The sequence below is a fragment of the Thunnus thynnus genome, chromosome 18, assembly GCF_963924715.1.
Source record: "Thunnus thynnus chromosome 18, fThuThy2.1, whole genome shotgun sequence".
NCBI lineage: Eukaryota > Metazoa > Chordata > Actinopteri > Scombriformes > Scombridae > Thunnus > Thunnus thynnus.
Genome location: NC_089534.1, coordinates 8,150,131 through 8,218,683, shown reverse-complemented (window position 1 = coordinate 8,218,683; position 68,553 = coordinate 8,150,131). Strand labels below are relative to the sequence as shown.

General features: G+C 40.8%; 2 protein-coding genes and 1 long non-coding RNA gene across 4 annotated transcripts; all 3 read right to left on the bottom strand.

Moving 5' to 3' along the window:
- Nucleotides 1-10,623: 10,623 nt before the first annotated feature.
- On the bottom strand, nucleotides 10,624-22,303 carry ankef1a (ankyrin repeat and EF-hand domain containing 1a). Its single transcript, XM_067572849.1, has 11 exons — nucleotides 22,033-22,303; nucleotides 20,533-20,740; nucleotides 19,814-19,975; nucleotides 17,105-17,304; nucleotides 16,768-16,917; nucleotides 16,479-16,602; nucleotides 15,285-16,107; nucleotides 14,562-14,788; nucleotides 14,126-14,274; nucleotides 11,892-12,038; nucleotides 10,624-11,482 (listed from the first exon to the last, which is right to left on the bottom strand). The coding sequence occupies exons 2-11, from the start codon at nucleotides 20,720-20,722 to the stop codon at nucleotides 11,327-11,329; spliced, it is 2,328 nt and encodes a 775-aa protein (XP_067428950.1). The 5' UTR covers nucleotides 20,723-20,740; nucleotides 22,033-22,303; the 3' UTR covers nucleotides 10,624-11,326.
- Nucleotides 22,304-23,257: 954 nt separating this feature from the next.
- Nucleotides 23,258-47,133, bottom strand: emilin1a (elastin microfibril interfacer 1a). The gene is made up of 12 exons (XM_067572099.1): nucleotides 46,711-47,133; nucleotides 33,448-33,564; nucleotides 31,796-31,944; nucleotides 30,938-31,037; nucleotides 30,359-30,467; nucleotides 30,084-30,257; nucleotides 27,849-29,126; nucleotides 26,416-26,830; nucleotides 26,015-26,140; nucleotides 25,807-25,824; nucleotides 25,564-25,698; nucleotides 23,258-24,975 (listed from the first exon to the last, which is right to left on the bottom strand). Exons 1-12 carry the CDS (start codon nucleotides 46,818-46,820, stop codon nucleotides 24,656-24,658), a joined length of 3,051 nt encoding a protein of 1,016 aa, XP_067428200.1. The 5' UTR covers nucleotides 46,821-47,133; the 3' UTR covers nucleotides 23,258-24,655.
- A 16,282-nt stretch (nucleotides 47,134-63,415) lies between these two features.
- On the bottom strand, nucleotides 63,416-64,858 carry LOC137169206 (uncharacterized). Of its 2 annotated transcripts, XR_010924414.1 has the most exons (3): nucleotides 64,784-64,858; nucleotides 64,562-64,676; nucleotides 63,416-63,932 (listed from the first exon to the last, which is right to left on the bottom strand). It is a non-coding gene; the product is annotated as an uncharacterized lncRNA (long non-coding RNA). The 2 variants fall into 2 exon arrangements; XR_010924413.1 differs by lacking the exon at nucleotides 64,784-64,858 and having other exon boundaries at nucleotides 64,562-64,777.
- Nucleotides 64,859-68,553: the final 3,695 nt, after the last annotated feature.

Here is a 68,553-nt window from a genome sequence, read left to right as displayed (position 1 = left end):
CCACTGGGGAGAGTGATATTCAATCTGATAATTGAGGTATTGATAGATTGGGAGTGAGTGGCGACATTGATAAGTGTGGGACTGAAGGTCTTGTATCCGATGGTGAGGATGGTTGTCAGAGGGAGCATCGATCCGCATCGACCTGCAGCTCTACACCTCACTGGCCTCTTTCTTCTTGTCTTTTCTATCCTTGACTTTTCTATTTCCTTTCTTCTGCTCCCTTCTGTGCCCCCTTCACTTTCCCCACTATGTTTTCATCTCCTTTTAGGTTCAATTTGCACTTTACCTATCCTCTGTGCCTTCGGCCTTTTCTTGCAATTGCAGCCCATAAAACAGACCCGGAACGGCGTGTAGTATTTGGGAATCAACAAAAAAGAGCAAGGGCCGATGTGTCAGGTTTGTGTGTAAACAGCCGAGTACAACGGTGCAGAGAAGAACAGACTAGAACAGGACAGAGCAGGGCGAAGCAGCCAGACAGAGCAGAGAAACAGAGCACCGCATGATGCAACATAAGGTTATATAAGTTATCAGGTGAATCTAATACAACACAACCTCCACCAACTCCGGGTAATGAAACATGAAGTAACATAAGATAAGGTAATGTAATGTAACTCATAGTAACACAAGATAATTTAACAATGTAACAGAGAGCAGGGGAGGAAAAAGGAAACAAACAGAACAGAATTTGCGAGGGTGCACTGGCCCAGAATCTAACGTCCCTCCTGGCTAACTCACAGGAAGTGGCACATTACTGCCGACTGAACTCAAAATGTGCGTACTCTCAAGCTCCCATATGTGCATACATGCGTATATAAAATTGCACATAAATATGTGTCTGTGTGAATGTTTGAACAGCTGAGATTGGCCTGCCACATGACGGAAGTTGAAAGGCCCAGTGAGCAGAGAAATACAATGAGCTCTGTATCAGGATAGGGAAAATAAGACATGTGTCTTTTTTTTTTTTATGGCAATTTGGGAACAAGAGACTAGTGGTAAAAATAAACGGTCTAACCTCTCATCCTCCCACCTCATGCTCAACTCCTTCTTTTCTGACCTAAAACCTCCGTCCTACCCAATTTCCCTTCTCCATTGTCCCCTTTTCTTCTAAATTAAAAGGGCCGTATTCATGCAATGGATTATATTTTACCAATACAGAGATGCTACCAAGTTTTGTGCATAGTCACTGTAATTTTCCACAGCACTACAGAGACCAAAAAGGATGACAAAAAGGCTGCAATGCAAGAGCATGACTAACAGCGAGGGAAATTTAGAGCTGACAAATTATGTAAACAAATGCAATAAAGCCACTACAGTACAGGTATGTGTGGAATCTGAATATCCCTGACTTTAGTATTCCCCAGTGGTTATATATATAAAAAAAAAAGAGTCTGTGGCAGACAGCAATGCTGACAGAAAAACGAGTGCATCAGTTGATCCAGCAAATGCTTCCAAAATGAAAGTTTTGTCACAAAGCCGTGCAGTGGCCGTATGAAATATGATTCTTGTCCGTCGGGAGTAAAGAAGGGAGCAGTGTGTGACGTTGTTATAGAGCCACAAAATCCGCAGACAGAAGAGGTTGGGGTGGATGAGCTGGCCAAAAAACACTTCCCCCGTTTCTACCCGCAGTCATAGTTGGTTTCTTTTAACAACGACCACCATCATTCCCTAACCATAACCAAGTGCTTATTATTGTAACCATGATGACAAAGGTCCCCTAACCCTAACCAAGACGGTTTTTGTGCCTAAATTTAATCAAACCTTAACCATAGCTGTGTCAGATCAGGAAATAGTTTTATGTGTTGTTCTGAAGGACACTGACCACCTTTTTTTTTAAAAAAAAAAATGCTGACAAAATGTCTGCAATAAATGTTGCATTAAGCTGCCTGTACTTCATCCAACTTTTTATCATTTCTTCTTTACACCTTCTCCTCTCCTGTTCCTCCCTCTAACCACTCTCTTCATGCAATAGACCCCCTCCTTCTCCCCGTGCTCTCCTCCTCTTTGACTCCTCCTTCCTCTTCATCATGTATCACATCGCCAGGGTACGGATCAGCACTCCTTTTCCCCTAGCTCCCCTTCCCCTTTAATCTCACTCTCCTGCTTCATCCTTCTCCTCCTCTCCCTTCCTCGTCAACTACCTTTCATCCTCCTCCCCTCGCTCTGTACCTCCAATGCGTCAGGCATTTCCCAGTGTGTGTGTGTGTGTGTGTGTGTGTGTGTGTGTGTGTGTGTGTGTGTGTAGGGTCAGAAAGGTCAGGGTCCTGGTTAGACAATCAAATCTTCTCTCCTGATGGTACCATGTTCATGCGTGTGTTTTTTTCATGATAAATGCTCTGCACTAGTCTTGGTTTGTGAAAACTTTTCACCATTTATCTCTGTCTTTGTGTTAGAGTGTATTTATGTGTGTGTGTGTGTGTGTGTGTGTGTGTGTATATCAGGCTACTCACACTGCAATGTGCATGCAAATGTTTCACCTCAGCAGATCGAAAGCTAGATTAGCTCCCAGTGTCTTGCACCTGCCTGTTGCTATGGAAACTGGGTATCCTCTGTGCGTCACCTGTGCCCATGTTTGGTCTGGTTTCCTGCTCCTTTCTATCAGCTCCCCCCCACCCCCCCACCCCCCCTCTCTCTCTCTCTTTCTCTCTCTCTCTTGTCCTAATTCACTGTCTGCATCTCTCTCCCTCTCTCTGTAGTCCAAACCACGCACACTGAAACAGAAACACACACACACATACACACATACACACACACACACACACAAAGTAATGGACACAAACCACAACCCGCGCGTCTTCTGTTGACTTGATGAATTAATAAGAGTATTTACATAAGCGAATTTACATAAGCGAAACACTGAGCACAATTCAGAAACACAACCGGTGACACATCATCCACACCACATTAACACAGACAAAACAGTAAATGTATCGGAAACACATGGATCATAGGGAATATATCACAATATTGTTGCTCTGTGATGGTCATATACAGAATTAGCTCAGCTTTGATAAACGGTTAGTTACAGTTCTTTATGAATTATCAATAAGAAAGAGTGTGGCTCAAAAGCAAAGTGATCATCCATCATCAAAAGTGATGTGAATGGCGACCCACATGGGCAGTAGGTGTAACCTGCTGCAAACCCTGACTTATAATACAGCACTGAAAGTAAGGGTGCACCGATCCAACGTTAACTTCCTCTATACCGATACCCAAACTCAGGGTACGATACAGAGTACTGATCTGACACCAGTGCCCTTTTCTCTCTCAAAATTAAAAACTGTTAACCTCTCTCTAACACATTTTTGGGAAATATGCTTATTCACTGTCTTGAGTTGGACGAGAAGCTCGAAACCACTCTAATTTTTGTTGTATCGATCTTCTATTTGGCTACGCCCAGCAGACAGTTAGCTTAGCTTAGCATAAAGACTGGAAACAGGATGAAACAGCTAGCCTGGCTCTGTCTGTAATAAAAAGTATCCGTCTAGACGATACATTTCATTTGCTTGTCTGCAAAAAAAAAAAAAAAAAAACAGCGTCATTTTTTCACCTCAGTCGTTGCTAACTAGATGTAACATCAGTCTTCACTTCCATTTGTTAAAAAGTGTGGAAAATGTCTAAATCTAGTTTAGCAAAAACTACACAAAATGTTAGCTAATGTTAGCTAAATGCAAAATCCTATCACTGCCTTCATTGTGAAACACATGCAGGAAGTGTTGTAGTATCAACAGCACCTTTTATCATAATTTGCTCAACACAGTAAATGAAAGAAGAACTGCGGGACTGGATTTAATGGGATGGGTCAATGGGTCATGTTGGCTGATGCTTGAGCCACAATAAACACCGTCCCTCTTTTAAATGGCATCGCAGACAAACCAAAGAAGAAGTTTGGTGCAATTGTGTTAAGTTACTATTAGGCAGACGCTGATGCAGCTAATAAGGAAAAGTGTAAGTCTTGGCTAGCTGTGCCGTGTCTGCAAACAACAAGACTCTGAGACAACTTCATCCGAGGTTGCCAGATTAGTTTTGGACAGCCGGGCGCCAGGTATCAGAAAGCAGAGTCCTGCCTGGAGGCAAGTGAGGGTAAGGAGACGAAGCGACAGAGCAAAAAGCAGACAGATGATAGAGAGAGAGAGAGAGAGAGAGAGAGAATGACTGGGGTTTATCATTGTGACATAAGACGGAGGACAGAGAGCCTTCACCACTGCAGTGTAAAAACCCCAACTAGGCTGACCCTCCTCCTCCCCTTTCTCCTCGCCTCTCCTCCATCGATTCGGTGGTGCAGCAGCGACAGCAGCATAACAAAAACTCTGGCAAAAAAAAAAAAAAAAATCTCAGCATCAAGCTCTGCAGTAGCTGCCTAGCTTTGGGAAAACACCCCTCTTTGTTCTTTCATTGCACCCCTCTTCCTCCTCGCGCCCACACCACAACCATAACTCACTGCCGCCACCTCTTTTCCATCCTGTCCTTCCTTTCACAGATCAACGTCCCCTCACTGACACCCCTTTTTCCACCGCTGGATGTTTCCCGACGCAGCAATGACAGGCCAGTTTTTCGGAAGACACCTCTTAGCCACTTCTACTAACCATCCGTCCACTGGTTTATCCCTCTATCTCTCACACACACCTACACAATCTCACCTCTGAATCAAGCTAAATCCCTGCTCTATTCTATTGAGTCTGACTTGGGGAAAAACTGTTTCTTCCTCTTGACCTACCATAACCCCCATGCAGATCACTCTCACTCACTCTCCTCTGTTGCTCGCTTTAACTCCCCTCTAACCTCCGCTGGTAGTCAGGGTATAAACCTGCGATTCCCCTCCACCATGCAGCATATTTCTTCTCCTACATGATAACATCAGGAACATATGAATATGCAGGGATGTTTGGTGTTCAGTTATTGGTTTTCTCTTGGCATCCTTTGCTTTTCCAGCTGCAGCAAACTGTAGCTGTGGGTGCAGCATCATTACTATGCAGTGAGAGAATACAGTGAGAATGATGAACACGATGTGCGGAGCTGTAAGGGAAATAATGCTAATGAGAAACATAATCACAAGTGACAAAAACTCTTCAGACTCCTCATTAGGCCTCAGAGAGAAATGTGTGTTTCTCTCTAAAATAATACACCCATATTCTAAGTATTTTAATTATTACTCATCCTGAAAGGTGTACCTCACTACCAGCCATATGTCGCATGAGTGGCAGGAGGATTTTGAAAAGTTGCTCTCTCTTTTTATCACCTTCCCCTTTTACATAACATTAATCTGTATTATTTATAGGTTTATCAGAAAGGCTTGCCGATGATTCCTTATATAACATTTATATTTTATGACTGTGTTTCCTCGTTGAAGTTTGATTAAAATGTCCCTCTTGCTCAGGAATCCAACTACTGCTGAGAGATTGGCCACTGAGGAGGCCTTAATCAACAGGGAGTGTGTGTGCATAAGTGTGTGTGTGTGTGAGTGAGAGACAGAGAGAGAGAGCGACTGAGTCCCTCTCTTTTTTTGAAGGGCTGAGGGAGGCAGTTTGGGAAGGGCGCAGATGATACTGCGGTATAAAACAGAGCCATATGCAATAACATTTTAAAGTTTTCTCTAATAGTGGACATAGTTTGAAGCATCTCAACACAGTCTCAGTCAATAATTTAAGACAAAATTTAAGATATAAAAGCACCCTTCTTGTTAATATTGTAAATACCATGTAACCAAATATAGTGTTCTACTGTATTTCTGTTCAGGGTAAGACTTGTCCCCAAAAGGATTTCTTCATATCAAGTGACATAAAGGGGAAGAATACATTACATTAAGCCTAAAACCCTAAACAGATCTTTTAGCCACTTGGGGGCAGCACCACAAGCACTGACACCTTGACAACTTGATAGCAAACTGTTGCCTATTTACACATCCAGCAGCCACAGAGCAACATTACCATTCATTTAGAGTTCACCAGCTAGTCATTAACTTTGTCTCTCTGCCGTTTGTCGCTGGACTCCTAGTGTAAAGTGGGGCTTATCAGAGTTTTGAGCTGATCAGAGCTGTAAACAGTTGCCTGCTGCTGCTGGAAACAACACTGATAAGAGAGTGAACCAATAAAGTTGTGAGCCAATTTTTTTTTGCAAACCTGCAAAATTATGAGCTCAAACATGCTAAAAGGGAACGGCAAAGTTCAGTGCTAATTTTCTGTGGGTCCATCACTACAAGCAACACCTATAAAATTATTGATTAGTGCTTTAAACAAGATACAAAAAGTAAATACAACCAGTCAACACTTATATCACAATGTCAAACATACTCTTTTATTCAGTATAATAAAATATGGTAATTTGTGCTCTATTTTTCCAATGGATATCGTGATGTTTTGACATTTTTTATGTTAAAGGTGCAGTGTGTAGAATTTGGTGGCAGAAATGGTGTATAATATTTATAAGTATGTTTTAATTAGTGTATAACCACCTGAAAATAAGAATCGTTCTGTTTTTTTTTTACCTGAGAATGAGGCCTTTATATCTACAAAGGGAGCAGGTCCTCTTCCATGGAGGCCGCCATGTTGCACCGCCATGTTTCTACAGTAGCCCAGAAGGGACAAACCAAACGCTGGCTCTAGAGAGGGCTTGTCATGTTTTCCGTGAGTTTCGCGGCCACTGTAGGTTCTCCTACCTGCTTGGAAGGGGAGGATGAGGGGGAGGGGTATTCAGTTAGTTGCAATCTGCAACCTCACCACTAGATGCCACTAAACCCTGCATGCAGGTCCTTTAAATTCGGATGGAACAGTTTTTGTTTTAATACATCAATGTTGTACGAACACATTTTAGACTGAAGATAGTTAACAATTTCAATATTCTACATTGAGAGCCAAAGTAAGCCAGCAACACTAATGAGCTGTTTTTAGGGCAGAGGAAACTTCTATTCCTACAATTTGAGGCAAGCAGGTGAAGAGAAGTAATGCCAATATACCCCTAACACAAACAGCATAATAAATTACAACATCAAAGGCTTGAGTATCTTAAGTAGTTTCATGATGCTGACCTTAGACTCTGTTTCAGAATCAAGATATGGATTATTGTGATCCTGTGAAGCTAATGGTGCCATGGGTTTGATTCCCATTTTGTTATAGGACATTTCTTTAGTAACTCCATGGAAGAAAAAAGAGATAAGCTGACATGTTACTGATCTTCTACGATTAACACCTTTTGTATCCAGTTTTTACAAAGGAAGTATAAATGCGGCAGCTGTAATCCACCCCGTGAGATAGTTACTGTATCTGTTTTTGATATCTTTCCCAGGAATTGGTCTGTTTATCTGAGCCAAGAACCCGGTCCTCTGTTTACCACCCAGTGTTATTGGTCTCACTATGAAATTCAAATCAATATCCTCATAATAAAAGTCCCAGGCCTGCAGCAAATTGGAATCTATAGCTTGGAAAGCTAAAGAGATCTATGGCACTGCCAAGGCTGCACTAATGAATGATGAATCATCGCAACGTGCACACACACACACACACACATACACATATATACGTTTGCTTGCATAGCTAAACCTGCGCAGGTACCTCCAAACATCCACAGACAAAAAAAAAATGCTTACACATGTATAACAGTAGACACACATGTGGTCCTGTTGTGTTACATACAGTCAGTCAGGCTAGTGTGAAACATGACTCCCTCATCAATAATAGATGTCCATGGATGTCATTGTAATGGATGTCATTGTCTCACTAGACACAGCATTTCCATACCACTGCAACTGTGTTTACAGTTATCATCTCTCTGAGAAACAGAGACACCGTGAGCCCTGAATCCATCTCAGCATGAAATTACAGGAAATGGATTTTCTTCAAACCTGAAACTATGAATATATTTTGTCTTCTAACTTTTTTCAGATATGGACAAATGCTGCATTCAACATCATTAATTCAATTTACTGAATTAAATACCTGCCTTGACCTTATGGAGATACAAAATTACAGTTTCCTCACAAGAATGCTGTGACTACAGCTACTGTATCTTTGGGATAGACATATTTAGGAATTAAGATTATGTATGTACTATGCAATAAATGTATGTATGTAAGTGTGTTATGTCTGTCTGCATGTATTCATGCCTGTTTCAGGAAGCTGCACGCAGAATCTGGTGGTACACACACCAGATGCGTGCGCTGTCTGTGCACGTGTGTATATGTGATGTCCAGAGTGTGTCTATATGCTTGCTTGCATGCAGTATGTAATTATTAGATTACTTGCATGTGTGAGCACATCTGTGTATCTGTTTGCATGCGTCCTTAATGTACGTGATGCTATAATAGACTGTAATGATAACATGCTATAATGTGGTAAACAATGATGATATACTGTGTGTGTTTACTGTATGTGTGTGTGTGTATGCCATTGGGTTGTTTTGGGAAGTGAAGGGTTGGAGTGCTGAGTGCTGACTAAGCGGTGCAGGACCAGAGCTGGGAGACTGCAGTGCTGCTGGCAGCAACGCACACTGATTTGAGCTCAGACTGATACTCAGCAGAGGGGGGAGGAGGGGAGAGGAGAGGAAGGGAGAGGAGAGGAGAGGAGAGGAGAGGAAGGGAGAGGAGAGGAGAGGAGAGGAGGAAAAGGCTCTAAAAAAGGTGCTTAATGTCTGAAAAAAAATACCCGTGTTATCTTTCACAGACATACACAATTAGCATGTACTTGCGCTCATATTTTAGCACAACACACATGCACTCCCACTCATGCAGACAAATATAACAAGTACTGTAGAAGCCAAAATAACATGAACTTCCATGCATGCACACGCACAAAACCACAAATACGCACGGGCCTACACACACGTACACATGCATAGAGGTAGAATACAAACACACATAATGTATTCATACAGGAAAAGTAATGTCTGCTTGTTAAAAAAGCAAATGACACAAAGTAAAAGCAGTCACATTATACGGCTACAGTACAACCGGTAATACACACATGCTCGTATAACAGGAATACACCCAACCACACAAACACGCTCCAGCACACATACTGCATGATCATATAAGCCCTGAGCCCACGCCCTGACAGACACACTGCGTCACGGCCAACAATCAGAGCCAGCAGCCTTGTTTACTCCCTCTAACCTGTGTGCCACTGATTGTGCTAGAAAAGCCCTCATCTTCTCCTCCCGCCCACGCCTCCGCTCCCCCCCCCCCCCCCCTCATTCCTCTGTCGTGCTCCCTCCCCATCCTCTGAGTCACCCTCTACTGCTCTTTCTCCATCCCCCAACACCTCCGTCCCCCCCCTCCCCTCCTCTCCTCTCCTCTCCTCCTCCTCTCCTCGTGTCCTTTCGCCTTCCCTTCCCTCGCTGTCAGTCCTCTCCTTCCTTCATCTCTCTTGCCTCATTATGAAAGGCTCTGCTGGGCTTTCAGAGATGTTTTTAACTTTCTATTCACTGTCTCCATTTCTCTTTCTGTATATCATTACATATGTGCGTGTCTCTCTCTGTTCCTCTCTCCTCCTCTGCATCTCTCATCACTCTCATCCCTCGCCTCTTTCTCTCCTCGCTTCCTTGTCATCAATGATATTGTGACGATGTATATTTAAACAATCCAGGGTCTGTATTATGAACCTCAAAGCCGCTCCCCCCTGCTTCCCTCCGCCCGTATATTTGATTATATAACTGCGTCCCCATGGACCTTGAGGACACTGCAATCTAATTTTATCTGGTGATGGTGGTGGTGATGATGGGAGTGTGCATCAATGTGACATTTAACACAGAAATTAAGTGTATTTTCTCAGATGATTCTCGATACGGACATCAACACCTAAAATATGGCCCAAACACTGTTCAGCGCCGGAGTCAGCCACCCCGAGGCCATTCATGTGATCAATTCATCAAGGCAAAGATGAAAGAGGGTAAATTATTGACCATCTTAAAAAATAAAATCATCTCTTCGTTAATATGTATCAAGCAGATTCCTGTTTCAAAGCAGTCTGAGAGGCTAATGTGAGAACAGTAAACACACACGGCTGCCATTTTGATGTCTTTCTGTGCTAGAAACACAAGAGCTCCCTCCAAGTTTTCTGTTCTCCCAGCTTAATAAACAACAAACCCCTGCATTGCTAAATTTGCCAAACAGCGCCATACGCAGGTTTTAACATGGAACTGCATCTGGCTGTAGAGCAGATTTTTTTTTGCCAGTAGCTGGATGTTTTGCAGTCAGTTCCAGCAACATGGAGGGCTACCAGGGGTGAAATCAAAAAGCACAGCATTGAGACAAAACTGAGCGAGTGTGTGTCTGGCTGCTCAGTGCGTGTAAGTGTTTGTTGCTTGTGTGATTGTAGTACATGTGTAGGCGCATGTTTCAACCTGTGTATGAATTTTTGTGCACATTAAAAAGACAGTTGCAGGAAGGAAGGTATTAAAGAGGGGGAAATGTACATTAAATGAGCCACCAGCCTCCTGTCTTCTCCTCCTCCTCCTCCTCCTCCTCCCTCCCTGCCACTTCTATCAGACTCTTCGTGTCTCTTGCTGCAGCCCCAGACACTGCAGAGTCAGAGGAGGATTTTAACTAACTTTCTATGTGCAGTATGTACTTACACCACAGTTTTGTACCTGTACTGTACTCCCTGATTTAGCTCCAGTTTTTATTCAATTACAGGCTGTAAACCAAAACTGATATTCATCTTTATGTGCAAAATCTTTACATGTAGTATTTGTCAAGTCAAGATAATTTTATATATACAGCACCGAATCACAACAGAAGTTATTTCAGGGCACTTTTCACATTGAGCAGGTCTAGACTGTATTCCAACATTCCCCCCATGAGCAAGCACTTGGCAACAGCGGAGAGGAAAAACTCCCCTTTAATAGGAAGAAACCTCGAGCAGAACTGGGCTCTAGGTGGGCGGCCATCTGCCTTGACCGGTTGGGTTGAGAGAGAAATTGTGAGAAATTCAGAGAAATTTGTTCCGGTGTATTGACGATTTTTACTTGACAGTTTCCAGGAGAGAGAAACAGTATCTAGTTGAGTACATATGGTGTGTTTGAATACAGTATTCATTTTTGCGTTGATTTGTCATTTGATTAGCACTAAAAGTAGATTGTCTCCCTGATAAGATAGCAGCAAACATGTACTGTCCTTCTGACAGTTTATGAGTATGTATAGATAATGCATGATCTGAAACTATAAATGACTAGATTAAAAATGAGAGATTTAGTGACATGATGTTCAACTATGTTAAATAAAGTAATGAAATTGATGAATCCAGTGTCCACAATTGTTAAGGGTGACCAGCCAGCTCGGATAACAGACTGTGATTCCAAAATGTCCGTTGTATCTCTCACTGCCTAACCTCCTTCCAGGCTATTCTGTGGTTTTTGCTAGCTTCAGCGTCTTCCTCTGCATGTTCTGGCTGAAAGGCATCATGAAGTCGTCAAAGTCCAACTCGAGGGATAAGAGCTCCTTCCGTCTCTCTATCTTTGACATCAGCTGGCTGGTTGTCGGCGGCTTTCCCCAAACCTTAGACAGACAGACAGACAGACAGACAGACAAAGATTTGAAGAGAGAGACAATTGCTAGAATTGCTTCACTGCTTTTCTTAACATAAAATGTCTTCTGGTTGTTAAATTACAATCATGAAACTGCCCTTTTAAGTGTTTCTGGATTGGAAACATGTCTATCATGGGAGATGTTAGTTTGACAGTAGTATTGATCATTTGTACTGGCTTTGTTGAGATATCAATGTAAATATGGCATTTAAAGATTTGTTTGAACCTGATATCAATATTTCAAAATGTATTTCCTATGCTACCAACTGTACGGTTCGAATGGACATTAATTTGTATTTTCTGAGTTGTTGGAGGCTTGTGCAGGATATTAGGAATTTTTAATGGCATGTAAAGACAACAATTCATAACTTGTGACCTACCGTTTTTGGCACAAAGGTGATATCCACAGTGTTGGTTTTCCCAGTAGTGATGCTGGTGTTGTGCAGGATGATGCTCTTTGACTCCTTCTGAGTAGGCGTCTTCCCCATCGTTACAGTCGATGTGTCTGCAGCTCCTGGAGGAATGACCTGTAGGGGACACCGAGATTTACAGATCTGCTTTATTATAGACATTATAGAGACATCAGAAACAATGCATACATTTAGTTCACATTGTCTATAAAAAGGAGGTGCAAAGATTTGTCACTTGAAGGATTAAAATACTTTCTTTTTATGAATAAATCATTGTAAAGAAATACAGGATAGAGAGGATTCTGACAACCGTCCCAAACAATTGCACCTGTGACATCGAGAATATATTGTATGTATCTACCTGTACCAGAACTCAAAAGGGGATCTGTGCAGCGATGCATATTATTAAAAACAGGCAAAACATTATTTCTGCAGAGAGTTACTACTTATGCCCACTTGTCTGATGGTCAGGTGTCTGAAAAAGATTAGTCACTTGTCCAGAGCAAACTATTTTACATATAAACAGAAGATAAAACGAAAGATTTTTTTCTCTGGACACATAAAATCTGGTCTCGCTCTAAAGTAAGAACCCACAAAGACAGTAGTAATCAAACTCGTTTTGTAGGTTTAAAATGTAAAACATAAAACTCCTAACACACACAAACACAAACAGAAGTCTTAACACCATCTATTACTTTCCTTGCCTGTAGATGGTGCATCGTCTACATCTGTCTTTTTAACCTGCTGCTGGAACTCAGAACTCATCGGCTATCGTCTGACGATAAGCAGATATCTGTGTGTCAAGATTACTGCTGTGGTGACTCTCTTGTCTCCCGGTGGCGTAGGTTGGACTGCAGGTCTGACACTGCAGGTCCTGCACCTTTGCAGTTGGATATTATTTGGGCCTGGTTTCAAGTGCATCAATGTCACTGTGTGTCCTTGTTTCAGCCATGCCCTAAAATCATTGTTTCAATCACTCAGATCTGGGAGCCACAGACTTCTACTTGCAGTGCAGCCACTCATTCAGGTTTACATTGCTATGGTCTCACCACTGAGGATGTTGCTCTATTTTTATGGCAGACTACTGAACTGACTGGGGATTTTTTGATTTTAATCAAGCAGTCCAACTCACATTTTGGCATGCAACTCCTAAACCTTTCTATGTATAAATAATCTAATTGTAACAGCACACTTTTTTCACCAGTGTAGAACATTTAAAACCTGCATATAGCAATGGGTGTGATAAGTGGAGCGTATTATCCGGGGATCACAGGTTCAAAGCTATAAGTGAGTGAATATTCTGCAATGAAAGCATATACTTAGACTTGAGGGTACATGCATTATTTACAATGATTGACTTGCTCATAAGTCACTCATGCGAGGAAATATAACAGGGTTATTGGTTTTTGATAGTAGTGAGCGAATTCCTGCAGTTTTATCAAGAATTTCTTATCATTTAATACAGACCAACATGCTCAGTGAGTAGGCAGCTCCTTATTACACCTGTGTGCAAACTGCTCTGCTTGATGGACTTTCTTGCCCCCTAGAATTGCTTATATTGAAAGTTCAGTACAAATGTATGCCACAGCACCATCTGCTACTTTCAGAGCCTTAATGACAAAATCAATACATTCTGTCTTCATTTTTTTTGGCCAGCTGATAGGAAATGCAAATTGAAGTGGCAGTGTGTTCTAGTTGTAACATAACACATCTGGTCTAATTTGCTTACAAGTAGCTGGTTTTAAGTAATCAGATCCCTTTACAGGCTTGTGTTTCCTTCATGTTGAAAGAAGAAGCGGGAGTTAAACAGATGAAAACCAGAGTGTGAGATTACCTCCAGTCAAATGTTGGTAATGTTTTGCTTTAACACTGTTTACATGCCACATTCTGTTGGATGTTCTATGTAACAGAGAGCTGGTACTTGACCAAAACATTGCAGTATCAGCCGAAAAAGGACCTTTTCATGTCTTCAGAGAAAAGGAAAGCTTTATTCCCACAGTGACAGCCATGAATTCCTTGTTATTCTGAGACACAGTCTGTCTGAATGGTTGTTGTGGGCAGTGAACAGTGAATAAGGAGCAATGAGATTTTCCATTTCACACACACACAACAGGAACAACAGGAAAGGTTTGAAGCCACAAGATTTTAATACTTTACGTCTGTAGCCGGCTGCTGAAAAGATTTTAATGACGTTACTTGGATACCTTTTCTTTCCCAGGTTTAGACTTTTGAGGTTTGCCCCCCTTTCCCTTGTTTGTCTCCTTTGGTTTAGGCAGAGAATCCATCTTGTCTTTGACCAAGTCAATTATCCTGGAGTCTGCAAAAGCTCTGGCGATGTCGAGGCAGTTTTGTTCTGCGAGGATATAAAATATGCTCAGTCAAATAACAGTAGAGGTCACAGAGTTAAAAATAAAAGAGAAACAGCTTGCCACAATAACTCCAGTGTAACTCCAGTGGTAAAATTGCACCAACAGACAGCTCAATAAACAAATATAGTTATAAATCCATATATATATATATATATACGTATATATATATATATATATATATCTGTTCCTAGTGCACATTAAAACCAATTCTAAATTGAAACTGATATCAACATTAGTATTTTCCAAGTGAATTTCAGATATACAGTCAAACCTTTCTTGTTCTCCGCATTCACATTGGCACCCGCTTTGATGAGGAAGTCCACACAGGAGGGTCGAGAGCTCTCGATGGCCCTCATGAGGGGCGTGCCTCCACTGAGGGCCGGGGCATCAACGACGGCCCCAGCTTCCACCAGAAGTTCAATAAGTTCCACTTGGCCTGCGTGAGCTGCATGGTGGAGGGGCGTCCAGAAGAACTGGTCGCATGTATTCACATCCGCCCTGTTGGGAACGGTTCATAGTGTGATTTAAAGATTTCAAGAGCGTTGGCTTTTTAAAATAGACGACTAATTCTAAACAGTGTTGCAGTCTTTACGTATAGATTTTCATAGTGCAATGAAATGAAATGAACTGAAACCAAGGTTGGAAATACATGTAAACACTTAACAGATCAGGATCAGATCAGTTTGCAGAAACAGAAAGCTCCATTTTCAACTTCCACTGAATGTTTTACATTTAAAATCACACTTTTGTTAAAAAATGTCACTTACTTGTGATAAAAAGTAAAATAAAATCTTCACAAACGCAACTAAAAGCATGTCTGTAAAGGGATTAAAAAGTTTTGGTCATTCTGTACAGTATATGCAGTGAAATGCAGGGTGTGCAATAAATAATAATTAGAATAAGAATAAAAATGAGAATTGGCAACAGAAATATAAAGAATAAAAGTGGTATAAGCAGTGCTATGAGACAGAAAGGAAAATATAAGCTTTCTCACCCCCGGCTGAGAAGGTACTGAGCCACCTCGTAGTTACCACTGGAGCAGGCCACCATCAGCGGGGTCTTGTAAAACGGATCCTGAACGTCCACAGGAACCCCCTGACTGAAAGCAAGGTCCAGAGACTCCAGATCGCCACTCTTCACACAGTAGTTGATGTTGACATAGACCTTATCGGGCTTGTCTATGTAATATGCTGAGTCATTAATTAAGGGATGTTGTGGCGGATGGTCGCGGCCGAATCGACGGACGTCTGAACAGTTGTAGTATGTCTCGATCATGAAGTGGGGTGGGCCTCCGTCCGGTCGCCGGGGCATGAGCTCTGGTGGGTGGGTGCAAATGGGCAGGGGGAGGACGAATTTACCCTTCTTCTTACCTCCTTTCCCTCCTTTTTCCCCCTTTTTCTTTTTGGGCATGTAAGAGGAGAGGAGGAACGGCTTCTTGATGTACTTGACACCTTTGATGAAATCGTTAATGCTGACACCCCCCTCTCTCCCCTTGTCGTGGGAGGAGATGACTGTGTGGATCTGATCCAGTTCAACTGGAGCTCTTAATTCTTCTAACACTGAGATGAACATCTCTGCTGGAACCGTGTCTGATTTGTCCCCAATGGCTCGCCGCAGATCAGTCTCGTTCTCGTTGGACCAGTCGTGGAGGGTCAGGGCCCAGAGGTCTGACATGGGGCCGACACCGCTGGACTTGTTGCCTTTCCCCTGTTGCTTCTCTGCTTTCCTCAGCTCCTTGGCTGCAGCTTTGTGACCGGCGTCTTTGGCAATCTGACGTGGCAGCAAACCTTCCTGGTTCTTCAGTTTGGGGTTACAACCTGAACATAGAGCACAGTATTAATGAAAATATAAACATACATGAATTGAATTACGTAATTTAATTTGGGACTGTGTTTGCAGCTGCATATTCTTTTTTTTTTTAAATACTTGGCCATGACATTGATACATAATGCTGAGTAAACCCATGATTTTAAAACAATTCATTTCCTGGCTCTACATTTATCATAACAGAGAAATAAGCTTACCACATACAAATACAAAAAGAGACCAAAAGAAGGCCTGCCTCAACTGTGATGACATTAAGAGTTGTTACCACATAACAATCTTAATCCTCTCTTTATGTGACCCCAAAAAGCTGAAAATGACTGCATTGGCATCAGGATGCCTGTTATTGTTGGGCTAACAGCACCTCTCTGTGCCAGGAACTTGCAGCAGTTCGCGTCCCCTGCGGCAGCAGCGTAGTGTAAGGGTGTGCAGTCCTCTAGGTTAATCACGCCCATGTCTGCTGAGTACGCAGACAACACCTGGATCACCTGGGAAATATAAAAAACACCACCGAACAACAGATTACAGAACTCTAAATCTAAAATACAATCTTCACTTATTGTAACTGCTCTAATTTGAGTTACACCCAGAAGAAGAAATGTAGAAAATTAGAAACTACTTAATACTAAAAGACTTCTGAGCAGCTGCTACACCTCAAAACAGCCCCCCATGGCAGCATAGTGTACTGCTGTGAAGCGTTTTCGGTCCAGGGCGTTGGGGTTTCCCCCTTTTTTGAGAATGGCTTTAACGAGCTGTAGGGAGCCGACTTTGGCTGCTTCCATCAATGCTGTGACTCCGGTTTTCTGAGGAGAGGAGAAGAGAGGAGCCCACAAATCCTGTCAGTCTTAGGTGAGACAAACAGCATGAAGAACATCTTAGCTGCAAGTATCACAGCGTCACACTATGTTGTGTGCTTAAAGGATAAAGGGTACCGATTATACTCTTTGTGTTATATACTCTCAGTGTTACTTCGTCTGTGTGATTATTAACCTGATTCGTTGCGTTGGGGTCTGCCCCTCCGTCCAGCATAATGAGACACATGGGAGCGCACTCCTGGGCTTTCTCACACATCAGCTGGAAGACATGAGTCCCTTGTGTTGACACGTTGTTGACGTCTGCCTGGCACTTCAGCGCCACCTGCAGGCAGCGGGTGTGGCTTTTGGTGGGGTACATGCAGTAGAACAGCACACCTAAAGTCAGACAGGAGAATGGTAAAGAGAGAGATTCAGAACAAACAAAAGATTACAAAAAAGTTAAGATAGAATGAGTGAGGCTGCATCTTAGGAAAAAAACCCTTAACATTATCAAAACCTTTTTTTATGTTAACAATGGAAAAAATATCATATATCTAACGGGATGTGGGTTTCTTGCAGGAATGAACCCACAAAGAACTCCAACTCAGTTCCCCTCAGCTCTGCAGACTATTGTTTTGGTTTTGGCCTGCGACTTTTATGTTTTGGTTCATTGTCATTGCTCTCATCAACTATGTTTCCAGCCGCAGGGTGGCTGCCCAACACAAAACAGCAGAGAGACAAGGTTAGCTATTAGCCCGTGAACGCAGTGGAGCATTTGGCATCTAAAGACCCTGACATTTTTCTCTGTGGTTGGTAGAGACCCAAACAAAGCTAAAAATGTGAATAAAAGGTTGAATATTGGACTTATATTTACCAGGTTGCCAGAAACCTGCAAATGAATGCTGTTACTGTGTCTGATGGATGTGTAAATAAGGCAGTTGTTTGCTAAAATGTTCCGCATATCAACTTTATAAGGTGTATATAAATGCTTTGTATACAACATGTAAGTCAAACAATCAATTAAAGCTAATTTAAGGTTTAAAACATACTTTTTGGCAAATCAGCGCAATCCACAGACAGGTAGAAGACACGAAGAGGCAGGAAATTAATAAATCCATATCTTGTGTGTACGGTGGAGAAAAAGCTTGCTTGGCAATATGAGTAAAACGGTTACTGTTGAGAGAAATCCTAGAAGTAAACACAAATTGGCTTCAACCTTTGTCGATAAGCCAATCTGTGTTCTCGCAAAGGAATCTGCAACTGGCCATGAAGACAGACACCCCGGGTTTTCATGATAGAAATGTTTTTCAGGAAGGCTCTGCTGACACTGAAAGCTGGCCAGTACAACCACATTCTCATCTACTGGCCACTGAGCAGCTCCACTGGAGCAGTTGAAGGGGAGAAGGGCCTTGCTCATGGGCACCTCAGTGGTGGTAATGAGGGAGGGGCGGGCCTTTTTTCTCTCACTTCCTCGACTCATTTGTCCCGGTGGATACAGTAAATCACACTGGTGTCACAAGCCCGCTCCTCTAACCTGCAGGTCATCACCGCAGTACTGAGGATAATAATACAGGCAAATGTGGGACAACTGACACAAAAAGCTTGGGTGTGAGTGTTGAGACTGGGCCTAACCAGTCCTCCGGGAGAGCAGGAGGATATCGGGTTACTCAGCGTGTTTCACAAGAGAGGATCACTATTAAGGGTTGAACTGTAATTAGACGTACCCGTGCGGTCTGACACACACACAATCAGGCACACACCCACACATAACACACATTATACAAAAGGTTTTTATCACACAAGCACACTCATGCTATTTTTCTCTGTCTTTCTAGCTCACTCTCTCTCTCTCCTCTTTCTTCCCTCTGTCACTTGTTCACTCCCTCTCAAAAGTAATCGATGCCCCGGACACACTGTAATTGGGGTAATTATCACAATTGCTTTAAAAAGTTCCCGGAGAAGAACTTTGGGCTCTCTGTTTGGAGTTGTCGGGGATACCGCCTCCTCATCAATATCTAAACAGAAGCAGCATGCATTTTCATGAGTTGTAAGACAAGGCAAGGCGTTCAGAAAGAACCTGACGGTCTAACTTGAGATGGAAAACACCTCTATTTGAGAAATCGACACTTCAAGCTCTAATTAGAATACATTAGTTGAAGTAAAGCTGTTCCTCTCAGCCTTATTAATTATTGACCGCATACATCATAGGTACATTCCTGTGCATTATTTAAGAGTTTTACTTGAGGATAAAAAAAAATCTTGACTGATAATTGAGAATATAATTGAAAAAAGGCCAGTTGTCTAATGTTAATCAGACCTGTCAATCAATTTTAGAATTACAGCAGTTTCCAATCTTGTGTTTTGATATTTAGAGGTAAGGTGATGATTTCTTTTACATCTGGATCACGGATTATTCCTTTAAGGTGAATTAACAGAAAAAGACATAGAGATGACCAGAGATTTCTATTTACTGCACTCAAGTTTAGCCACAGCTAAACAATTGACCTATAAATTATCTTTTTAGTTATCCAGTTAATCATTTAGTCAAACAAATGTCACAGATAATGGCAATTTCCTGCAGCCCAAAGTGTTATCTACAACATAATTTTCTCTTTCTCTTCTCCACTACTGCTGCTGTCTTGTATCTCTGTGCATCTTCTACATGGGATGATTTGCAAAGGACTGTGAAATCAGACTCTCTTGTTCCCATGGCTGCAATAATATCTGGTATGTTCCTGTAACTGTTTTCTACTGTTTTCAATTTGTCTTTTATGTAGTATTAAATCAACCAAATATTCTACTGTGCTACTCTGCTCTCCCCATGTGTATCTGTTTCACCTCTCCAGAACCTGCCATCTGTACATGCTACTATATATGGCGAGTGGCGATGACTGCTATTACTCACCTTTGCCCTCGGCGTCTTGGAACCTCAGGTTAGCGCGGTTCTGGGCCAGCAGTATCACTATGTCCTCGTTGCCTAGCTCAGCCGCTAACATGACTGGGGTGCGACCTCTCTTGTCCTGGATGTTGGGGCGGGCTCCCTGGGAGAGAAGGAAGCTGACCAGGTCTGTGGTAGAATCAGGGAGACAGTCAGGACAGTGAAGTGACTCTGACAGATTGCTTTTTAGTTTGCAGTAAATTCTATGCATTGCACGAGTGCTCTTAGCTTCTTTAGATTAAATTTAAATGTCACAATTTGGAGGGTTGCAGATTATGGACAACAGCAGCCTGCAATATCCCTTTTCTCCGCCTTATGCATATGCATTCATATTCTTCCTGAAGGCAACAGTAATAGACCTTAGATTAAAATGCTTTTTTTATTAGTCTGTAGGCTACCACAAACCTTTCTGGACATTATTTTCTAGTGCCAAGAAACAACTCATGTAGATTAGGGTTTTTGGAAGTTGTAAACATCTTAATCAAATTACCTTCATCTGGATATTCACCGTATTTAACAGTTTAACATGCAAACAATGGAGTTTGTCTAAAATCTGTTTCTTTCAAACGTTGACCTCTACCTCATTTGACTTCATTTGAAAAGAATGTAAATGTTATCCAGCAGTCAAGTGGAGCGCCTTGTTCTCTTAAAAAAGACTCTGACAGAGTAAGGAAGAGGCCCATCACCCTGATTGTTTGCTGAAACTGCCACGTGAAGCACCCCTGTGCCGTCCTTTGGCTCAGTGAGATTGATGAGGTTTTCCATCCCGAGGTTCACCATCTTTTCTATCTGCACCTTATCGGCCTTATGGACATACTGCAGCAGGCGGTAGATCTGAAGGACCTGCAGGCGGCCCTCTGCTACTCTGCTACTCATTGTGGGGTTAGACAGAGGCTGGTGGAAAAGAGAGATTTAAAACTTCCTGACAAATATGTAGGTATAACTGTAAGATAATGACCTAGGATGAAAGTAATTGTGTAGCTTTTTTCAAAAAGTCAGTCATTTTAATCATGGATGTTTTTTTACACATGTATCATAAAGCTGAAATCACCTCAGTGACTTATAACATGGCTTTACCTTGTTGAAGTTCTAATTTCTACTTTTTCCACCTTAAAAAAATCAAGTTTGACCTTCTAGTGAGTCACACAGAGATCACACTCACTGATGTTTTCCTCTTTGAGTACTAGAGGTTGTGGAAAGTGGTGGAAAGTACATTTACTCACTGTACTTAAGTACAATTTTGAGGTACTTGAGTATTTCAATTTCACTACATTTCAGAGGGAAAACATTGTATACTTTAACTCTAACTAACTGACAACTATAGTTACTTTTAAGATTAACATTTACGTACAAAACATATGATCACTTTATAAAATATGATGCATTATTATAGATTAAACTGCCCAACAGTCTATGGAGTAGCCAAAATTAACTCCATGTCGACCAGTACAACTTACATACAATTTGTTGCTAGTACTAATATAACCTATGTACTTAAGTAAAACTTTTTATTGTGTGGTATTGCTACTTTTACTTGAGTACATGATTTGAATAGCGACTGTTCATATTCTGACCCTACACAGTAAGGAGCAGGTCATTTTTGACTGAGCTTAAGTATTCCTTTATAATTAGTCAATGTACCAAAATTTGAACCACAACTGTCTTTTGCATCCATAGATATCTATCAGTTGACACCATTCATTTTTAGAGGAAATACATTCACAATCACTATATTATGATCTCATGTTATCTAAAACAAGAGAACATAGCAGCCATAATTATTTCTATTAATTTGTGTGTTAAGTGAAGGATGCAACAACATTTGAATGGTAGGTTTCATTATAATCATTAAAACCATCAATCAACAACCTCTATGTGCAAAAATGTATACCAGCTGCACAAAAATAAATAATTTTGAAATATTTCCATTTTTGTATATTCTGGGCCACTTCAGGAAAAGTCAGGCTTAAAGAATGTAATTTAGGGTGTTTTTATTGCTTTCAAATGTCAAAAAGGGTCAAATTTGATATGAAAGGGTTAAATGCTTATGACGCACAGCATTATTGTTTCACACTGGCTGCTGAACTTTTCCATAAAACAAGACAACATTAAATTTTCTTAACACTGACACATACAGGCTTAAACAACAGCTGGATTGAAAGGCATACAATTAAAATTGCACCCACCTTCACGCTTAATGGGATAACGTTTTTTCCTTGTGTTTGGCACGCGCTTCTTACCGTGCTGGAAAACGTAAAAACTTGCTCTTTGTTGTCCACATACCCAGCACGTTTGAACAGCCAAGACAGTCCCGTTTATCCAGAGTTTTTCCACAAGGTCTTGACTTTATTTTTTAAAGCACAACCTTTCACTTTGTGTGGACTGGAGGAAAGAAACAAACTCGGCTCCATGGCAACGGAACGCGTGAAATCCCGGAGAGGGGAGGACGTTTTGTACTTTGGTGCTGTCTGATGCTGCTTTCAGGTGTTGTTGATGAGCTCGGTAATACGAAATTTGAGGCTCCAAATGCGATTGCAGCAAGGAAAGGTGTACAATTAAGAGCGTAATATTTAAAAAAAAAAATTATACTAAATTTATTAATTAAAACAAACAAAGCAAAATTGAAGTGCATAAAGAATGAAATAATTGGGCTGTTCAACACCTGGAACACTTTGCCCCTTAAACATTACATTTCAGCAACATTCAAGTACCCTATGTCCAATTCACAATCTCATATTTCTGACTGCACTGGACTCTTTATTCTTCATTCTTTATTTGGATCCCAATTAGCTGTGTTTTTGCTTTGGGGTTCCCACAAAATGATAACAACATAAAAACCATGTACTATACATATATGTGGCTCTTCTAATAATGCATCCTTACATCCTTAAGTAGCCGAGGTAGAATTACAGGTTCTTTGCCCTTGACCGTCAGTGGATGGATCAATTTACATTGTCTTGGGAATGACTTTGTTTGCCTGACTGACAGTGAAATGGCAGCTATTGAGTGTGGAGAGGCTTCTAAAGAGACCTGCAATTTCCACTGACAAGTAATGAATGTGCAAAGAATGTAAGACAAGTGATACTCTTTCCTTGAAGGGACATCTTTAAGTTTTCAAGGTTCCTCAGCAGCAATACCACAACTGTTGAGAGGACAATGATACTGAACACAAGGTGTCACTGCAGTGCAGCATAAGAGATGGCTTTTCAACTGCAGTCCTCAGCTTAAATCAACCTACTGAAGTCAGAACTACAATGAGATATTTACACGGGACCCAGAGCTGGAGGTCAACTCAGCTGAGTGTATTTGTGAAAGCTAAAATTTGGCAAGCAGGCTAAATAGTGTGTAAGAAATACCCATTCATACAATAAAGGCACAAAATCCAGACAAAAGGAGACTATTGACATCACATGTGTAAAACTGGGTATCTGTATTTGAGGCACACATGTGAAAAACACATATACAAAACATATACAGTACCTGGCAAGGTGAAGTGGTAACTCATAAAAATCTTATACGGGCAAAACTGCTGAAAAATATTTACATTCCTTTAAGGTTATACAATGCATTAAAACACATAAAAATACATTCCCACACTGAACACTGAGGAAAAAGGGGTGTATTTCCTTCATTATGTGTATTTAATGCAATATCTGACCAAATCTGCTGAATGACCTGCTGAAAATGTGCAATGTTCCTTTTCAAATCCATTCAAGAATATCTACAAACTTCACATTGTGCACATATTTTCTCCTGGAGGTATTTTAATTAGACTTCTAAAGGCAGGAAGTGTGTGCGTGTGTTCAAGAAAAGGCATTTGTAGCATATAAACATGGGTACGTGTAGCTCCGTTATTTGTTTCTGTTAGCTTTAAATGAAAATTCCACCCTAAGATGAACAGATAGTAACAGCTTCATAACTTTAAATACTTGGTCCTCTACAAAGTTTAGATGGCCCTTATTAGGACACAGGAAAAAAATCCCCATTCTTCCCCCTGACCATCCTCCTCCTCCCCTTGTGTTTCTGGGCATAGCTAATGTCCTAAAATGGTCTTTTTGTTTTGCTGTTGTATGATTTATAAACTCGTGTGGTTTCTCGTCTGAACTGTCGGTGACTTCATTTGTGCATTTCCTTGTAAAGAGTAGTGGTTTGGACTGTGTCCCCTCACCCACTTACATCACTCAGCATGTTTTCCAACAAAGTTGGCACTCGCTATTATGTTTCTGGGAATTTTGCTTGTGGTCGAAATGAAACTGTTAGTAATAAGAAAAGAAACTACATACATTAGAAACAGAAAAAAAGTGAGTGTGCAATAACCTCTGAACATTTGATATGCTGTGAGTGAATTACACACACAAAAAAACCCACATCCTTAATCTTTTATCATCTTACCGAAGTTCCTTTCATTAACATACGTGAGACCTGAAGGTTATTCAAGTTTATAGCACTGCATGAAATATGGAATTATAAGATAACCCTGCAGTGGCTTTTTTTTCTGAAGGAAACATGGCAAAGAATAAAAAACACAATGGCTCTTTGCACCAATTGTTTTCCTTAAAGCCGTGAAACACAAAACAAATACTGTAACTGTTGTTGGAAAGGAAAATCTTTTTCCTTCCTTCTTAGCACTTAAGTAGAATATAAAGAAGCGTTCCCCTTGTTGAAAGAATCCAGTCTTCCTCTTGGAGACATTCTTCGGTTATTTCAGTCTCATTGACTGTCCAGTGTCCAGTGGCTCTGTCTCTTAGAGTCCAAGCAGACAAATTAGATGCTCTAGCGCTGAAAGTTTCACCCATATTGCCCATCCAATCAGATGGTCTCGTACAGCAACATCCCACTGAAGATGGTCAAGGGTTCAGAGGAGTAGGCCAGCTTGCCAGTGACGAGGTCGATACAGACCGTGTCCCCTTGCTCCATGGGCAGGATGATGTTGAAGACAGCCAGAGCTCCAGGTATGTGTTTGGCCTCTGCCATGGGCTTCTCCAGGCCTTCGGGCTGATACCCAGCTGAGTCCACTCTTGCTACGCCGTGGTTGGACTTGGACAGCACCGCCTCGATCTTTATGTTCTTGTGGCCCGTCAGGATGCCGCTGAAGAAGTACTTCCCCCTCACTGGAGCTGTGAAATAACCTAGAGGATGGAAGCAGGTAACAAGTAGAACTTATGAAGAGCTCAGACTTCCTTTTTCATGATGTATAAAAATTTTCACGGATTCTTGTTTGATCATTAATGTTGGCAGTCAATAAAACAATAGGCCTATTGTAAAACTTCACAAGCCTGTTGCATTGCATTAAAGAGTCTGTGCATGGAAACAACACTACTTTAAAGGTTAAGGTCATCCAAAAGAAAAAAATGCACATTCTTATCTCATTTGATATCTAGTCATGGTGATTGTTTTGGTTTTATTTGCCCCAGTTTTCAGATATCCATCACAAAATTTCTGCCACCACTACAAATCAATGGAGGTGAATGAAATTTTGATTGCTCACAGCACTGAAACAGCCTAATTCCAGACAAACAGGTCTGGTGTTTTTTCCACCAAGATACATTTAAAAAATACTGTCAAAGAGGGATATATGTGATAAAATATATTTTCTTATAATTTAGGTGAACTGACCCTTTAAATTCACATAAACATAATACTTTCAGATTTTTCTTAAGATAATCTCAAAATGACATGGTGTAACAAGAAAGTTCTGATCATTAATTCCAGCCAACCTGTTTTGGGGTCATAGACGTCCTTTTCATTGACAAAGATTTTGTTGAACACGATGGTTCCTGAACCTCTCATAGGTCGAGTCAGTGCAGCAGAGAAAGAAAGGCGTGGTACATGGGCATCAGACCCTGCAGGACCTGATCATGGAGGAGAGGAACAGAGTAAGAGTTAGTTTGATATAAAAGCAGCAGAGATCAAACAGTAATGAGAGCTTTCATCTGCTGTTTAGTAAGAACAACACATACCCTCTTCACCTCTGAGACCTGACAATTAAGATAAAAGATAAACAGTGAGTTAATTATGCGGCAAAATCATTCTTGCTGTTTATTTTTATTCTTATCACAGTGTATCTACAATAGATGTGAATCATTTTTAAATATCAAAAATCTAACTTGTAAATCACAATCATGTCATTATGTTAAACGAGATGTAACCAAACTTTGTTGTCTTTACCTGGGGGTCCAACTAGTCCCTGCGGGCCCTCTCTGCCTGGAGGTCCCACCCTCCCTTGGGGTCCTACGGGACCCTGGGATCCACGCTCACCTTTCTCTCCTTTGGGGCCTGGTAAACCAGGTGGACCTGCAGTACAGGAATATTTGGTAAGACAGCACAGCTGGCAAATACCCTAATGAAAATCCTCTTTTAGTAGAATTATAACAACATGTACACCCTTTCACCCTCATGTTTACTAAAACTCCTCTTTCAGACAGATTGCAGACTTTATGGGCTCTTAAGTGAATGCCTCTCAGCCTGGATTCTTTCTTTGGTCTATTTTTTCCGTCCCCTAATGTTGCCTCCCTAATTATCTCTTGTCTGAAAGTCAAATCCCATGCCCTTCGTTCTCAGTGACTCACCCCTGAAGTCTTGTTCTATGAAATCGTGGAACTCCTTGACCAAGTCCACAACTGAAGAGTTCAGCCTGTGTATGTTGGAGTGAACTTTCTCCAGCTGGACGTTTTGTATGTTGTCGATAAGATCTCCTTGAGACGTCACTGTGACATTGAGTCCATTAACGCAGCTCCACAGCCCAGACACATGTCGGCTCAGTCCCTCTTTGATCCTCTCCAGGCTGTCTGAGAAGGAGTCGAGGCGTCCACACACTCCTTCCAGCTTGGACAGTCTTTGGTCCAGGCTGTCGCTGGACCGCCGGCACTCTCCCACCTCTGTCACATAGTTGCTCTTTATTATTTGGATCTCTTTGCCAAGGTTGCCGAATTGAATCTTTGAGTCATGAATGTGATCCGTCAGCTCCTTGTCCAACTTGTCCACCTTTTGGAGAAGGTAGAAACTTGTTAATGTGTGTATTTTGGATGACTTTCTTTTGACAAAATTCTATTACAAATATACTTTTTTTTCCATCTTTGCTATGATTTATTTTCCTATGGTATCGTATACACACAAAAATATGTAAGCGTATTATCTAAACCATGTCTGTCTAGAAAACTCACATGTTTGTAATATGCTCAAATATTTTCATAACTATAACAATATTATGTCAAAACACAGTGGCCAGGATAACCGTGAGGCATGTTTGACTGACATAACGTTGTTTTCACAGTCCGTAAAGAAAAGTCATGTTTGAGTATGTACAGTATAATCAAACAACTCATACAGTACATTGCCATCGTAATTACCATCACCATTATCATAATGGTAGTTTGATCGTTTCTATGTAATTCTGAGGGGCATGTTTAAAGTTTAATATAATACATTGGTTCCCAAACTGGGGCTCTGGACCTTCAAAAGGGTTGCAAGATAAATCTGAGGTGTCACGAGATGATTTATGAGGTATGATATGTAGATAAGAGGAAAATTGCATTGCTGCCACACAAATTATGTTTATTTTTCAGATTATTTAGCCATGCTTGTGGCACGGCACTGATGGCAGCATCAGTCTATCAGTTGGTCCATCACTTTAGCAGGTTAACACGCTTAACTTAGATGGTGAACATGGTAAGCATTATGGCTGCTAAACATCAGCATGCTAGCTTGTCATTGTCAGAATGTTAGTGTGCTGATGTTAGCGTTTAGCTCAGAGCACTTCTGTGTCTAATTACAGCCTCACAGAGCTGTTAGCATGGCAAATCCTGCATAGTTTTACCTATTCAGGCCTCTACAATACATTAAAATAACAGGTTGAACTGCTTGAAACCTATAGGCAACCTATTATTTATGACATTATGACATTACTTCAATTTAAAGAATCGCAAATGCCAAATATAGTACATAAAGTGCCATAACAATCACTGCATTAGTGGCAGTAATATTATCTTCATCATCATGTTACCTCAGAGACGATGTTGTCCTTGGTGTTGGTCAGATCGGTCAGTCTGTTCCCATGCGTCTGTATGGTCCTTCCCAGGCCCTTCAGTGTGTCATTAATGGAACTGAATATGACCATGACCCCAGCTAGCTCTCCTTGGATGGACTTCAGATCCCCTCCTAATCTTCCACTGTGGACAGTATGACCGTCCAGTTGATTCTTCAGATCATTTATGTTGACTTTGCACTGTCCGGTACACTCCTTCACTTCATCTCTAAGTCGTCCCACCTCTTCCTGGAGGTCGGAGCACACCTCAGAGCAGGCAGTTTCTCCTGAGTCTACTTTTCTCCGCAGATCTGTTAGCTCCGTCTGGCACCTGCTGAGGCCAGTCATGGTGGTGTTGGCGAGTATTTTCAAATCTTGCTTTACACGGCTGCATATAGAACAGTCTTCAAAATCACGGCCCAAAGTTTCTACCTCTGTGACAATCCGGTTGAAGCGCTCCCCATTCTTCCCTGTCACAGCGATTATTTTTTTGACATCATCTTCTAAGTTGATAACTCTGTCAGACAGCGAGTCACCCGACACAGACAAATCATTTAATTTAGTGTTAAACTTCTGGATCTCTTCCTGGTTGGTCACAACTCTCCATTCTAGGGTTTTCACAGAGTCTTCAGTCTGACGGCCTTTCCCATTAGGCCCACAGGTCTCATTGCACATTTTTGTGGTCGATGTCAGCCTTCTGTCCAGGAAGGTTGTGATGTTCTCCAGCTGGCCTAAACGTCGACTGTGGTCTCTCACCGTGTCTCCAAGAACTGACACGTCCAGCTCTATCTTCCCAATCTTGAAGTTGTGGTCATCCAGCCGACTAAGGACCATGTTGCGCAGCTGTGTGACGTCTCTCTGAACACTGTCCTTCACGTTGTTCCCAGTGTTAGTACACCTCTGCTCCGTCTTCCTCACTGTGTTATTCACCCTCTTCTCCAGGTCCCTCAGTCTGCTATTAAACCTGTCCTCTGACACCCTTCCCTTTATTCCACCTGTCCCGGCTAGCTCCTTATCAAGTCGTCCTTTAATGAGGTCACACTTGCTTGAAGTGGAGGTGACCCGGACCTCTAGATCAGACAGCCTCTTCTCCATCTCAGTGACTGTGTTGCAGCATGCCTGGGTGCGCTGAGTCTCACTGCGAGAGATTTCCAGACTTTGCCTCAGATGCTGGTCCATGGAGCTGATCAGCTTCTCTAGGGCTCTGATCCTGTCCCTGTCCTCCTGCTGCTGGCGCCTCAGGTCCTCCACACCGGCCTGAAGGGAACAGGGATTACACAGATTTTTGACAGTGTTTCTCCATGCAAAATTGTTTGATTTGAATCAGCTAAGAATTTAATTTCCTTGTTTTTTCATAGGCCATTTTAATCCGAACTGGAAGGTTGTTTTGCTTCTTTCAGGTGCAATTTAAATGAACTATAAACTAATACTGTACTTATGCACTGCACTTGTATTTGATCCATGAATGGATTATTGGAGTCAGGGGTCCCAAAGGCCAGATTTCTATTTGAAGCTACATTGTATAATTTCTCACAGTATGCTTCAGTATTCTGTATAATAGTTCGGTTTTGGTATGATATGGTGGGAAGGTTTGGAAAGTGTTTATACAGCCTGTCTTCATTTCCCGTGGGAACAAAATCCTGAGGTTGTGATGCAGTTTCCAATCAACAACAGCAACAAAATTTAAAAAAAATGCAAAACAACTGTGAGTAAACAGGGTGGAGTGTGTTGTGGCACTGGTATGAATTTGAGCCCAGGGACTCATTGTCAGTGTTTATACATGAACATCAGACAGATTGAAACTGAAACTGAAGTTATACAAATAAAGTTTGTTTTATGTTATCCTAATATCGAACACAACCTCCAATTCTGTTCTGGTGGCTAGCCTTAGTGACACTTTCCATTTTCTAAAATCTTTTTTTTTTCACTGCTTGATTATTGAATTTTCTACAGTATTGATTTTCAGCTTTTTCTTTTGTGACTGCAGTGGTTTATGTGGAAAAAGTGTTTTCATGTATTACAGCCTGCAATATGGACAATATTTATTTTACTGCTTTAGCCAGCAGAAATCACTTACAGAGGTCCACAGGGAACTAAGAAGATGCTTGAAATTTTTACAGCTAAACAAAAAGAAATTACACAGATCAAAAAAGTGGACATAAGAAATTGTCAGTCTTGTTTGTGCTGAGCTGATTTTCATATATTGGGGTTCACCTGGCAGGAGGAGCAGGACAGAGACACCCTTCTCTCCAGCTCCGTCAGTATCTCCTCCTTCAGAGTGTTCAGCTGGTTCCCTCCATTTCCTCCTCCTCTGGAGGATCCATCCAATTCGTTGCCCCCTCCGTTCACCAGGTGGTTGTTGATGTTGAGCAGGGTCTGATCATGGACCTGAACAAGCAATTATTCATGTGGATTAATAACATTTATCCTCATACTTCGTCATTTAAAGTCTACATATCTAGACCAGACAGAGAAACATATATTGTTACCTGTGTCCTGTTATAGAGCTGGTCCAGCTTGGTCTGGATGTTGTGGATAGTTTCCTTCATGTGTGGCTGGGCTGAATCAGCAGGGACAATGACCCCATTTAGACCAGGCCTATACAGAGGAAGAATTGAGATTTCCTCAGGTTTTTAGTGGAGAGTGGGAGAATAATTGCTTCACAGCTTAATTTTAAAAATGATCACGTACACAGGAAAGTGCTGCGGAGAGGATGGGAGGATACATTGTCTAAATTTTGCTGATTGCACATTATGCACAGTTTAAATAAAACAAAAACCAGTGTGTATATTTTTGTAGCATCCGATTAAGTTTTTGTTATATCTTCCTATCCTCATTACAAATCTCTGTATATACAGTATGTTAATAAACAAGCGTATCCTCTCTCCATTAACTGACCTGCTGAAATAAACAACAATAAACAAGTAATATACAGTGTAGTATACATCCAACAGTATCCTGGGTAATATCAGTATGACAAAACTAGCATATGGTGAAAGGCGTGCAGGTGCATGTACTCCATGAGGAATACAACATTAAGTGATGGATTGAAAACAACATTCACGTACAGCCTCTGGTTCATGTCGTGAATGGTGGTCTGCATGTTGTGGAGGTCTTTGGTCAGACCTTGGATTGTTTCCTCCAGATGTTTGACCCTCTCACTGTCACCTAGGGAACCAAGAAAAAAGAATAAAAACCTCTTTCCACAACCAGCTTCTTACTGTAAGCGATGTGGTGCTGCATGAATACAGTACTGCATTTTCTGCCAGAGTTTTGATAGTTTTAGTTATTTCATTTGAAAGGCTTCTGTATTTGTGATTTTGTATTTGCTTTCCTCACTCAAAAAAAAAAAAAGTCAGAGGTAGGGTGTGACTCAGTTAGGAAAAGGTGATGTCATGTCTTTCCGTTCACCAATCTGTTTTTAGCAACATCTGAATCAAAATGTGATAACAGTTGTGGGGTTGTTTGCTTATGTTAGCAGCACTGTTAGCCAAATCTGAAAAAACCACACCCACACAGTCCTGATGAAACTGATTTGTTTTGGGGTGTTAAACTCTCAATAAATAATAAATGAGAATGCTTTTTTCCCTGAACTTTAACTTTCATTGCTGCTTGTTAAGTCATGAATAGTTAATGATATACAGAAATACTTAAGATTGAAACCATTTTAAGTGCTTTAAGTGAAGTCAGCATTTCAAACTTGATTGAATACAAACCTTTTGTAAAGACCTTTCCAGTTGCCTTTTACAGTTATGTATTATATAACTGTCCCTAGTCATTTTGCTTTGCATGTTGACGTGTAGAAAAACATGCACATCTCTAAGCATGTCTGAGTTAAGACATTTCACAAAACCTATTAAGTGGATCTTGATTACACGAAACCATATTTCAATGCACACAATTTTAACTTCATACAGCATTCCTACCATCTCTGCTTTCTACTCCGCTCTGTTCAGTGGTTCCCTTTGGCCCATTGTGGCAGTCTTCCCCAGAGTAACCATGGCAACACTTCCACTCCATTTCTGTCACCATTTTGTACGCCACCTTATACCTTGGCCTCCTGTATGTCCGGTAGCTGAGGATCAGACAGAGATTTCACATATAAAATGTCATCTGGATTTTTTTTTATTTGTTCTGACTTAACTTGAGGAGTTTAGTGTGATCCTGATGGCCAAGTCAAAGACCCGTATTGGTCCCTGAACCCTGTATTAAATACCACCGCTGTGCACTGTTGATATAAATGTGCACTAGATGTCTGGAAAAAGCTGCAAATCATATCCTGATGATGGATAGGATTAAGAGTGCTTTTTAAACTTTATATGTTATTCCTGTCCCTTTTTCCAAAAGAGGCCAACTGCATTTAGTCAGTACTAAATCTTAATTTCTTACTGGTGTACTATTCTTCCGGGGAAAAAAAGAATGTTTACTTTGGCATGTTCTCTAGTTTTATCATTAATCTGTGACTGAAGAGACTCACTGTTACAGTAACAATGCAATACATAGACCAGAATTGGCCGGAAGTCTCAGTAAAGATTAATGGCAACGTCACATGCACATTAACAAGCCCCAACTGTAAACGTTTAGCAGGTTGCTCTTTTCTATGCCAACCCACAAGCATTACTGTAGGTATAGCATACAGAGCATTTTCTGTGCCATAGAAAAGATTTCATCTTCCAGCTCCCTGCTCTCAGAGCGTGAGAAAAAGGGATTCGACATACTCTCAGAGGAAAAACAAAAGCAGGGCTTGGAGAGATGGAGAGAGGAGGAGTTGTGTTAAGTGAGAAAGTAAGAAAGGAGGGGAATCATAAAAAGACAGAGTAAGAATAAGAATAAGAGATTGTTTTTATAGGGCAGGAGACTAGACTGTGGTGCCTGGAACCCCTGTCGGCTTCATTCTTGGCATAGCCCAGGTTTAGGCCGAGGCCCCTGGCAGGCATGTGGATCAAGCAGCCGGGCCATGGTTAAACAACACGGTGAAAACTTCAAAAGAGGGAAAACATCAGGAGTGCCTGATTAATGTTTTCCTCCAAGCATAACATCAATTGGGAAAATCATTCAATCAATCTCATTTATAGTAAATTTGCTCCAATAATTGTAAAATTGGATATTCCCAGATCTGCATCAGGAAAACTGGAGCTCCAACACAGTAATGTGAGTGTTTTTGTGTGAGTTTGAAACTAGTACTTCATCACTGGGGTTAGACCTGCCAAACACTGAGCTATAAATATGTATATTGTGATGAACTGGCTACACACCAGCACAACCACAACCAGGCACCTTCCTGACCAGACTGCTGAAACTCTTCTGAGACAGAGATGGACAGAAAAGGAAAAGAGCATTGTAAAATCAGTAGCAACAGACAGGACAGAGGGAGAGGAGACGAATGGATAACGGATACAAACTTCTGTGGAACTGAGGACAGGAAGTTGGAGGAGCAACACTGAATACAGATTAGATTTCATCAGCAGAGACAATGAATCAGAAACAATATGAAGCACTGAAGAACCTAGTATCTGAGTTAGGTGGTGTGTGTTCGTGTGTGTATCAGAAAAAGAGAGAGAGAGTAATGGATACTCACGCCACTCGAGGACACTGGCCCCAGGTACAACGTTGGTAGTCTGGTTTAATGTACGTCTCCACCCCGTCCTCCATCACACAGCTAACAGTGCGCGTCACCACATAAGCACACCAGTTCCTATGAAATCACACCCACACACATCCACATCCACACACACACACATCCACACACACACACACACACACAAGCAGGAAAAATAAATGACAAATGAATAACAGTATGGTGACTGGCACTTTCACAATAACTTTAGAGTCAGAGATTGGCACCAACACAGCAAATACACTCACACACATGCACTGATGCACACACTCAGTACACACTGTGCTGCTGTTCTTTGTTTTCCAAGCAAAATAGGAAAGTTTTTTAAAAAAAATAATAATCAAACATCTGTTGACTATGGGGCCCCAGAGATTTGAGATTAGTATCTTAAACCCCGGGTTGATTATTATTCTGTACAACATTCAAGAGATATTGTCCACTGGTGCAAATGTCAGATCATTTCAGGATAACTGTATGAACAATGGCTACCATTGTGTGCCTCCCCAACTCCCTACAACCAACCCACACAAAGACACACACACACATACACATACACATACAGATACCCATATCTATGTAGTGCTTTTACAGTATATTCATGTGAAAACTTCCACTGGTTACATTCATTTCACAAACCTTCTGACAAAAGACACAATGTGATATTGATAACAAAATTTCTTGCCTCTCAGTTATGGATAATTTCATTTTAATCTTCAAACATTTGAGATAATTGACAGGAAATCAAATTAAATAGTGTGTGTCTGGAACTGGCTGCTGAGATGTTAATCTTAAAGGAGTAGTTCAACATTTTGGGACATGTGGGCGCTTATATGCTTTCATTTCAAGAGTGAGATCAGACAATCAGTATTAATGTCATGTCTGTGTATTAAAGCATACATACCCTTTTTTTCAAGTCTGTCTCAAAATAATACTCAAATACCCATATGTCGCTGTAATTATTCCTCCTGTTAAAAGCTGTAAAGAGTCCCCCTCTTCACGTAAGTTTGACGTGAGAGATGGAAAACAGAATCCTAAAAAAAGAGTGCAGCTAATGCTAATGTGAGGCTTCAGAAATCTGGTTTAGCCAAATTAAGTGGATATTTACAGAAGTTACAGTCTTTTGAGTACAAAATTCTCCCTATTTCCATGTTTACATGCTGAACTGCAACAAAAACAGAAGCTGGAGTCAAGACCTGTTTAGTCTAGCTCAGCATAAAGATGAAAAGATGGAGGAAACAGTTAGCCTACTATAACAACACCTCTGGAGAAACACGGCTCTGAGATACAGCACATTAAGGTATTATGGCTGACATGCAATAGCAATACCAAAAAGTAACATGAACCCACTTGTATAATGTTTCTGTGCACCTGACAAGTGTACATTTTCGACCTTTTAGCTCTGGATTGGTTGTGGCTAACTCCTGAGAAACATGTGGGACTTCAGGTAGCTAACTTGTCTTATCTGAACTTGTTAGCTGGAAAAAGCTTCTTCTGGTTTGATATGAAAGGGGTTGATGAGTCCATCATACAGTCTTTGAAACTATGGGTCTTTGATTTCACCCAGAAATAAAGACGACCCTCATTTCTAGCTGACGGCCATCCATTTTTCTGACTGAAATGATGACTTTTATAAGCTGTAGCCACCTAGCATAAGCTAATGCTAATGCTAAATCTGGGTTGGTTGGGAACATCGCAAGCTGACTCATTTTAAAAAAGAAAAGTCTGTAAAAGAGTCTTAAATATGCACCATGATGGCTATATACATGAAGTAACGCTAAAAGACAGTGGCTAAAGCTATTTCTCTGGCAAAGAGTAAGAATGCTCTCCAGCCAATGACCCACAGAGGATCATGGAAGTAAAGGAACAACATTATAGAGCTAGTTAGTCTTAGTATGGTACAGATTCAATCAAAAGTTTAGACACACTTTCTCATTCAAGTGAATGGGAAAGTGTGTCCAAACTTTTGACTTGTACTGTATGCTTTAATGTATTTTCAAAACAGTACATTTTACTTTAACAAGAGAAACGGATTTGAGGATGAGGAATAACCAATGAGTTTGGCCCTAAACACTAAAACTATCTAATGGAAATTTGGCTAGAGTTGCTGGAGTGTAAATTTCTCCAAACCAAACAAACAGCAGAACACATCTGCCAAACACTTACGATACCGAATATTGCTTTTGTTAGAGCCCCATTCACACTGTTTCAGCCTGTGGAGAAATCCAAAGCTTGAGAAGCCTGCGGTGCCTAGTTACGGTTGCTAAGCTATGTTTGGACAATCCATCTTTAACCCGAAATCCTAAAATAACCCCTCTGAAGTGAAGGCTGCCCAAAATGATTTGGCATAACAAAAATGTCTTCATAAACGTCTGTAAGCTCAAACCTAAAGAGACAGAAGTACAAGAAACACACATACTCCCTTACACTCCCCCAGTCTGCATGCAGTTTGTCCTCTCCCCTCTGACCTCTCTTGGCCCCCAGATATGTCTCTTGATAACAACTGTGGATGGATTTAAGACACAGACATCCTTCAGTCGCTTTCTATCATCATTTTCATATTACCCAGAATCCCCATTCACTGCTATTTCCCCAGTGGTTATTACGGCCAATTAGTGTCACTCTCAGATTCATCTAAGCAGAACTACGGAGGGTTTATGGATAAAAGTTGGAGCATACAAGGAGTTCCTTCATGCTGAAAAGTCAATCAGCAGTTTTCCTCTCTCGGGTCTCATGTCTATCTTTTTATCAGTGTCTGTCTGTCTGTCTGTCTTCATGTCTGTCACTCGCTCTCCGTGGCTCCATTTACTTAACATGATACCTTGCAGAAAGAATTAAATTTGCATGAAATTTGACTCATGCAATAAAAAAAATACATTATCACCAAAATATGTAATAAATAATATCTGACAGCGATGATGTTTTTTTCCCTCTTTTTTTTTCCGCTGTCCTTGTCTGTGCAGATCTGTCTCTTTCTTTCCATCCCACCCTCTTTCTAACTCTTCCTGTCTCTTTCGATTTATCCCACTCCACCCATGTCTCTCCCTTCTCATCCCTTCAACTTGTGTTTTTCTCTCTTTCCCCTCTCTGTCCCCTCTCTTTGACTGTACCTCTCCCCCCCAAGAACCATGATCCTCCCCTTCATTCCAGAGCTTGTCTGACTGACAGAAGGAGTTTATCATGTTTCGATCCTCCCCAATCCCTTGTGACCTCCTGTTCCTGTTGCTACTGTACATGGGAAAGTGAACGGGACTAATTAGCTGTCAGACTCTCCTGTAAAGGTTTTCTTCAAGGAACATTATGAAAGAGTTGGTTGACCTTTATTACAGAGAGAAAAAAAATTGCCATACTAATAGTTTTGGTTTTATTTGCCTAAGTCTCCAAGATTTCTTGCGCCAGCACATTACAATGGTGGTGAATGGAATTTCGTTTGGATTGGTTTTGTTTGGTGCTCACGGAAATTAAAAATCAACATATAATTTGATTTATAGTAACGTATCTTTCCAGAAACAGTGTCCCCATTATGCAGGATAATCCACCGACCTTGCTGTTAACAATTTTCATTCAGACTGTTTCTTTGATTGTTTCCTGATTTCCCATTTCTCAATACTGCCAAAATTCCCCTCACCGCGACTGTTTTGGGGTGATTAGGGTTGCAGAAATCTAAGAGGCAGATATCTCAAAACCATGACAAATAAAACTAAAACTACCTCCAGGACACAGTATCACTAGAGGTAAGTTTTTTATATATGTATAAAAGGGGAATCATAGTTTTAGCTTGATCTTTTTACAAGTCATTTAATCTTATATCTCTCTTTTATCTTAAGTAAGTCAATATTAGTGTAATTCCACCATCTACTATTCAAAGAATATCAGAATAATTGATTAAAGAATTACTGTATATCTTTAATCTTATCTTTAAGCCTGATAATCATCACAATGTAGATGGTTGCTTTCTTTGCCTAAGACTTGCTTGCATTCTTGGATTTGGTGCTTAATGAATAAACATTGTAGTTTAGTCTAAGGATGGAGGATGTTGTATTGTTATACAGATTACAAAACCTCCTGAGACGAATTTGTGGTTTATGATATTTGGCTATGTAAATAAAATTGACTTAACTTGACAGTATATAATTTTGAGCTGATTTGAAATAAACACTATTTATGGGGGAATTCAGCTCAGCCTGCAGTCAACACCAGATTGGTAACTGAATGTCATTTGGCTGAAATTACCGTCTGTTCATGCATCCAAACAGCGTTTCAACCCCTTATGTGTATTTCCAAAGAGTTGCGGTTCATCACAGTAATCCACATGACGTCATCTAGCTATGCACCGAATTGCATTATGTTTTGCTTTTCCACTCTGTGGTTAGTTACATTGTGTTTGACCTATCAGAGCCTGGAGCACTGATTATTCAGAGCGAAACCCCGCCATCATACATCTGATATCAGCCAACGTCAGTGCTTCCAAACACAGCTGTCTCCGCACTCTTCTGTTTCCAGAGTGTTGCGGTTCATTTCAGTGATCCTTATTGCTGTGTGTGGGTTTTCTGGGTTATCTTGTTTAGCGGGTTTATTATTCTGTGTATGTATGACTCAAAGTTTCTGAGAAACAGGGAATCTAACATCTCCATCAGGAGTTGGACCAGTACAGAGGAGATAGGGAACATCTAAAATCAGACAGCGGTAATAAATCAAAACAGCTCTGTCTCGTTCCCCTGTAGTTCCACTGTGTTGTTTTTTGTCACAGTGATTCAGTGAACCAGCTCTGCCAATCTATTATCCTGACTTACTGACGCTCAGGGTCACAGACAGCAGATAAAGCATAAAGTTGGCAACATTCACACCCTATCTCCTCTGATGAAGAACAGACGCTGTGTTTTTGTTTAAATGAACTTAACCATCGTTCTTTTTTTCACCGCTGAGCTGACACAGATGTAGATATATGCACGCACATTTATGCATACATAGGCAAACACACAACTCCCTCCGTGTCTGCAGCTTCCAAACACCCACACTTCCATACCGTCCTCCCGGCAATTTCATTTTCCATCTTTCCATCATGGGCTTTTCACCCCAGTGAAATACATAAGAGATGTCTTTATATTTGTAAGAGGATGACTAACTGTGACTGTAATACTGAACAAGTGTGCCTGGGAAATATATGCGTGCTTATGTCCAGGCGTACACCACCATCTAAAAAGAAAGTTACAGTGAATTTTGTTTATTTGCGTCCCTGCCTGCAAGCGTGTTTCCTGTTCCATGGGTGACACCTTCAAAACATTTCAGCCCTGAACCCTGTGGCCTCCTCTCTCTCTCTCTTTCCCTCTCTAACCAGCATGAAGTTAAGCATTCCAAACAGTAATCCAATAAAGTCCCATTAATCCAAATGGCCGGAGAGAAATCGCTCAGATGAAAGTCCACTAACGAAACTTGGCTTCTATTCCATAAGTGTAAAATACTATTACAAGTTAACACACATCCTTTGACACACAGCCAAGACAGACACACATAAGCACTAGGACATGCAGATACACACGTAGACATACATACACACACAATTATGTCTCAAGACCATGAATCTGACCTGCTTATTATTCCACTTTACAAAACATAAACATGAAACCATATACTGTACTTTTACAAGCTGATGCTAATTTAATATTACAATTACAGTCTATAACTTGAGCCATACAACATGAAGTTGGTGAGGCAGAGAACATGTGTTTGTGTCTGTGTGTCTGTGTGTGTGTGTGTGTGTGTGTGTGTGTGTGCGTGCGCTTGGTTTCCCATGAATGGCATATTCAGTAGCTAATCTCCCTGTTTCCTTTACTATATCAGCAACACAGGAAAACATTGCACATAAACAGTCCAGTTCCCGCACAGATTATGTTTATAACTACATTATGTATTTGCAGAATGTTTGTCAGACAGCAGCAGATAAAGACATCGATGTAAAACTAGAGTACAACGATTTCTTAAAGTGAATTTCAACTTTCAAATTGTTTAAAACCCCCTTAAACCTCAGTGATCCAGTGGTGGACTAGTCATTACAAGCTCATGCTATGCACCCAAATATTGTGATAACCTACAGAACTTTATTTTGTATTGTAGTGGAGATACAAAAGTTTCCAAAGGAAAGGTTTGAATAGTGACTCATATAGCTTCCATGGAGAGCTGGGACAAGCTGATAAAAAATATATGTGGTACTGTCAGACAGTGTGATATAAGATTTCCAATCTATAAGCTGCAATAACTGATTTTTGGCCACTAGGGGGCAGCAGAAACAAGCTGTAAACATAACACTGACATATTATTGATTTTTAAAGCAATGTCTACTTTGTAGACATACTAGACATTTTGGGAAATACACTGTGGAGAATTAGAGCAGAAGATCGAACCACACTCATATCTGCTCATTAAATATAAGGTTACAGCAAGCAGCCAGTTAGCTTAGCTTAGCATAAAGACTGGAAACGGGGAAATTGCTAGCCTGACTCTGTCCAAAGGTTAAAGAATTCCCTTACAAGCAACTAAAACATGTTACATGTCTGTTTACTATTTACAATTTCTTGACCAGACGCTGTAACTTCCTGAAATCTTGTTAATGTCACTGTGAAGTTGCCGGGCAACCAGGGGAGACTTAGGAAGTTACTGTTCACAGCCATAAAATAGACAGACACATAACTCCCATAAAACCACAACCTGTCATTTTTACACTTTGTACAGATTAAACAAATAAAGTAGCATTACAACTGTAACAAGTTAATTAGTGAGCTTTAGAAGTACTGGTTGGCAGATTTTGTTACCTTTGGACAGTTACCTTTAATAACTGTGAGCTGAAACTTTATCCTCCATCTTTGTCTTCAGATACATGTAAGGAAGTAACCAAAAAGTTGGCATATGAAGTGTAGTTAGCATAGAATTGCTTGATTTCCCGAATTTGACGATGCATATTCAAACAGACACACAAACAAGCACAGCAAACAAGTCTACATGCACTTATCACAACCTTCTCCTACAGACAAACACATACAAACAGCATCTTCATTGCTTCTCTGCTGGGCATTGAGCAGTGAAATGTCCCTCGTACAGCTTCTTATTTTTATTTATAGAGCCATAACTCAGCGTGAGTGGAACTCTTGCACCTGTCTGAGCATCACTTTATTCCCCAATAAAATCCCCCTCCTTATAAAACAGCAGACACACACCTCATAGCCAAGCAGGATGCCACAGTCTGACATCTCAACCCGCACATACCAGGTTCATTTTATTCAAAAGCATCTCAGCGTGAGTCCTACACAGAGGAATTGTGGGTAAAACTGGAATAATCAGTGACAAAAGTGACATAGAGGGTAAGTGGGAGGAAGAAGGAATGAAAGAGAGAAAAAGGAGTGCTAAGGTCTAATACTTAAACAAAGAAATCACTTGGCAGCGCCTATTGTTGTCGGATCTTTCATTTAGCTTCAAGGGAAGGCTTCGACAGCGGCCTGAATGAGTTCCATGGTAAAAGGGTGGTGCCTCAATGTTTGATCTGTGACCCAGAGGTCAAGCACCCCTCCTACGTCCTTGTAAAGGTATACCCCTGTACACACACAGTTAAGCACACAGACTGTCACAGACAACAACACACACACTCGAGTGCACTCACTCACGCTTGAGTGATCGCACACCGACAGACAGACGCACACACACACATTCTTCCATTCCCTCTGCTCTGTCTTTAAATCCAGTTTTACTCGCACACATACCATTTTCCTTTTGGACCTGTTCCAACATCAAGGGACAGCATGACTGTGTAAACTTCTCTCTGATTGTTTAGCCTGGCGGTCACGAAGATATACAGAGAATGTCCACGATACTGCCATTTGCTTTAGTATTATTGCTCAGATACGTCAATGTTCGGAGGTCTGCAGGGGTTTTTTTGTGGCTCACTTGAATTTTAACCATTTATGGAGACATGTGCGTTTGACACGTAAGTCCCCTCAAAGCCTTAAAATCACAGTTGCCCAAAATAGAGCAAACTATTTACACAGGTAAGACTTTATTAGTCTGAAGTGCAAAACAGCAAGTTCAGTGTCTTGTCTTGTTATTTATTCTTTAAGTTGAGGGGAGCTTTTTAGAGTCAGTTGTTCGTGTGGTGGGATGGGGTGGATATTGGGAAGAGATCCAAATCTCTACAGTATTGCAACTTTATCCAAACAAGGTAAAGAAGGTTTTCTCAATGCAGTGCATGCTGGGAACTATGGAAATTAGGTTACAATAGCTGTGACTGGAATGGTTCCCTTTTCCCACATTGGCATTACCATATATAAGGAGATTTGTTTACTGCCCTAATTAGCAGAAAATCAAAAAGAGTGAGTGAATTTGGATACTTTCCAAGGTTTGGTCAAGAGGAGGACAATCCTGTTACAGTCTAATTGCCTGGCGACATATTGGTGCACTTGGGTATGTTGCACATTGCAATGGTGGTCTCTACTGTAGAGATCAGATGTTTTTACTGTATTTCAGTGCATTGTGGGAAAGACATAGTTCTTTAAAAGGTTTTTGCAATTGTGTCTTAAGATTCAGACACTAAAAACCAAACCTAAGAGCTTACAGCCATGTGAGCAGCGTGTGAGGCAGTATTTACTTGAGCTGAGTGCAAAAGTCAGCACGCTAACATACCCACAACTATAATGATTACAATCTTAGTTTAGGCTGTTTGCATGCTAACATTTGCAAATTGGCATAACTGAGTCTAGTGGAAATGTTTTGATGTTATTTGCTCAACCAAAAGTATTGGAAAAAGTAAAACATTTTGACCTGCTGATGGTACTACATGAAAAGTTATAACAGTTCATCCAGAGGAAGACATTAATGTCTGTAGTAAATTTCATTGCAATCCATCCAACTGCCGTCGAGCCATTTCACTCAAAAAACACAAATTTCAATCATTCATGGTGGCCCTAGAGGAAGAATCCAAAAGTTGTCAAGACATTGCAGACTGGACCAAAGTGGTGGACCAGCTGACTGACCGACAGACTAGCATTGCTAAAAATGGCTGATGTTACAACCAGTGCCCTAAAATGCAATCCAGTCCATGCCAGTATTTCTTGACCAGTAATAATTATCACTTTATGTGGATGTGATGTTCTTTCAACTATAATTTTAAGTCAAAGGACATTAATTCACTGAAAACAGTATGTGCACTCGAGCTAATGGTCACAGTTAACACAACTATTTTTGCTATTGATGGATACGAGGCACATTTATAGGCGATGTTACTGACCAACATTAGATTTCTGCACACAAGCTTAAATTCTGAGCAACCACAACATGTGAAACCACAGTTTTCTTAAACTGCACTGGAACCACTAACATTTATTAACTTGCTCAAAAGGCAATTATTAAGAGAAGCTAAATTACTGACAATTATTTCCTCTCCATGCTCAGAATAATTAACCCTTCTCAACTCTTAACATTAATTCTTTGGATATTCTGTCACAATTACAATATATATTGGTCTGTGGTGTTTAATGTATTCCAGCAGATATTTTACTATGACCTCCTGCATTTTCAAAACTCTTTTTGACAACAGAATAGGCATGAACTTGTTGCTTTATACTGTATGTAGACAGAAAAGGCAATGTTAATAGGAAAAAAAGTCATTGAAAAAGTGAGTATGGTTTCAGGTATGCTCCGAATGGCTGAAGAGCCTGCTATCCTAAACAGGATCAACGCATGATAAATTGTATGAATGGGTATAAAATGGGATGCGCACTTTCGGACATTCTCTCTTTGCAGGCATTCGTTTTGTTACACTTGGTTGTACATACAATAAGCGCAGTTGTGTGGAAGAATGAGAAAAGAGAGCCTGAGAAACTTCCTACCTTCTCACTTCCATCAATTGAGACAACTGGCAGTCAAGAAACTGGCATCTCTGCCTCTTTTTTTAAATGGATTTCTCGCTGTCTGATTGTTGAATGCTGGTCTTAAATGGCAGCTGTAGGTAGGATCCCTGATGGACTCAGATTAAAACTTGATGAACAGAAAACTCAGTGTTGATCTGATCTGTATAGTCCTTTTTAGCTAGCCTCAAAAGATATATTTGGTCAGTGTGAACAACAATATGGTTCCTGAAAGCAGCTTTCTCTTTATGGATATTGCTACACACAACTTCTGCACTAATCTTCTCACTATTCAAGTGAGGCGGTTCAAGATGCATCTCCTGATGTGCAGGCCAAATGTGTAACATTAACTTGCTGACCCAGTAACATCAGGACATAATATAACGTTTGCCACAACTAATCACTAATCAACAAATCATCACTCCTCATCTCACAAACACTTAATGTAAAACTATAATCTAAATACATGTCAACACAACATCTGAAAATCTAATATTTGTGTCAGTGGCTGAGTAATCGAATGAATGCCTAACGCACGCGTGTGAGTTAGTGTTTGTCATCTTTGTGTTCTCTGCATGGAGGACCTCAATGCTAATGCCACACAGGGGAGAGTAATGGAGAACTTTCAAACAGAAGATAAAAATGATTAATGAGAGAGATGAAGGTGTTCTGTATCTACTCCTTGCTACCCTCCAGTGGTGATCTAGCATCTTTTCATTTAAAGTGCTCAGGAGCCAAAATAGATTAGCCGTCCACCTGCATATACAATCACTGCTCATTCCCTTTCCTTTCCGTCCCTGTCTGGAGCAGACGGGATGACGTGTAGCTCTGACATTTTGGCAGGAGATGTGTCGGACACTCTCTGGGTCCTCCAGAGTTCCCCCCCTGAGACCCCTGCTGGATGTCTTCAGTTCATTCAACAGCCTTTATCGCTTATGGAATACTTCACACATCTGTCAAAACAGATCAATTGAGTTCAAACAGATGTCAGAGGGGCAAACCGCATTGCCACGGGCCAGCGCATTCTTCTCCCCGATGCGTCACGTTGTGTGTGTGTGTGTGTGTGTGTGTGGTGTATGTGTGCGTACGTCATGGCCCAGCCATGCTGACTACTTCATAGCCTACTGGTTTCAGTAGGGGGGGGAAGGCATTTAAGGACCCTGTCTTCTCTCTCTTCTCCTGTCAGTCTGTTTTTTCTCTTGTTGTGTCGCTCCTCCCTGCCTTTTCTCACTCTTTCATCCTCTCTTGTCACGCCTGCTCACTCACTCGCTTTTTACTCCAGATCTCCTTTTTCTCTTTTTTTTTTTTGCCAGTTTTCCTCATCTCTGTTGTTTCTCTTTTGTCTGATCTTTCTTCTTTGTTTCTTACTTGGTCTTTTGTGTCATCTGATTCTTTCATCCGTTTTTTCTCACTTATCTTGCCTTCTCTAGATCTTCACTTGTGATTGTTTCAGATGCTTTCTCTCTTCCTTCTCTTGACTTCTTATCTCTCACTTTCATTTTATCAATCAACTTTTTGCACTTTTTCCACCACTTTTTATTGCTCTCTGGTCTCCTCTCTGCATGCCTCCCACTTTCTCTCATTCACAGTAGCAACAGTTCAGCTTCAACATCCACCAAAGAAGCCAACCATCCATGTCTCATCACTCAGGGAGCCACAGCAGCAGCAGCAGCAGCAGAAAGCAGCAGTGCTCTGATGTGGACAGAAACTTGATAGAAGCTCATATTGCAGGAGCTCAACTCCCAGAAGCCTGGCCAGCCTTACATACACACATACACACACGCTAAGTACAAACACATGCAGGCATGCAGGAAGACAAATACCACATGTGAGAGATACTGTAGACTCTGTCAGTCATTCTGCTGTGACCTCTTTTAATCACTCCCAAATAAACACACACACACACACATATGTGCACACATACATGCGTAATCACTTATTTAATTTGCCAAAACTTTCTCATTCATTCATTTACAAGACACACAAACAAGCCGCACGCACATCTGTCCATAGAGGTGCAGGGGTCGTTCACACACGGGCCCCTCAGGCAGAAGCTCAATTACATGCTAATAACACACTATGGGGCTGCAACAGCACATTAAAACCATACATGTGTTGGCTCACTAACAGTATTAACAGCTTTATGAGCGGGGACTCCTACAGCCATCATTGATTTATGAGTGACTATTAATCAGTAGTTGCTGAGATCGAAATGATTTCCTTACAGTCCCATAAGTGAAGGCAATATGGTAGCTCCGCCACTGATCCGAGATTTATAGGAGTGTGTGTGTGAGACTGTAGAAATCTGAATCACTCAAATGAAAATTTTCAATTTAGTGAAAAACTGCACTTTTTTTTATACAATATCAGTCTTCTGGATTTACAGCGTAACATGCTTCGTATCCCTGCAACTCATCAGACTCCCCACAGAGCCCATTCACCCCTACGTGACAGGAAGATGCTGTTTGCCAGGAAGATAAATTCCCCTCCAACAAGGCTGACAGGGGTGCTGCTACATACTCTGGGCCCCATGGAAACTTTTCACTTGGGGCCCTGAAACAGTAAATATCTATAATCCCTATAAACCCTGTCCAGCTCGGGGCCCCCTGAATCATCAGACCCCCACCCATTCACCCATCACCCTTTATTCAGGGCCGCTGCTGAGTAACAAAACTAATCACTTGTATTTCCTCTGAAAATGAGAATTTTCTTTCTACAAGAGCCGCTCAGATTATATTTTTACACTACGGACTCAGAAGGAGACACTTATTAGGGACATGGTGCCCCGCATGGGAATATTTTTTTATTTTAAAATTAATTAATAATCAAATTAGGATTTATAGTAATTTAAGTTGTAGTGAAACTATTTTAGTGATGCAGCTGTGATTAATTTCTATCTATTATTGTCTATTAATTACTTTTCAATTCATTGATGAATTTTTAGACCCAACATGTTGTCTTCAGATTTCATTTTCTGTCACACCAGCAGATATATCAAGTTTATAATGACATAAAACTAGCACATTTTCACATTGGAGAGACTGTAACTGGCAATTAATCGACTAATTAATCAACCAACTAACCTTCAGCCCTGAATTATTTAATATTTTGCTGTGAACGACTCATCTGAAGCCACTAAAGGACCCCAGAAGCTCCCCGGACCTCACTTTGGGAACCATACATGAGCAGTTTATTAGGGGCTGTCACCATCATTAGTAACTTTAAATAAAGTAAATTCATTTTTTCCAAGTGAAGTTTTGAACTGCAGCTCCTGTTTTTCTGGTTTAAACTTAAATTAAAGCGGTTAACAACTTTTACGCACGTGCGCTGATCCTACCTGTGTCTGCTCGCGGCTCTCTGTCCCGTCTGAATACTGGACTCCGAATATCCGAGACCCCAACTAACCCGGGCCAACATGAAGGCAAGCAGGTAAAATAGCGTCTCCATCTTTACGTCCAGTGTCGGTTAAAGGCAAATAAATGTCATTTGGTTTCCAAAAGTTTATCCTAGAAAACAAGTCTCCCCGTTGTTTGTTATCTTCAGTGACGCGCAGCCTGTAAATGAAGGTAAACAGTCAAGAGATGAGAAGCTCCCGTAAACCCCGCAGAGTCCAGTCAAGTGCATTTCAGAAGGTCAACTGCTGCTGAAAAGCGATGGAGCTCTGCTGGAGTCTGAAGACTGCTGCTGCTGCTGCTGCTGCTGCTGGAGCGCGGAGCAACAAGAAGAAAAGTTTCCTGTCAGAGCTCCAAGAGCCGTCATGCCAGCGCAGGAGCTCTCTCTCTCTCTGTCTCTCTCTCTCTCTCTCTCTCTCTCTCTCTCTCTCTCTCTCCCTCTGAATGTATGTATCCCTCCCTCTACCCTCATAAGACTCAGTTCAGCTCAACTCATTTCAGTTCCATTCATTCAACAGAAATTGCCTCACTGGCATTGTGAGATATTTTCGACCCTGCTTGCTAAAGTAATTACACACACACACACACACACACACACACACACACACACACACACACACACACACACACACACACACACTCAAATGATTGAATGAAAGGAAGTCGAAAGAAAAGGAAAATGCAAAAGAAACAAAGAAAGTCAATGAGATGATTTAAAACCCTCTGCATTAAAGTTAAAAAGAAAGCAAAACAGGGAATTTATTAATAAACACAAGATTAATCTGTTTATATTCTCTAGTTGTCCCTCATGTTATGAAAGGATAATTCATACAGTAGTTTTCTGCTAAAGCAAAGGATTTTATCTCTCATGTATATACTTTACACTACAAGTATACCACCTCTTGTCTTTTCTGCCACTTGTTTATATGTCATTTCAAGAATATAGGGTGAAATAGAGTAATGTGGGACAATTTCTGCAATTGGCAGTTCAGCAGTATATTTTGATATGAAGCCAATACATTAGATCCACACCCAATACCATTCTGAGATCCCCGAGGTGTTTTCTAATTATATCAGAAAAGAGGACACAGATATCACACTCAGAGAAGAGATGGCACAAATAAAAGTGTTCCTTGTTCCAAATTGTCTCAGGTTATGTGCATTTCCTAATGTAAGACAGTTCAGGCTGAAATCTGAGACGCTCACTGGGAGGCTGAAAGGTCTAAATCACATCAGTTCATACAGTTAAAACTGCTTCGGTCAGTAACACTGAAGGCCAAAGAACATGCCCACATTTGGTCATTTCAGTAATGGTTAAAAGCAGTTTTAGCTGTTACAGGTAGTATAATAATGTATTATATTATGTATTATGTAATAATATAATTTGCAACCTGCATAAAAATAAGTTAAAATTGAGCATTACAAGACCCTGAATAACTGTTGGTATTGCACATTTAATGTACTTAAATGCATATTTCACCAATTAACTACATATATACAAAAGAAACCCCAAAATGATTGAAATTAAAGATATGAAACATGTTTTCACCATATTATAGCATACTTTGAGGCATGAATTTATTTATCATAAAGACAATCTGATAACAATTGACAACATTGCTTAATTTATGACAAATTCATATCCTCAACATTAAATTACTCAAAACTCTTTGACTGGACTTCACAGCAAGTACTTCCTGTTTGAAGATTGCATCGCCCCAATCTATGACATCACATGTGTGGAGTCATGTGATTTCAATTGCATAACACCTCAGGTTTAATTTGACAGCAGTCCTAATCATTAGCATTTGGTAGGAAAAAGCTTGTATGTCCCACATTACACTAAGTCACCCAACTGTAATGAAACGTAATGAATGCCATTCATATATTGAAAAATCTTCTTGACCGATCTGTTGTGTAGCGCATGTATTTAAACCTACAGGGAGGCATTGTGAAGTTGAACGAAAAAGCAGCTAAACAATATAGGAGATTTTAACACACACGGTATGTTGCCCACTAAACCCGAGAATATTTAGCTTCTTAATGCCCCTTTAGCAGATTAGCCAACCAGGGAAAGTGGGAAACTACCGCGGTGCCCCAGAACTTACCCAGAAAGCTCCTGGCTTACTGTTAATCAGCTGATTTGTGCTAATTTGATTGGACATTTCTTTAAGAATATGTACCACTAAAGCACAATATCAACTGAGGGGCCTTAAAAGCGCACTCCACCAATTAAGCATTGCATTGCTATCACATTGTTGAACTCACAATGGACAGTTTAAAAAGATTATCAAAACTGATACAGCAGAATCAGAGATATCGTCTTTTTTTATTCCATTAATTCTTTTTCCTTGTCAAAACCTGGTGCTTACATAACCCACAATGCAACTCATCCACCAACAGTTCAGTTGGAGATTTGGGTGTGTTACACTAGTAGCCTCGAGCCGCTAGCCTCAAACAGAGATGAGGAGCGTGCTACAGAGGTCAAAAGTCACTTCTTTCTAACACCCCCCACATTTTTTTCATTTTCAAACTTGTAGTCTTCAACCCCAACAGATGCTGACTCAAGTGACGTCAATTGAGGTTATAATGATTTCGGCTTTGTGCTTAAATGTTACGCAAATTAATCTGTGTTTAGTCAAATTACCACACAGCAAACCTGGGTCAAGGTAACGCTGTAAAAATTCACACTGCACAGAGTGTGGGAGGAACGGGAAGGTTAACAGGGGTACAGCAGCTTTTAACTTTTAAGAAATTTCCGAACAAAAGATTTTTGACCAATATTTTCATCTTTTAACACATCTGAAAATTAAAAAAAGTGAGTTAAGCAGTTAACCCACATTACATTCACAAAAAGACAAGTTTGTGTGTAGTAATGGTTATTGTAATCTTGCCTCTTTTATCATAATCACAGTCAAACTAAACGCAATCAGTACGACTGCCCTGTTTCCCTTTTGATCAGTATGACAGATCCCAATCTGGTGGATGATATCTAAAAGCCGAACTCATGGGACAGACAGACAGGCACACACACACACACACACAAACACACGTAGTAGCAACTCCTTATCTCTGTCCTCGAGGTGTGATTGATGCCGTTGTACTCCCTGGAGCCAAGAGAGTTTGACTCCCTGCCATGATTTACATTGCACTTCATTTCCCCTTCACCTCTTTCCTGTCATTATCTGTGTACAAGCTTAGCACACATGCCAAAAAAATTTAAAAATAGACTTTTGCAGTCTCAGCAGTTTTCTCATAAGAGATACTGGATTCGTACTCAGTTTCCAGTCATACAACCTCATAAAACAACATTTAGTCACATTTACTGAACTCCACTGACAGATCTGTGAGTCAAAAAGGAAACAGAAAGATAAACTGGGTTGTTCTTTTTTCTGTTTCGTTATTCATGTTCACAGAGCCTTTTTCCTCATGACTAACTTTTGTGAGAATTTTTGTAGGAGTTTATTTACTTTTCCTAGAGTTCCTTTTGTTGTCCCAGTTTATTGCTACTTTTTACTCAATGAAAGATGTGCATCTTCTCCAGTGCTGCCACTGAGGAATGCCCAGCTCAGCAGTCCTCCCATTGGCCCACTAATGAGAACAGCTCTCAGCTGCTCTGCCCACAGACTCACTGACTCCCCACTGAGAACGTAGCCAGGCAAACTGAGGAGGATGAGACCATTACATAAACATACACACTGCCACTATCTGCATATGCATAACGTACAGCGTATATATACTCAAATCGGTATTCTAATTCCAGTATTCATTAACTAGACCAACTAGATTTGACATGAATCAAATAAATTGTATGTTAACCAAAGACATAGTGCCAGTGTTTAGAGGTCAAATCATGGCACACATGTTCTATGGTTGTTTTTATGCTCTTTCGCTGGTAACTCATCATCATTATAAGTCTATTTGACATTTAAAATAGTCAAAGTATCTGGCGGGCATGTAAAGTTAGCCTGCTTGTACTCCTTTAAAGTGGATTCCGAGCAGACAGACCTCTTAACTTTTTGGATCCATGCAAAACAATTCCTAAAAATAGTGCCTGTATATTAAACAGATCAGGAAGTGCTGACCTTTGGTGATAGGATATCCACTGTGCTCTTATGCTTATGACTAAAAGCTTATGACTCATTACGTGTAGCTACAGGCTGCAATTTGGCTACTGCACCATTCAAATGAACTGCAGCTGGTGTGAGATGCAGGCCAGGCTGCACAGTAAGCGATAAGAGTGAGAATAAATGAGGGACCACACAAACCATGTGATGCATGACACAAACCAGATATAAGAAGAACTCCGATGGTGAGTTGACAGGGGGGATGAAAGCTGTGATGAAGGATGATGTTCATCTTTTTAGAACACACAAATTATTACTCACATTCCCTCTTTCGTAACACTAAATCTTGAGAGTGCAATTAATCTGGACAGATACGCATAGACACAGTCACACACTGTTAAATTTCAGCCAAATTTCTTCTCTAAATTGCTTCCTCCAAAGGTTGCCGAGATTAATCTGTAACATTTCCAGAAGCAGATGTGAAAATTAGTAGCAGAATTTAAGTGCGCTATGAGCCAGTGTGTCATTCGGAGACAGGTGTCGCCAGCTTATCTATTGCCTATTTCAAACAAACTGAAGTTCATTCAACCTCTGTGTGCACAGCATAACATATTTCATCATCTTGGAGACTGCTGACAGAGTGTGTGAAGGTCTTTTTGAAGTTTTTTTCCACAGACTGATTTTCAATTCCCCTTACCATGAAAGAGGAGGATCATAGCTCCTATAATAGGACTGCTTGCATGGCAGCTGTGGAAATCACCCATCATAAATTAACCAAAAGTTGAACTGAGTAATATACAGTAACATGAAACTCTATGAATCTCTGAGAAGTCTAAGTGCCGCCTTATTCCATGTGCTGTTCAGCTAAGAAGAGCTCTGTCAGGCTGTACTGAGCACATTGGTGCTTTGAGCTAAATCTTTATCAGCATGCTAACATGCTCACAATGACAATGCTAACATGCTTATGTTTAGCAGGTAAAATGCTAACCACATTCACCATCTTAGTTTAGCCTGTTAGCATGCTAACATATTCTGTTTAGCACCAATGTTCTGTTATGCTGAAGGACTGCTCTGGAGGACGAGAAATGTGAATTGCGGTAATTCCAAAGTTGTTGTATTTACATATTGTATGTTCTCAGCAGACTAACGTTAGCCACGGGTACGCCTACATTCAGGAGTCACCTAACGCTAGTTTTGTTCAGAACTGGAAGGTGTGCAAATCACACACCTGAGTCGGGCCTTTGTGGAGTGTTGTGTGCAGTCACTGAGGCTACGCTAACACTCAAGTAAAGTTATGTGTAATCAGTAATTAATAACAGTTTTCAACACTGGTTAGCACTAAACATCAATGTCATATGTTTTGCATATTTGATTTATTTTTTAATGATGATGGTTGTAGATAAGAAGTTAAGGGATCACCAAAGTGATTGAAGTTCATTCTGAATCGAACATGTCAACCTCATGGTGGTGCAAGAAGAAAACTCAGGGCATCACTAAAGTCAGTGGGATTCATCCTCTGGGGGACATCTGATGTCTGCACAAAATACCATGGTAGTCCATCCAAGATCTTTCAGTCTGGACGAAACTGACGGAACGACAGGCCCACATTGCCATTAAGCCACATGGCTATAGCGTAGCTAATAAAAATAAGACTTAAAAATGACCAAAAAAAAAAAAAGAAATGTTGGTGTTACTCTGTCACTCCATGTCTCTCAGGGTCTCGGCAGCTTGACCCTCCAGTAGTCCCCAAGCCGTGATAACATTCTTGTTAAAGATACCCTAGAGTCAATGTCCAGAGGGAGCTCTATATAATTTGACAGTGTGACAGGCTATTTCTTTTAGCTTATGTGCTGATAACTTTTGTTTTCTTCTGCAGATGCTGCTGGGTGAAGTCAACGATGAGTGCTTTCCCTCCTCACATTTAGCTTCATTTGAGTGGAATCTCTGGCGCTTTCGCCCACTAATGCGGTTGCACTCTGAGGTTGCCTTTGAAAAATTCGACTGGACAGCATTTCTTTCCTTTCTGTGGCTTTAGATTAATTGCATCTTCCTTAAAGAGCCAACTTGAATGGTGATGTACTTGGATCGACCCTGTCAGCTGTGTGGCGTTCGTTGGCTGGGCCACTGACCAAAGCCCTTGGGAAGATTAACATTCCTGGGGGGGGGGACCACTGTATCTCTGCCATTATAAATAGGCAGGATTAGGCCATACACAACAAAACAAACAACAAGGCTTTCTGTTGTAGCAACATATGATATATGTTGATGAGGGTGCTATTCCTCTAAACAGTTAGTGTACAAGTCTGAATTATGTGTATTTCCATAAACTCATATTTTATCCTACTCTATTGTTCCTATTGTAGCCCATTCCTCTTCTATCTACTCCCACTGCTTCCTCCACAGCCTTTATCTTAACTTTGTGTGTGTGTAGTGTTTGACCAGCGCATGTTTGCGATCCTTTGCGGCTGCCATGTTGACATTCTTTGAGGCTTGGCCTGCATTTCACATTTGTGCAGGTCAGGGTGTTTTGTTTGCATTAACTATTATGGGAGACCCCCAGTTGTTATTTCGCACTTTGGAGGAACCTTTAAAATGCCTGTGCTGGCCTGGTATGCTCTGCTGCACAGAAAGAACATGGGGCTCGGGGGAAGTGCCTTAGGAGTGTATTTCTGTCAAGCCCGAGTCAAACTTTGGGCTGATTTGACTGATTTGATTATTCTTTTGAGGCTTTGGGTGCCCAGGCCACATGTACTTACAAGACATCACAGCCACTGCAGTGGATGTACAGCAAATATACAGAAGTCTAAAGCAAACTCAGAGTCCTCACATACAAAGTACCTTCATGTTTTCCTAGACTTTACACACACAGCAGGAGCCACCATTTCTGAAACGTATCTCGACTCTTTTATAGTCCTCCAACAAAAAGTTACTATCAAGCTTGCTTCTTCTGACACAAAGAAAAACAAAGCGTAAAATTTAATGTGACTGTTACGAGCCTGTTTTGACTATGAGGGTGCTTTCAGTATTAATCATCAGAGTTACTATCATGAGTCAAAAGCTCCAGTTTCATTGGATATAATTAACAATGGTGCATTCACGTTCCAAAAAAGGGTCATGTAAATACATTCAATCTGTCAGTGACCATCTCTCACAGAACACAAGTTCAATAACCTGCGTTATGAGAAACTTAAACTATGGGGCTCCACTGATTCACCTCTGAGTCATGACAGGAATTCATCATGAAGGAGCGTGACTTATATCCTCACAGTAATAATCTATAACCTGAGCTGTGTTCTTGGACTACAATCAAGGACTACGGTTACCGCGCTATTATGATGATGAATGCTACGTTTAATTTCTTTAATCTTGCTGAATTCAACTGTGGTGGTCAGACATTTTCCGGTAAATCATAGCAATAAAACAAATCACAACGTTTCCTGATAAATCAGATCACCATCATTTACAAAAAGAAATAGTTACTCTTACAGCTTGACTTACTTGGCTGTTAGTGATTTAAGAATTTCTGATGGATAGCAAGGCCCAGAAAAAAAAACATAAAAATGTGTTAGACATATAGATCTTTTTAGCTACTTTGGGGCAGTACAAAAAGCTGTAAACACAGCACATATCTCTTATCAACATATAAAGTATATATGGTGAACATGTTAGCAAGCGGTTGCCTATTTACACATACAGTAGACACAGAGCAACATTAGCATTCGTTTGGAGTTGTGTTTCAGGTGGCCTGATGAATGTAAGTCCAATATTCAATCTTATTTTAGCTCCGTTTTGGTTTCCACCAACTCTGCTAAATTCTGCATTCACGTAATGTCAGCAGAATGTAAAGGGTAGGAAAAGCCCCCTTTATTCTGACTTTAGACTGTTCATGCATTATTCCAAACCCTACTGCTAGCCTTGTTGCCACACCATTTATATTGCCTAAAGCTACTTTTGCTGTTACGTTAAGTACGTAACAGTCAACAGCCGACCATTGAAATTAACTGAATCAATTTCATTAGCGTTAATATGGGATTTTATTTAGATGTATACTAATTGCCAGTGATGGTGGCTTTACTGTCACCTTTGTTGACACTTTTTGCAAAGTGGGAGAATATCTTTGCTGATTCCTGATATCTCTGACTTGGAGCTACAACTTGGAGGCTTACGCTCTCCCACTCAGGCTAATTATAGTCTGAATGATATGACGTGAACACGGCATACATGCCTCACTATGTTCACCAGCTAGTTGATAACTACATCCGTATAGTGTTTGGTGCTGTGCAGGTAGCCCACAGTAGGCTTTTAGAGCTTTCTTACTGAAAACAGCTGCCTGCTCATGCTAGAAACAAAACCGTAAAGTTGTGGGCAGTAAAACCAAAACAATGAGCTAATAAAGCACTAAAAAACTCCATAAGGCTGAGGGAAACTACAGAGTTGGGTGGTAATTTTCTTTGGGTCCAACACTAGAGTACAAGCCACCTCTTTCACATTAATACAAAAACACTGATTAGAGCAGCTTTAAAGTAGATTATGAATGATTTTTAAAGTCTACAAACCCAGAAATCAAGTAAAAATCCATTACTGCGCTTTCTCTTTAAAAGCCTGCATAATCTGATACCCTCAAACACTAACACAGGCGCACTTCCGTTTATTTTCTCAAGATAATGTCTCATCACTATCACATGTTGAAATAAACAGCTAAACCTGCGTCTTGGCCCTATCTATCTATTCTGCACTGTTGAAACTGGTGCCCGAGTGATGCCGGGTGGGGCACGGGGGAAACAATTTCTCTATCATTATAGTCATTACCCCCAGCCCTTATCATCACGGATGTTTGTCTAAGAAATCCTGCATTAGCACAGTCCTTGTGAGGATGGCGTTATCCCACATGAAGATGAAATGTAGTCAGCTGAACTACATGTTCCTTCATTGTTTAGAAGGCAGCCCCTCGATGTGCAACACGCTGCTCCACTAATCATACAAATGGTCTCATAATGTCTTAGCATAAGAGCAGGCAGGGAATTATTAGGGAAATCATGCAATACAAATGGAAAGTAGACGCAGGGTGTAAGCTGCCAATTTACTGTTAGTACCATATGCCTCTATTAAAGCAATAACTGCATATTCTATGAAGGAAACATTCCTATTCAGCACTATTCTTTTATTGTAGGTAATTGCTGATCTGCTTTCTGTTGCTTTTATTCAGTGACACTTTGTAAGCTGTTTAATAGCTGCCAGAAATGGCACCCTCTGTGAATGATGTGATGCCTTTTTGCTGTGAATCCCCTGTCGTCATACAAGATGAAACCGACCTCCTGTGTGGGCTTTGTTTGAAGAGGCTGAGCTCATAAACAAACCATGAGGGAGTTGCAGCAGGATGTTTATGGGGATGTGAGGTAGAATGAATTAGGAACCACAGGGGTTTATGCACTGGGGCCTTCGCCACACACACATAAATGTACACTCAATCACATATACATACAGACATGCAACACTGGAGTTCTGTATATCCTGCAGAGACACTCGAAATCCAGTAAAAGTGGAAACTACTGCCAAGCTAGACTTCAGTAACACCACTTTTAGACAGTAAAATAACCTTAACTAGTTTTGTTTAATTTCAGTGTGCTCTGTAACTGAGCTATAAAAGTCATTTTCTCAGACTATCTGCAGGGGAGGCCAGATGGGGAGAGAAACACACACAGAGAGAGACAGACTGGGAGGAAGAGAAGCGGGAGAGTCCATCGGTCCAGAACCCATCTGCTAAGTTTTAACCCTGAACCAAACGTCCAACAACATAACACAAGCATGGTCAAAATATTTAAACACTGTTGCGTATAAAAACAACAGATTTGCACCATTTCTCCCTTTATGAGCGTTCCACTTGCTACTTAATGTTTACCATGTGTCTGAAGCAACTGCACAAATCTTGCGGTGGATGCTTTGTTGTTGTGTTGCCCTCCCGTGGGAAAAAACACAAGCCTTACTCTTGTTTGAAACTAAGTGGTCTTTGTTATCTGTACTCTGCTTATGTTGTCCGTTAAGGTGCATTCTCAGTGCAACAGCCACTCATTTGAACTTTCAGTCTGAGGTTGATGCTCTTGGGAAAACATTAGCCTGAATTCAGAACAACTAGATTTTGGCATACTGACAGCTTGTTCTGACATTTACACTGTGCACTACATATCAAAGACCGAGTAGTTATTTGTGAACAGATGTGTTTTTGTGTGCTGCGCTGATAAATAGAGGTATAGGTCAAACATTTGGATGCTGAACAAGAAAAAAGAGTTTTGTTCAGCCCTGTCTTTCTCCCAGCGTTGTATTTACTCTGTAATTTACATCATCTAACACTATTGCTTGTTCCCTCACAAGATGATGAGCATCTGTCCTGGAGAAGTGGCTCTGAGCAAAACAAGGTGACCCTTGTGTAGGCTTGAGATCAAAGCATGAGGTCAGAGGTGCGGAGCCTGTTTGCTGCAAGTGAAAGAGCATTTTCTTTGTATAATCATTATCATTATTAAAACAATAATCTGTAACATTTTTGTAGGAATTTTGTAGACAATTTTTGCTGCAGTCTGCTCTCTATTGCTAACTGATTTGACACAGCTGTGATTCCACCTATATCCAGTTCATGAAAACATTTACACTGTTGTTCTAAAATCTGGTGTCAGGTAGGTCTTTCTCAGCAAAAATCCCCACAGGAAGTCATATGTTTTATGTTTCCAGCAGCAACAACAACGGCCTGTACGGGATAATTAGAAGGGTAAGGCAGGTTACTGATAGTTATTATGGCTACCATGGATGAAAAAAAAGAACAAAAATAAAGAAAAAGAAGAAGAAAATAAATAGGAAAAACAAACAAACAAGAGCATGACATACAACATGCAAGATTCACTGTGTCACCACAGACATGATTGTCTCACAAAGACGTCACCAAAGTGAATTAATCCTGCATAATCCTACTTTAACATGTCAAAATTTAATACTGAAGTGATCCCAAACTCCTGGCCTTGCTTCCAAAGTCCTTAGAAGGGAATGTCCAGCCTTGAGAATTTAGGGTCTTCTGGGGCCAAATTCGTGCTTGACTGCATTCAGCCCAACCTGACCACTCAACTGATTCCCTCATGTACCAGCGAGCCAGGCTCCAGCGGGAGTCAGAGCTTTAATGAGAGTAAGAGTTAAAAAAGCAAAAGGCCCGAGTGAAGAAAGAACTCCTTTGTGTGGGTGTGTGTGTGTGTGGGTGTACGTAAATGTGTGAAAGAAAGAGAGGAAAAGCCATAGAAAATATGTTTAAATGTGTTGGGTTATTCTGTGTGTGTGTGTGTGTGTGTTTGTGTTTGTAGGAGTTGACCATCCTATAAACCACCAGCTTCACCACCAGTCACCTTCAACAGCAGGTTCAGCTGCAGAGGTAGCGGCGTAACAGTGAAATCCCATCCAAAGCAAACACCACACTACCTCTGTTTCACTATGGATTCTCGCTACTTGGAATTTTTGTTTCCTAAAAGGCCCTCTTTGTCCCCGCTGATGTGTATTGATCTGGTGAGGCACGTGGGAGTCCACCCTCACTTAAAACTGGCCCAGGAGGGCTGTTTAACTGAAACAGATACAGCCCACCTGAATATGCACACTGACGATTAGTAGCAAAGTTGGTCACAGACCTGCCAGTAAGACCTTTCCCTGCTCTCCTCTACCTTCCTTCCTGCAAATTTTCCCTAGAGGTGAGAGGCCCAAGGCTTCGGCCAAATGTCAATTGCTGCTACTGCATGTGCCTCCATTTGCGACAACATATATTAATTTAAGCTTTTCAAGCTCCTCTCAGTGCTTTGATGTGAATGAGCTCAACAAAACCCAGTTCAGTTTAAATGGAAATGTTAGGAATTCCCTATTAAAGATGTTTTTTTGCAGGGTTTTCATCCACCGTAGTAAGGCAAACCCTATGCTTTTTCCCCTCTCTCGTCTCCACCTACATGGTAAGACTAGAGGTGATCGCAGCCCACACATGCCAGCATACAAAGCCCGGCATTCATACGCTCGTCCACTGTCCTCAACGCCCACTGCTCTGACAGCATACAGAAAGCAGCAGCCAACAGGATGGAGTGAAAACGTAGAGCTGATATTTCATGGAAAGGAAAAACACGAATACTACTGAATGAATAGTCCCCTGAACACACCTAGACAGTTTCTAGCATTGACTTCTAAAGGGGCAGTGTTTGAGGACAACACACCAGTGTTTCGAGCTCAACCACTTTTAATTATCAAGGAAAGCAGAGGTGTAACTGCTTCTACAGTACATCCAATGGCTGAAAAAAGGCTATTTATACTGTAGAGAATAGTGTGAAAAAGACTGTTCGTTTTGGCTTGAGACAGTTATTTATACTTGGGGGTTTTTTAGTGCCCACTCTACAGAAGTAGAAGCCACTTAATATGTCCCACACATCAAATCCGAGCAGGAATCTGGTCTCTGGACTCCTCTGCTTCTGAATTGAGTGCTTTGAATCCTAGGTCCGGCGGCTTACAGCAGCTTTAACGGGAAATTCAAGTAGTTTTCATGCTAACTTTGCACTTGCTGTTTCTGTTATTGAGATATGGGAAATGCAATTCCACAAAACAACAAATAAAAAAGCAGCAGTGGAGCTTTCCAAATGAAGATGAATCTATGCAAACATTTGTCTCTGAGTCCAAATGGAAGTAAATACAGACAGTAGCCCCCAGGATTATTGGCTAACTGTCCTTGAGGAGCAACTTGCCGGCTAACCAAACAGCCCCATTCATCTGCACATGCCGGTTTGTTTACATGTGTGAGGCTGTGGGTAGTTGTTGATTTAGCGTGTGTACGTACATGTTACAGAAGTAGCGGGAAGATTTATTGAAGTTGCTGTCTTGGAAAGGGATGAGAAAGGTGGAAAACTCGTTGATAACAGACTTGGAAAATCCAGAAATGTCCATAGCTAGCTTGATCAGCTGGCTGCATGTAATTAGCTAGAGTAGCTAATCCAGGGAGCTACTTTCTGTATTTACCTCCATTTGGACAAGTATTTGAAATGATTTGTGTAAAGTTTATTTGGCCTGATATATCTATTGTTTTGCTGGAGTATCCCCTCCTGAATCTCTATAACAGAGGTGCAAAGTTAGCATGGCCCATAGTAAGAATGGCCACAATAATGAAAGTAAAACCCAACTTGAAAAATAACAAGGATTTCCTTTAATGAGTGTGCCAGGAACTTTGTCCGGTGCAGAGTGATGTGTGGGAAGAGTAACCACCTTGACCCCAGCAACAGGCAACAGATAGGCAGGGCTCACTGATCTGTGAGCCAGATATGCTTTCATCTCTGAGAACTGGCAGGGAGGGCGGTTCAACTTATCAAAGACTGTTCTCGTGCCATGCCATGACATCACCACCTCCGAATCACTAAACACCGGATATGTTTCGAATAAATTTGTGCGATGGGGTTCAAGTGACAACATAAAAATGTTTAAATGGCTCAAAACATACATTTTCCTCCAGATAACATATAAATGAGATGTGACTCTGTTTAACTTCTATGCCTTAATTTGTCCATCGTTGTCAAGCCCTTCCATTATCTTTATGCTTCACTGAATTGTGGGAAATATACACAGAGTCAGCACCTCCTTCCACAGGCCCAATGTTATGGTAAAACATTCCTTTGACATTACCTTATTTCTTCTTTATAATTTCACACTGTACTTTGGGAATCTCCCCTTTCACAGTCAGCAGCACAGGGGCCAGCTGACGAACGTCTGCCAAGGTTGTAGCTGTGGATCTTTCTGTGTGGGTGTCTAGGCGTATAAAAGTGTGGGCGTGTGGAAGAGATGTTGCTTTCGGGTGTATGCCTTGGTGTCCAAACATTATCATCATAAATGATGAAGCAATAAATACTCTATAATACACTTTTTTTTGTATGGTGAACCATTTATGTGTGAATTAAATGTGTTTTTGCAAATTTACTCAGTGACAGAAATACTACTCTTGGTCCAGAGGCCCAGTAGCCATCCACAAGCAGCAGGTGGCCAACGACTGACTCCTCAGGGACCCGAAGGAATCCAGCTAACTTGTTTACTTAACCTTGTTCTGCCATCAGTTGCTCATGACCTACAGTGAGACTGTTTTCAGAGGGATTCAATTTGCTCTAGAGTGTTATTAACCTGTGGCAAATTTTGACTCTCACACTGATAGTATTGGTAGTAGATGGTATTTAGCTACTATCCTGATTATTTTGTTTGATTATGCTGAAATAAGTTTTCAGCTACAACTGATAAAAACTGAAGAAGCCTCCATGACAACTGAGCAAACTTCATCCACTAAGGAGGGCCATGAGATGCAGTTGAAAGGTCCATAAAAGGCTGAAGTGGACCTTCAGTTATTTATTTTTTTGTTAAACTACTGCCAGTGTTTTCAAAGAAAGACAGTATACATGAAGTCAGTCCAATATTTTAATTGTCTTTATTCTCTGATTTACCCGATTTTGGTCAAGACCCTTGCAAACTTAACTTTATCATTGACCAAGTACCATTATAAAGCACTGTACATTGCAGTTGGCAGGTGTTAAGTTGTATAAATCAGTGTTGTTGAATACTTGAAAAGCATATCTCAGAATATTTGAAATGAGTTGGAAGGCAGAAATGCTCTAAAGATGTTTTTGTGTTTTTTAAACCTGAATTAACTGATTTTTGGCCAGTTGAGGGCAGCTGAAACACGTTGTGAACACAACATTGACTTGTTATCCATTTAGGTTGCTAATTTACACATCCCACAGCTACAGAGCTTCATTAGCATTCATTTATTGTGTTACTGGTCACTTGATGAATGTGAGTCAAATGTTCACCCTTTTGGCTCTGGTCTGGTCTACACCAATCCCTGAGAAAAAATATTTGTCTCTTTGACAGCTAAATGCTCCACTACGTTAACCAGCTGCTAACTCTAACTAACTGCTGTTTGGTGCTCGGCAGGTCATGTACAGTGTGTTTTTCAGAGAACAGCTTCCTGCTGCTGCTGGAAACAATAACAAGAGTGGTGAAAGTGAACTAAAACAGTAAGTTGCGGGCTGTAAAACCAAAACAATGAGTTGAAAGACACTGAAACACTTCGTAGAGCTGAAGGGAACTGCAGAGTCAGTTTACAATTGTCACCGTCACTATAGGCGACCCCTTTCACACTACACACTCTCATTTGATTCATTGTTAAAATGACATTATCAGTTAAAGCTGCTTTAAGTGCTACATTCTGTTTTTAATTTCTGTCTGGCAAAATGGCAGCTAGCTGTTAGCTACTTATCTCCAGCCACAGGATGTCCATGCATGAATGTCACCGCTAATAACAGTTACAACCTGTCACAGGTCGTAACTACTTTGTACTACTAAACTATCCCTGTACTATTTGAAGTTCACATACCTGCAGGTATAGCTAGCAACACAGCCATCACTTGGAACACCTCATTTTGGGGGTTTTTTTTGGCACACTATGTTATGTTATGTCTTTATAACTAGCCTCTGACGCTACAGCTGTGGGTAATTTTACCTCCTGTGCAGTGTCTCTTCAAAGTCTGACTTTTTCATAACTCTGTAAGGGCTCATTTAGAAACTGAATGTAATGTTTGACCCCCTGTTTGTGCAGCTTCTTTCAGACTGTTTGTCATTGTGTTGTCTTCATGGGTTTGCTCACAGGAGTGAGCCATGGATTCCAGCTCTGTCTTAATCTAAATTCTCTGCTGCTGTGAAGAGTGTCAGTGACTCACATCGTGATCACAGCCAGGAAGCTGTGGAGCTGGACATGTCTGATGGCTGACCTAGACAGACAGAGATAAGACCAGTGATAAGTGTGTAACGACTGTTGGATCAGTTGCCATGAAATGTGCAGATATCCATGGTTCCCAGAGTACGAATGCTATTTACTGGTGATCCAGTGACTTTTGATCTAGCGCCACAATGACATTGATATTTGTTGTTTTAAGTAAAATATCTTGACTACTTTTGCTTTAAATTTGGTTCAGATGTTCATGTCGCCTCCAGGATGAATTTTATGTAATGGTGTAATCTCTCTGAGGATCTTTTAACGCTTTATCTGGTGCCACCATCAGGTCAAAATGGCGGTTTGTCCATTAATTTTGTTTATGACCAAATACCTGCAAAACATGCGTTTCCTATCAGCCTCAGCTGTACTCTGTGTTTAGTTTTAATTAGCATATGTTATCATGCAAACACTGTAAACTAAGAGTCTAGGAAGCTAACATGGATGAACATGGTAGACATTATACCTGCATGCTGATTAGCATTAGCATTTAGCTCAAGTACAGCCTCACAGAGACATTAGCATGGCTGCAGACACTTGGCCTTGTTCTCACGCATTTACTGTAAGTGCACCACTGATAGGCATGCTACATTTTATGGATGGAAATTGATGAAGTTATTACCATGCTTACATCCTTTTATGAGCACTGCAGGAATTCATTCTCTTATCGACTGAAAAGTTAAATAGAAATTGCAAGTTGCTGATGAGCTTTCATTCTCCATTGTCTGCTTTTTTGTGCCAATCTATTATCTATCAAATACATTTGAACTTGCTTGAAAAGCCCCACTTCTTTATTCATTTCATAAAGGTTAGAGTGAATGATGTGGGCTTGACTTGGTGATATGCTTCAAAATAACTAGATTATGAGTTTATGGAGGGGTATTGTTCATTTTCTTCTCTGGATTATTTATAATCAAAGTAACTGAGAGTAATCTTTTTTTATGAATATATATTTTAAGATCTGATATTTCAAGAAATTATTCTGATCGATAAGGACAATTCAGCATATGTACATGATTTTCCATAATAAGAGCTTCTGTTGGTCAGGGATGACCAGCAGGCATAGATGACAGTGTGATACAATGCAAGTTAAAATTTAACTTTAAAACTTGGAGTGACAGCTGAGCAGGACCTCTTCAGTCTGGCCATTAAATTGTGTGACTGCAGCTTCAGTAGCTTCCCCTGCTGTGTGCAGGAGAGGTGTCCTGCTGGTCTGGGATCAGGAGCTAGAGGCTGTTGGTCATGGAGGTCAGCAGCAGCAGTGTGGGGTTGTCATGTACGCTTAGCCCCGAGACTAAATGGATAGAGACAGAAGTTAATGTACCACATACACACACCAGTAGTAATAGCACCAACAAAGCATAGCTTCCCCAGACCTGAAGTAACAGACCTGACAGACACTGTAACACACACTTTAATACACGTGTCAAACACACACACGGCAACATACTTCACACTCTGTCCTCCCAGGCCTCTCCCCAATAAAAAACCCAGTGCTTGAAGCATACTCCCTGTAGTGCAGTATAATCATTCTACACTTCCTCTGAGCTGCCATGGTGACAGTTTGAAAAACAGTCGTATTCCTGTTTTGGGTAATGGTTACTTGATAGTTTGGGGGCGCTGTGAGGTGAAAACCTTGAATCTCCAAAAAGCCAGTTTTTCAGGGCGTAAGAACAGCAGTCTTGTCTTTAGTCACCATGTGCCAGTTTGGGGAAAATAATATGTATGTTCTCTATTGACCCCATGAAGTCTTACGAGGACAGAGCGGCCAACAGCTGCTACAGATATAATTTTAAAAAGTTCATTTAATTTCTTTACTCAGTTATATTTTGAGAGAAGGGGGCATTTTGAAGATTACTACATAGTTTAAAGTTAGGGAGATATAAAATATTGGTACAGAGAAGCAGAACATGAGAAACAGACCCGTTGGAGTGCCCCCGTGTCTCCAGGTTAATGAACTGCAGCGTTGCCAGTTCAAGTCTGACGGGAATCTTTGTTGCATGTCACCCCCCCCCCCCCCCCCCTCTCTCCTTAATTCCTGTCATCACCAATAAAAAAGCATAAGGATCCCTTGTTGAACACTAGAAGATTTTTTTCCATCAAAGGAACTGTCACGATTCTTGCTTCAGTCCTGTGTCTCCCTACCTGTTGCCACTTCCCCGGTGGCTTTTTTTGTCTCTCTCTCCCTGTCTGTGTGATTGTGTGAGTGGAGACAGGTGTGCTGGAGTCAGAGCAGAGCCCCACCAGCTGCAAGCCGTTCCATAATCAAGACCTCTTACCTATACTCAACCCTGCCAGATCCACACAGCCAGTTCATCATAGTTCCTTCCATGGAATCTTTTGTTCTGGCCTACACTGACCCTGCTCCTGTTCCCATCTGTTCCAGTCCCTTTCTTCTGTTCCCTGCTGTTCTGTCTGTTCCACCTCCCGTCTCTGTCTCCTGTCCCTTGTATCGCAAGCCCTGCTTCCCTACTCTGGAACCTCGCTTTACTCAGCTGGCTTTGATCCCATTCCAGACCTGCGTACCCGTCCCCAACTCCCCTTGTCCCAGCTCAAGCCTTAGCCAGCCCCTGGTTCCCAGCTACCAACCAAGACTTCCCCTGGCATTTAGGTTCACCTGCTCCACCCCCATGTAACAGGAACATTCCCTGTAACAACTTGTAACACCTAGTTCATAATTAATTTCAGATGTTTAACTGCACAGACTAATATTTATCTCATTATGTTTTAAACTATGTGTAGCTTACATCATAATTCCCTATATTTTACAATGCTCCAGTGAGCTGTGCACCATATTCCTACATCAGAAGTCTTGAACCAAATCTGTGAAGAGTGTGTAGGTTTATGGCTTTTAGGGGTCAACTGTCTGATAGGAGACACTATACAAGCACTTTGAAGCAATATGATTAATAATTTACGCTTTTCTCAAACTGCACGAGATGGCCCTGTTGACTTCCAACTTCAAGGCCGTTTTGATTGAGCATTTAGGGGGGAGCTAATCTTTAAAGCACATTACACATGATGAGATCAGAGAGATGACTGTAAAAATTGTAACTGTGAATTAACTGAATGACAAACAACAGTCTACAAGCACGCTAGCAGCTCTGTAAAACTGCCCAGCTTAGAGTTAAATGCATTTAGCGAATAACACAAAGTACAACTGAGGCTGATGGAAACGTTAGTTTTATGAGAGATCACTGTTAATTTCCTGTTTCCAACTGTTACTTAACACTTTTTAAAAATCACGACCACAATCATCCTATAAACTTAACCATGTGCTCATTATTGTAACCATGATGATGAAGGTCACCTAACCGTAAGGATGTAGTATTTTAATCCAAACCACCATGTTTCCCTAAAAGTAGTAAGTGCTTATTCTAACCCAAACCATCATCTTTTCCTGAACCTAATCAAGGAGTTTTTGTGCCTAAACCTAACCAGACCTTAACCGTCGCATTGTCACATCATAAAACATAATTCATTTTTAGGAAGACACATGCAAATGATGTTGTCCTGCCCGTTACTGCCAATAGGGACGCCAGATTAAAAAATGCAACTTTCTGGAGTGCATGGACTGCATGAACGACATATTTTGTTGTTTAGAACTTGTTAAATCAATTAGATGTCAACATATTACAGTGGATAACTGCTAGTGGCACTAGATGGCAAGTCAAGAGATCATCAAATACATCATCCAGGATCTTGAATATCTGTACCAAACTTCATGGCAATCCTTTAGAGATATTTCACTCAAAATCAAAAATGTGTAATGGGAAATTGCTGATCACTCAATAAACACACAAAGAGAGCATTGTCAGGTTATGAAATAATGTAATCAAATAATACAATCAGAAGTATAATGCATCATAATTCTGGAGACAAAGATACATACCACCTAGCTATCTTTTCTTTGTCTGAAAGGTTGGCACTTAACCAGTCCCTTAAATACTACTCGTACAGAATTTAAGACATCTATTTACTAACCTTACAGGTCAGCAACCAACCCTCAGATAGAAACATAAGTCAAAAGTTCAGCTAACCTAGGAACAGTCTTTCTTCACGACCATATATGACAGTACATAAGCATGCACCGAGTAACATCACAAAATAACATTACTACTATATTAAATTAAGGACAAACCACACTATCCTCTAAAGCTTATCAGTTTTACACATAAACATCTACATAACTACAGTTTATCTTATCACTGGCTCAGGTAAGGGTATAACAGAATAAACTTAACTGTTAAACACACAACTGCCTCATCTTACACAGCAAAGAACTAAGTTTAGAATAGACATAGCACAGAGGAATTTAGAACAGGTGTGAAACACAAACTAACACTAAACTGAACTTAAACACTATCTGAAAAATGTATGATATATTCAAGAAATACATCAAATGATTACCTACTATTCAGTTTTCTTTTACAAACGTCAATCTCTTGTTGGCCCCATTCATCCTCTGGGGACCATGAGAGCAAACCATTCAACAGTTCCTGATATTATAGCCTGGAGCGGCTGTGGCTCAGGAGATAGAGCGGATCATCCACTGATTAGAAGGTCGGTGGTTCAGACCTCAGCTTCTCCAGTCCGCATGTTTGGCAAGATCCTGAACCCCAAATTGCTCCCACTGGCTGCGCCATCAGTGTGTGAATGGGTGAGCATCAGAAACAAAAGTGCTTTGGATTTAAAAAAAAGCGCTATATCGCTCCTGATGAGTAGGTTGGCACCTTGCATGGGAGCCTCTGCTATCAGTGAATGAATGTGTGAATGTTGGCGTGTGTTGTAGAGCTCTTTGACTGCTCATCAGACTAGAAAAATATTATATAAGTGCAGTCAATTTACCATTTATCAATTAGACAAAGTATTTCTTATCTATTTAAAAAGCTTAAAGTATACATCACGATCATATTTTAATCTTGTATCTTACTCTTGCAGTCATCCCACACCTTGTTCAAATCATCTGTCCTATATTTTTGCTTTCAAGTTGGACTGAAACCACATAAAACTGTCAGTTGTATTTCATGTCTGTACTTTTATCTGTCTCTGACATTATACAAAGTGTCTGAGCTTTACCTTCTTAGCACACATACACACACACACACACACTGTCCTAATTGATTACCCTATCTATCCTAAAACATTTAACTGCCTGGTGAAAGGAGGCAGAGAGTGAAAATGAAATTATCAGCCTTTAAAAACAAAAGCAGTGAAGCAGACATGATAAGAAACGGGTAAGTTCGGAGAAGTGCCGACAGTGTGTTTTTGAAGGTGATTCAAACCAGACGTGGGTCAAATAGCATTTGCCAATATGTTTCAGCCTTTTTCTTGTGCTCTGTGTGGAGCCAGATGGGAAGCTTTTATCAGAACAATTCAGATTATATCAATCAAATTTTAAAATGCTCTCTGGAACTTGTATGTGTATGCTCATATTTGGCAAACATCACCCTTTGGGCTCATAATTAGGGTAAAAATATCTCCAAACACTCAATTTGAAACGACTTAACAACAACATGAACTTTCCAGCCCATAAAATACCAGATAGCTTGACTGATGCTGAGATATAGTTTAAGCACTATTTGGTAAGGGGATAGGTAAACAGGTATCCTCATGTTTTGCCTTTTTACCCATATCCGAGTCAGAGGGGGTGGACATTAGTTCAGGGTATACATCCATCCATCCCTCATCCATTTATTCATCTGTATCTGTCCTGTTTCAGCTCCCAGCAGCCTTCCTGCACTGAGCAGCACTGTCACAGTCTTTCATGCATGTCAGAGCTGCGGTATTTTATGTTCCCCTCTGCCCCCTGCAGGTCCGGCTGCTGTGATTTAAAGCAAGAGGAGAAAGCGGCAGGAGCAGGAGGTCCTGGATGGAAAAGAATGCCTCCATCCTTCCTGCTTTTAAACGGTACC

Coding starts and splice junctions, on each gene's coding strand:
- ankef1a (XM_067572849.1), bottom strand. CDS start 20,722: ATGAGTAGCAGAGTAGCAGAGGGCCGCCTGCAGGTCCTTCAGATCTAC. Junction 17,305..19,813: donor CCAAGACGCCGAGGGCAAAG/GTGAGTAATAGC, acceptor GTCTGACTTTAG/GTGTGCTGTTCTACTGCATG. Junction 14,789..15,284: donor CAGTACCTTCTCAGCCGGGG/GTGAGAAAGCTT, acceptor CGTTCCCAACAG/GGCGGATGTGAATACATGCG.
- emilin1a (XM_067572099.1), bottom strand. CDS start 46,820: ATGGAGACGCTATTTTACCTGCTTGCCTTCATGTTGGCCCGGGTTAGT. Junction 26,831..27,848: donor AGGACAACATCGTCTCTGAG/GTAACATGATGA, acceptor CTTCTCCAAAAG/GTGGACAAGTTGGACAAGGA. Junction 26,141..26,415: donor CATAGAACAAGACTTCAGGG/GTGAGTCACTGA, acceptor CCTGTACTGCAG/GTCCACCTGGTTTACCAGGC.